Genomic DNA, 72089 nt, shown 5'->3' with positions numbered 1-72089 from the left:
AGTTTAATTCATGACAATGTGAAACACTGAACTAACAGACTTCAAATCGTGTTGATTGGATATGATGATGATCAGTACTCCAGTCTCTACTAGTCATTCTACTTGAGTCACTACTAATGTAATTACTCTTTTTTAAAATGTGTTTTATGGACTAAACATATTATCTTTTATTTTAGCGATTATTAATGGAAGTCCACCAGTATTCAAGGCTGCCCCAGAGCTGGTGAAACACCATTTCTCCACCACATTTTTACAAAAAAAAAAGAAAAGAAACAAAGAAAAGAGAAAAAAAGAGAATCATACAACCTCCTCAGATTAGGATATAGAATGAGCTACCACCGGTTACACTATATAAACACCACAATATACCACACTGAAGTCAGCTTTAAAATTTTCTCCTTCCTCAGCAATGTTCCTCCTACATCAAGCAGAACACTAGTTTAGTTTAGAGCCGTTGTTTTTGTAGTTGTTTTGTAGACAAAGGTTAAGTTATTTCATTAAATCTATGATGTCCTCCTCCTTGGGAGTTCAGTTTACAAAGCTGCAAAACATCTGCTGAATGGTTCAAATCCCTCTAATGCAAGCGGGGCGGGAGGAAAAACAAGACTAATGTGTACTAAGGTGCTGTCCTCCATGTTTGTGTTTTTGCTAGCACACTGCTGACGGTCTGAGAGCGAGTCAAGTGGTTGTGAACAGTATTGGTGTAGAATGCACCGACGTATCTGATCAGTGACGGTAACACTGTTTGAATATGATGGGCACATTTTCATGCCTACAGGGAGCATGAAAGGGCCCTAATGGGATTCATCACACACCTTAAATTTCACCTTGTGATCATTTCATGTTGTTTGAGGCAGATTTGTTCAAAACCTATACAAGTTGGTACACAGTTTCGATTACAGACTTACAGAGATGGAGTGTGGCTATGGTTGAATATGTGAATGGCACTTTTAGAAGAAAATATGGAGGAGCTGTAAGCCATTGAAATGGCGGTGAAATTCGATCCTACTCCCATTCACTTCAGTTGGGAAAGTGTTGGGACAAATCCTGGAATATTTTGGGATGTCACGTTTTGATATTTGAATGGTGTCGATACGATCAAAACTGTAGGAGGCGTTGCCATAAAAAAAATGCAGCAGAATAAAATCATATCAGAAAATAGTTATGATGAACAACAATAGTTGTGAATGCTCCTTGGCACTTAATGATACTGATGATATATTTGAACATCAACAAAGACAACAACAAAAAGTAAATTCCCCTAGCAATAATCAGTCTGCTGCAAGATGACAACGGGAGCATTGAATGTTGCACCTCGACAACCTTCTTGAGATTGTTGTGCGAGTGCAGTGAATTGTGTGTGTGTTGAAATGATTCAGACTTGTTGCTTTAAGAGTTGTTTTCTTCTATCCTGCATTGATTTTGCCTGTGTGTGTTTTAGATTGTTTTGAATTGATTGTGTTCTGGTGGTGGTTTTGGGTTACATGCCGAAACATAAGCCTCCCTATTATGTGCGTTCTGGAACTTTATATTGATTATAACAATTGTTTAATTGGCTGTGTCTGCAGATGGTCCCGCCCAGACGGCAGAGCGCGTGTGCTGTCAGAGCTCCAATGGGTCCGGAATGACAGTCGCTCTGCAGAAGCAGACAAGCTTGCCAATAACCCAGCTGCTCCAGTCACAGTTAGTGTGCACAATGCAGTGAGTTGGCGTGTGCAGTTGAAGATGGACGCTTCAGGGAACCAGAGACCGACCTTGCCACCAGCTGAGACCCTGACGTGGGCATGCACACGTGACATGCTTATCTTCACTTCTCATAAAATGTATTTCATGACAGCAGGGAGAACATTGACTATAATTTTTGTATAGAGGAGCGAGAATAATGATCAAGCTCATTTCCATAACTCTTTTATTGAACAGATTTCATATTCTAAGTGGGAGATTATGATGTGAGAGGAGATGTAACCTCTCCATCCTGCCGGGGAAATATCTGGTGTTCTCCTCCACCCTGGACCTGCGAGACAACTACTGACTTCATTACATGTTCCTGCAAATCACGCCTCTTCAAGGCTGGTAGAAACTGTTAGCGGAATACAGTATCACACGTCTAAATCAAACACGCATGTTTCAATAAGATTCTGCTCTGGATTTATGCACTGGTAGATTATAAACTTACTCATTCATGGATTCACTGCTGCTTCTGCGAGCCAGAAGCACAACTGTTTTGAAATTCAGATCATCAAATCACAATGTATGGAGACCGGAGGTTATGACAACATTTCCATCATCCATTTTCAATAACCTGCTTCCGTCCTCCGCTGTCTCTGACACACTTCCCACATCTTCAGCCCACTCACGACCTTGCTCTTTTACATAATGTGACTGACAAATGCTTATTGTTGCCATCCTTACAATTCACAGGCTGATCTGAGGCGGAGCAGATTTACTGTAAATCTGATCTTAAAAAAAAAAAAAAAAAAAAATCAACTATGGTTTGAAACAAATTCAATTGTGAGTAATTGTATTTGACAGTAGAACGGTCACACTGAAGCAGACTTTGCTGCGCATCTCATTCAGTGTCCTCCATCATGGATGTTTTGGTTATGACATCACATTGTGCCACGTGGTGCTCTTCGAATTGGTGCACAAAAAATGTGACTAGTGAAATTATTTTGATATATTCTTTGCGTCAGTGAGCATTTTTTTTTATTCTAATCACTTAAAGTCACAGCCGTACTCCATTATGAAGTTACGATTACATTGCTCTCTATAATGTTCCCTGCCCCTTGCCCTTGGTAGCTGGGACAGGCTCCAGCCTCCTGCAACCTGTAAGTGAATAAGTAGCAGAAGAATTATGACATCCTGCTTCGCCCGTGCGGCAAAATCATAAGTCTTCGTAAAATGAGAGCTAAGCTATGTAGTAAAACCCTCAGACAAAACGCCCCCATTTTTCATCCTAAAGTCTAATGACTGTGAGGTCGGAGAGGAATGGTGGACAACAGCAGGTGTCAAAACTTCACCAGCGAACATTGCTTTGATTGAAGACTTCCAGGAAGCCATTAGTGTTCTGCAGGGGCTGGTGTGAACTATCTTGCTTTTCTAATCCTGCCTCGACTCTATACGGACGATGAAGATGAGACAACATACGAATGTGTTTTCTTTAAAGATAAGTTTGTATTCAACTGTGAAAAGAATTAACTGCATTTTGTTTTCCATGATCAAGATGACTGACAGTTGATCGTGAAACCGTAAATGGTTCAGAAAAACTTTCTTCAATGTAGTTCCCTAACCTCCAGGTCATGGACTGTACACAGCCGGGTTTCGGGTGGCGGTTCCGTAATCAATGTTCAAATAATTTCCAGTATTGACTCATCCTTTGTGCTTTGTATGTGCTGCTCAATAAAAGCCTGTGGATGGCAGCGGGTCAGTGTCAGTTCAACAGAGACTGTGCTGCAGCTCCTCTGACCCTCGCGAGTAGAAAGACCATAGAGAGAAGAAGAATACATCCTCAAAGCCGCAACAAATGGTTAGGCAAGGTAAGAAGTCAGGTAGGGTCTGCGCGAGGGAGGGGTTTGATGTGGCTCTGTGGGATTACCTTAAGGATGAGGGGGGAAAAAAAGGATGAAATTGAGATATTGAAAATAAAACTTTAAAGTTTCAGCATTAGTCAATGTTTGAGCTGTTTCTGCATTGTAGACTAAATAATCTAAACATGTTAGTAGCTACAATATTATTTCTGGTTTAAACATTTTAGAAGTTATTTAACATCTTGTGAAACAGTTTTTCATTCTTGAAATATTTCTTAAAAGATAAAACAGTAGTAGTCTTCACTAATAGTTCAAATGACACAGCTACCCAACTCATACACCATTTTTTCAAAATGTGTTTAAAACAGATAATTTCTACATTTTTGAGAAATACTTTTAGTTTTCAGACAATAAGGTTGAGTGAACAAGGACAAAACAAAAGCAAGAAATACTTTTAGTTTTCAGCTGTAGTTCAAATGACACAGCTATCCGTCTCATATGAGTTTCTGTTGAAGTTGTCTATTTAATTTTATACCCTGTGTGAGTTTGAAACAATGCATTTTTACTTACTCAGGAAATACTTTCAAAAAATGAGGTCAAACAGTGGGGGAACAACAGTCATTAGGCCTGACTCTTTCTCAGACACTGAAACAGAGTCCGTGGTAACCGATTAATTTGCTGAGGAGATGCGAGTTCTTTCCCTGACGGTTGAATCTTCAAAAAGAGACAATCTGAAGACAGAGAGGTCTGTCTGAAGACAAACCTCATTGGTCTGTCTAAAGGCAAACCTCGCTGTCTTCAGACAACATTGCTCAGACAAAGTGCACACACACACACACACACACACACACACACACACACACACACACACACACACACACACACACACACACACACACACACACACACACACACACACACACACACACACTCACACAGGTCACCCACCTGTAGGCCCCTCCTTTTCAAATTGCATCATTTCACAGTGGAAAAGTTTACACCTCTGAGCTATCTAGCAAACGCTGAGCTCTTCCAACATTGTGTTATCCAAAATCAACAAAGGTATCACCTAGACCCTGCCCGCACGAATGGAGTATTTAGATGACCCCGATCAGACCACATTTTACAACGGTTCAAGGGTAACCTTTGCTGTTGACCAGGCCTTACACAACTTCATACGACTCCAAGGGAGGGTTATTATTTTAATTTCTTGTTGATAGAAAAAAAGGGGGGGTTATTATATTAATTTCTTGTTGATATAAAAAGGGGGGAGGGTTATTATTTTAATTTCTTTTTGATATAAAAAAGGGACAGGAGGGGTTTTATTACCGCCGGAAGGGGAGGGGTTTTATTACCTCCTGGAGGCCAAAAATCAATACAGGTTTGACATTTTGGTGTATGCTTCTTCTCTCTGACCATCTTGACTCGTCTGATTCTGTTCTATGTTGAATTGCTATAGAAGAGACTTGTCTTGGTCGTCCCTGACATAGATTTCCCTGACATCAACACATTAAAAAAAATGACATGGAAAAAGTGCCCTGTTATTTTCCTTCAAATATATTTTGACCATTAACAGAAGAACATAAACGCAGTTAAACTAAAAAAAAAAGAATGCTCAAATATTTTGTTTCAGAAACACTCGAAAGAGTATTGCACGATTACCCCGCTGAAATATTTACTTGTGAGGGAAGAGAAACTTCCATGTGGAGGTAATTGAGTGCAAAAGTGGCCACGCAGGGAAGAAAAGAGCGAAGTAGCTCTGCAGAGCTGAAAGAGACTGATATATAGAGTGACAGAATGTTAGCGAGGGGGTGATGTGTGAGAAGTAGAGACGGACAGGCATGCTAGTGTCTGGTGAGGCTGTCAGTCTTTCTGTAAGAACAAAACTCCTCGCAAGCTACAAACCCCCACCTCATCGTTTGACCCTCACCTTACTGTTTTCATTAAATGTCATAATAGAGAAATTCCTTCAGGGAGGCTGAAACACACATGCGTGGCTGGTTTCTCCGCCACCGTGACTCTCCGACCATCCTGAAGTGAAACCATTGACTAATAAACTGGAAACGAGTGCGCATTTTTCATGCTGTCAGCTTGAAATGAGCTGGCACTGGCTAAAACATACCTTAATCTCCATAACTAAAGGGGACGAATCAATCAAGCTGTTGCTAATGAGAACAGTGTGCAGTGAGGTAGAAGATCTATCACAGCCTCCGTCGTAAACATCTCTTGTTGCCTTTGAAAATCAAAGTGTTGCTTCATGCAGCTCATTCATACAACCTCCATGTTGTATCTGTCCTTGACAGATATGAACGTGTTTTCCCAAAACAAACAGGCACCAGTTGCTTGAATCGGGCGTCCTCCAAATGATTAAGGAGTGATAGTTGACTTTTGACAATAAAATAACTGTAAATACTATAAAATAGTATGCAGCCATTTGGGGGAGCATTTTCCCCAGTGTTCCTCCTCCTGAAATTATGGATTGTGTTGTCGACTATATTGCTTAACTGGGTGATCACAAGATTCCTTTTCAGAATGAAGCCTTTTGATCAGAATTTTGTGGGCCCATAAGGTGATTTGTCACACATCTTCCATGAAAGGAACCTCTGCTTGATTCAAAATTCCATATCATCCTGATTAAATGTGAGGGAGTTGTCATTCACCGTGAGACTGTCTGTTTATTAACCTCTTCAGACCAGTGTTTGTTGAGTTTTGCTTTTTGCAATTTGAGGTAGGAATTGACTGGAAGGAGTAATGTCTAAAAGATGACTGAAATACATCATAGTCCCATGTCAGAAGCTGGAGACATTACTGAACATATTGCATATGCACTGGATTCATCCTTGAAACTTGAACAGAATTTTCTATCCGGTTCTCTTTTCTTTCAAGTGTTGTTGTTGCACAAGTCTTGTGTGTTTGTTGTGCTTGTGTTCCTTCCACCAGTAATGTTGTGTATATGTAACTACGAGATGGTGCAGTGCGGGCTCCTAGATCAACATTTTAAAAAGGAAATACCATGGTGCAGAAAGGCAAAAATGCAGTCTTCATAAATGTTGAACCGGGGACCTTAAAGGTACGAAACCAAACATCATCATTCTTGCAAATCCATCCCATTATTAGACTGTAATTTCATGCAAAATAGTGGCTGACTGCCCTCCATAAAAAAATGATAATTTCTGACACCATTTTTTTCTAGCCTTGTCAATGTCTAGACATCATTTTCAACGGAATAAAAGTGAGACTTCATGGAAAGCATCAAACTGTATTGGTCAGTCGCAGTGGACATCAGAAGTAAGCTGCGGCAACCTCAGTGACCTAAATACACATTTAGTAGTCCAGAACTGAGGCTCCTGTCTGATCCCTCCCTGCTTTGTGACCTTGACTAACCATAGTTGAAGAGATTTCCAATTTTCAAAGAGCTGGTGTTAATGCCTCCGCATCCATGAACCCAAAAAGCACAGGATGTTACCCACAGCAGCTGCAAGAGATGACACACAGTGGGTCAATTTCTCCTTGCTAGACGGCTGCCTGGTCGAACCTAAGTCACATCACTGGCCAATAAGAAGCACGTTTAGCTGTCCGAGAAGTGAGTATCCACTAGCGTGTTTTCCAGTTTTTCCCATTCAGGAACGTGTGTCTTCAAGCTGCTGTGAAACGTCAACAAGACCTCTAGAGCCTGGAGTTCAACGTCTGGGACAGGGTGCATCAGTGCATGGTTGGTTTGTTCCTGGGGCTTGTTAAAATTCCAGTGCCAAGAGTACACGCGGCTCAAGAATGAGAGGAAGCTTTGTGAGAGAGGCCAGGGTGAACGGGAGGCCTGCAAGCCAGTCGGGTGACAGGAGATGGCACGAGAGCTGGTCACGCCACTCCAGTAACAAACACAGCAGAGTGTTTGTCAGTAGAGACGTGAAAGCACAATTCCTCCTGCTCAAGTGTGAGCGGGACAATCTGCAAGCGTCTTCTCTCTCCATCTGCCCGCCTGCCTGGGCCTATTTGTGAAGATGCCTTACGCAATCCGCGCCACAAATGTGATCATGAAATAAAAAGTGACATCCTCTGCAGCCACAAGCGTGATTTGTTCTTTACAGATCCAACTCAATTGTGAAATGCAAATTTGTTTCTCTGCGTTGCCAAAGTAAAGACCCTTTTTGATACAGGTACATTCCTAATGTCTAAATTTCAATCAAAAATAACATGAACAAAGGTGAGTCGCTCTTCATCTGTTTGACTTCTCTGCTTAAAAATGAAGAATTACTTTTCACTCCCTTCCCCTCTCTCTCTTCTCTGTGTCCAACCATCTGCCAGCAAGTCGACTTGAATATCTCTGTTTTGCCATCTGGGTAGAAAATAGGGCAGACAATGACTGCAGTGTGCGAGGTCTGGATACATATGCATATTTAACAGAAAAGTTCAAGAAGCATGACATCATCAGAGCCAGTGCACTGGACTGTGTAGTTTTGTCGTGGTATTTTGTCTTGGCATAACAGGATCCATTGTGGATGAGATCTTTAGTGCTCCTCTGCACAATAACAAAGTGATGAGTGCCCGGGGCATGTTACGTAACGTCTGCATAAATACTTCTGGGTGCCCTGCTCGGCCAAATATACATCCACCCACATCAATTCATTCTGAAGAGTATGTCACGCTGTACGTTATTCCTCAAAGTAGGAGTGAAGAATACATCAAGTCATGCACCAATGGATGGCAAGCAAAGCAATTATGCAAAATACGGCTGCGTTCAAGGAGTTCATCGTGGTAGGGATTTTCATTACCCAATACTGTTGTAAGACATTCTCACTCACAAGTGTCAAATAGACTACAGTGGTACCTCAGTCCTTGACCACAATCCGCTCCCGATGGCCGAGAAGCGATTTGTTTGAAATCTGAATCTATTTTTCGCATGACAATTAAAGGAAAAAGAAATAATGCGTTCCAAGCCTTAAAATAGTCTTTTGTAGGAGTGAATGTAGAGCGTCTGCTGCAGGTGCGCTGTTCGTCTATGCGTGTAGCCGCTGCATGTGGGAGGGGTTGCCGAGTGAGTGACGTCTCTCCAGAAGTGAAGAGGTGCCCGGTGTGTGTCCAGCTCTGAATGTGCGCTTCTGTGCAGTTTGGCTGTGACAAGGTCATAAACCAAGTAACGCTCTGTCCCAGACTCGCCTCATCCCTGTCCCAGCTCCAGCCGACAACAGGACATCAAACCCTGGAGTGAGCGCTCCAGCCTCGGAGGTGTGGAAGAGCACCTCCCCTGTGACACTCTACCACGGTCCAGTGCGGAGACAGGAAAGGTTTTACACCTCAATATGAAGAAAAAACAGTCAGTTAATGTAGTTAACGGGACACGTCTGCATATAGAGGCTGCGCTACACACAATAACAAAGCGCGTCGTGGGTCAGCTGATCGGTCCGTGCGCGGTATGTTTTTTCCGGCTTTTTTTGGGGGCGTTCAAGTTCTGGATTTTTGTTCGAAATCCGAGGCAAAAAAATCTCAAAATTTTTGTTCAAACTCCGATTTGTTCGAAGTCCGAGACGTTCGAAAACTGAGGCACCACTGTATTATGAAGCGCATCCAATAGTGGCAGCCCTTCTTGTTGCATGTGGACACTTTAGGTCTTTAGTGGATGCATCCGACTCCATAAGCTTTGCGTTACCTATTGTCTCTTGGTATATGTGGCACCCGAAATGACCATGTTGCATACCTGGAGTAAAAAGAACTCCAGCTGTATCATAACCACATTTCCTCCTTTTCGAGTGTTTAGAACTGAGACAAGGTTTGTGCTTGTTGCTTTTGATTTTTGGTGGTAATGGGTAAAGGAGAGAACTTGTCATTTCAGGAAAAATCTGCATCCACACAAATTGATTGCAAATATTCTAGTACTTCTGCTAGGCTACATGCTGCGTCTGAGTTGTGTTGCATCTAGCAACCGACCAGTCCCTGTCATTGTGCTGTCCCACCAAAATACCAAGGGGACCAATACAGTAGACAATACAGGCAGCTGACCAACTATATGGGCAGTTTGCAACTAACACACACAAGTGTGGCAATCCTTGATTGTGCCGCCACAGTTGGCAGGTCGGAATCAACAAAATGGCTCCAATATCAGCAGTTTTCCCTTTCCTCACTCCCTCCTTTTGTTTACTGTGCACTTTGTCGCTCCACTTTTTTGTTTACACCATCCACTGATGGTGGCCAAAAGTAATCCTCACTGTAGGTAACAACATGATTGACGGGATGGGTCATACCCATAACGCACCATGCCTGCAATCCACCTGACAAATTAGAACAGAAGAAATAAGAAAAAAAAACCTCAGCTTTAAGAGTGAGAATGAGTTGATCTGACAGAATTTGTGTGGCAACAATAGAGTCCCTCTATATGTACATGTGGATGGATCCTGATGTGAAGGGGATCAAGCATGGATTCCCCGTCCTGCAAGTTATATGTGAACTTAACATTAGCCAGGGTCAGTCTTACGAAGCAATCCAGTATGTCAGAGACGCGAGAATGAAAATCAGGAAGCTGAACGCTTCTGCATTGGCAGCAGCAAGTAAAGCAGGATTGGAATAAGCCATAAAATAAACTAGCTATTTCCCCAGTAGGGTTTACAGGGGCAATGGTATAAGGCGTATTCTTGCGAGATATTACAGATGGTTTAGCGAATAAGACACGAGTAATGGAGGTGTCTTTCAGACTCAGTGCCATGCCTGCGGGGAATCAATGCAGCACATTTTGTAATTACCGGAAACAGGTACGGTAATTGAATAACTGAGATGATATTACATGCGATAGCGAACATGTATCAGAGGCTTGTCAACTTCCTCGCTGTTAGGAGTGCAGGCCTTTCTCCATCATCTCATGTGTTAGTTCAATCAGGATGCATGTACGTGGGAGTGTGGTAACTCGCTTAAGGCCACTGCAGAGGGTTTTCAATCAAGGTACAGATAACAACGGTCGTCCAAGGAATGTGGAGGCGAGAGACTCAAGCTGATAAAAAGGAGACATATTCGTTGTAATGTTTTCGTATGCAGTATTGAACAACATGCAGTATTGAACGAGAGAAGCTCTTATCCACTCGGGTGGACCGGACTGTTGTAAAGCTGAGTATTATTATTATTTGGAAAACACCGTCGGAAAGACATGGAGAGTCATGACTATGATAGCAAGGGTAAGGGGCGGCACGGTGGAAATGGTGAGCACTGCTGCCTCTGAGTAAGAAGCTCCAGGGTTCGAATCCAGAACTGGACCTTTCTGGGTTTGAATGTTCACCCTGTGACTGTGTGGGTTTTCTCCTTGTACTCTGGTTTCCTCCCACTACCCAAAGACATGCTCACAAGGTTAATTGGACACTTTAAAATTGCGCCCAGGTGTGTGTGTGTGTGTGTGCGTGTGTGTGTGTGTGAATGGTGTGTTTCCCAATGTGACGATCTGCCCACCTGTCCAGGGGGTATTCCGGCCTCTCGCCGCAGGGATAGGCTCCACTCCCCGCAACCCAGAACAGGACAAAGTGGTTCACTGACGATGGATGGATCCAAGAGAGTAAGGGAAAACACAAAGCTGACAATAAAGAAATTTAATAAAATAAAATAGTGCAGTTTTCAAAGTCAATGATAAAATAAATAAAAGGACTGTTACATTTATTTTTAGCAATTTCCATATAAATCTATAAATTCATGATAAATATCTAATGGGAAAAGAGTGAAAAATACAAACTATTAATTGAAAATCATCAGTATACCATGGTAATAATTCATTCTAATAGTTCAACACCCCAAACCTCGACTTGTCACGACATGCACTGGTGTCATTTATTATTTTGACTTGAAGGTTCATGGGCAATGAGGATCAGACTTTGTGTAAGTGCTGTGTCAAGATCACTGCTTGAGGGCTTTTGGCGGAAAAATCTGACTCTACGCCTTGTGACAGGTCTGTGTCTCTTCCTGCACTTTTTAAGTTACCAACCGTCCATCATCTCACGCTCCTGTCTGCCGTGCCATAGAATACTCCTACTGAATCAAGACGAAAATATAAAGCACAAGGTGCACAAAGGTGGTGGCGCTGTTGTCATGGCAACGTTGTCATACTGTCAAGTGTTGTGCCAGTATCCACGGCAACATTATAACGTGGAAGGATAATTATCTGAAAGACAACAAAGGCCTGATCAGGACAGTTGGAGGGATAAATGATGCACGCACAGAGAGCTTCAGAACTCTATTTGCTATCCAGTCACATCTCTGAAAATAATGAGGCACCGTGCACCTTTATTGTGAGCCCTATTAATTACGGATGTTATTGGTAGGATTAAGCATGAATCTAATTGCGTTTCACTGAGTGGAACAACTTTATTCTCAAATTAAATACCCGTCCTTCAAAGGCTTTTGAATGGTAATAAAAATGTGGTTTTGATAGCAGAATCTGTTTGGATAATTTATGCAAATAATATTTAATTTAATTCAGTTTTGCTAGTTTTATTGTTGTCAAGCAAACAGTTTTAGTACGTCAGTTGTCAACATTGTATCAAAGTCAAGGAATTACAGAGAATGTGTTCAAAACTTCAAAATAAATAATAATTAGCCATCACATCTTCAAATTCATATTTAGTGGCCCTGCCATTAGCACACTGTGAAATGCTTTTCCACCACTGTAACTGAGAATACCCACTTATAAAACTGTGTGAGCAAAAATGGTTTCATTTCACACTCATGTGCTAATACTGTCATTGAGACAATGAAAAAAATGAGTGATGAAGAATCAGGATACAAACAGTGCAGTGCTCTTGATTCGGTGGCGTCCATGTAAAGCGCATTTTCTATTGGCAAAATGGTTGTCAGTGTCTGTGGTTTTCAGGTAGTTCAATCTAACCAAAAGGAAGAGTGGCGGGTCAGTGTTGCAACAGAAGTCACACCTATATCAGTGAATGAAGTGCTCTCCCTGACCCCCATCATTTGGATGAAATCAAATGAGTTTCATCATTTATTTAAATGTGGCAGCTTTTCTACTCCGCATTATTTTTATGCTTTAGCTTAGTTACCTTCCTGTGGTGTGTTTCTTCTTCAAATATAAGATTATATATAAATATAAGATTGCTGTCCACCCTTGTTTGGAGTTTTTTGCTGCTTCAACACTTAAATAAATAATTGAATTAAACTGCCTTTGATGCGTTGGGTCCTTTGATGATTATAAACTAGCTGCAAACAAAAATAGGAAAGCTTCTGCCCTCGGACACAGTCATTAATATGATATTGTCTTTGACACAAGGACAAACTGAGTGTCGTCTGGAGGCTGGGATTGCCCCAGGGTGGTTCCTTAACTGGGCTTTTCTCCAAGCCGACGCGTAGTCAAATAGGAGCAGCAGGGTTTGTGACCCACTTCTAGATGGCACCTACTCTGCTATAGTGGAAATACGCGGTGCCGCTTGTTGCATTTATCGAACCACATATGGTGTGTGTGTATCATTTTCAGCATACGTACACAAACATGTTGTGAAACACTACACCCCAGCGTTTATTTTCTAAACCTGTATGTCATCGATCATGTTGCATGTGCACTTAGATTTAAAAGCTACTGTGTGAGAGAGTGTGTGTGTCACAGAGTGAGAGAGGAGGCCTAATTGCTACACCCACCAAATTCCCAGAAACATTAAAATCCATTAGCACAATTTGACATTAATAAAACACAAGCCTGTAATGGTGTTGTAAAAGAAATAATGGAGCCACAATGCACCTGTGCCTGATTGTGAAATTACGTATGTCGGCGGCACTGCGGTTTGGAGACAAGTTAATGCATTTATTCTGTTGCTGTTGTCCCCGTCTCATGAGTTAGCAATATAACATATCAGAAGTGTGTCTGTGGATCATTTTTCTTACATTATGGAAGACATTTTTGAGGGTTATGTATGTATGTACTGTGGACTTCCTCCCTGGTCACTGAAGTGTGCAACAAAACCCCCACAAAGCTGCCCACCAATTGGTCAACACTGCTGCATAAGCGTCAAAGAATGTGAGCGTGATCCAACGTGTCAGTGCTGCCCTGATTCCCAAGGAACGTGGCTCCTATGAGGAAATACTGCTGTTTCAATGTGAGACAGACTAAAGCAAATTCTGCAGATACAAGGTCTTTTGTCTCATAAAGTGACTGAATGATGTCCTGTGAACTATATTGCTACAGTGAACAGATATATGGAAGGCTTTCTGGTATTTTCTGAAACAATCAGTTTGTAAAACAAACACATACTGTGATAAAATAAATAAATAAATTCAATTTTAATGAGTTAAAACGAGCAATCATGAATTGACTCAATACACAACATGGAGGTTTATTTCACACCTGCATGAACATTTCTGATCCTGCATAAAGGTCGACGTCATCTCATAACCTTTTCAAATATTTTTCAGGTTCATCATTATGATGAGTTTGAATTAAATAGACAACGCATTCTGACTCAGACAAGAAGGACGATTGTCTCTCATGCCAAGAGCGCCATCTAACGTCTGTAAGTTAGGACTACATTACAAAAAAGATCTTTAAAATCATTCCCAATGCATCAGTCACGTACTGATGATTCATATGATGATATAATATCGGACAGCTGAGATAGGTGATAGAATAGCTGAAAACATGACGCATATCATGAAGCTGAGCCAAGTGAAGGCGGCAAAGGGTGTTCAATGCTTGTCTGGTCTGGTCATCTGATAAAAACAGATAATGAAATAAAATCAACCGGAAGCTCTAAAAAACATCTGAAGGAAAGTGAAGTAGGGCAGCTGCAAAGTTTTAGATGGGAAACTCCCAAAAATAAATGTTCCAAAATAATGTCAAACTTCAGATTATGTGTTTGTGACAATAGCTCTATTGAAATAAGAACTATAGATGTGTCATGTATTTCTTTTAAACTGCTTTTATACCTTCCATTTTACTACTATTAAAAACAAAGATCCCTTTCCTCCATTCTGAAGGATCCATAGCAAGAATTTCTGTGTTCACTAACAAATATTTTTTGGTTATTCAAACTTATTCAAAAGTGAGGGCAATGAAACTGTGCCAACGGTGACATTCATTTCATTTTTCTTAACTAAACATAATATTTGGAGGGACAAAAAAAAGCCTGTACCTCTCATTTGTTTAATTGTTTAATCCCCAAATCATTGTCCAATATTATTTATCAATGTACTTCATGACAAATATTCAGAGTGCAATGAGCTTGTTCACCCAGTTAAGACATGAATGAGATAAACTATAGAAAGTTAAGAAATATAATAATTACAGGATGATTGGCGGAGGTTAGTTAAGATAGGAATATCTACAGTGCTTCCCTTGTGAATACTATAACAAAATGCATCATCATAAATGATATGCCAAAATGCATTCAAAGAAAAAAAAATATTTCGAATTCCCTCGTTGAAATACTGCTAAACGCAACGGACGTGAAACATCTGTCAAACAATGAATTGAGTACCATGCCAAAACTAATCCCTCTATACTACTTGTTCTGGTTCGTGTACTTGCTGACCCACTTGGGGGCGCTGCAGGAGCTCTCATTGATTCTCTGTATTGCCATTCTATACAGAGATACACATACAAATGGTTTCTACTTTGATCAGTACAGTCTTTCTTGTCCTGACACCCACCCACCAAATGTTCTTCATCTGCCCTTGGTTTATTTCATATTAACTTGCACATTGGATTGTTAATACAACGTGGATGAAGTATTCCACGATACACAATTATTGTTGTTGTTAGTTTGATGTCATTGACAAGCATGTACCTCACTGGTCAGTTATAGTCCGCGCTAAATCAGAGAGACAGCAAACATGCTGAAGCAAATTCACCACTCTTACGAAGCAATTGCAGCTATTAAGTCTGCCGACGAGATGGATCCTGACCACCGTGCATCCCAGACCACGCATGTCAGCTGTATAGTTCATCAGCATTCTCTTCCAGTATCGTGACTCAGACCTCCAATGCTGATTACCATAACACAAGTGCCTCTGGTTGTGTCACTCTTCAACACAGAGACACTTGGCATTAATTGGAGAGGGAATGGAGTATCATTGTCTAAGCTGCACGCATTCAAGCGTGGAATAGCAATGAGCAAATTTCACGATAACGCCAGGGCAACCTCAAATCGACTCCAAAGTAAAAGGGGATAAATGGTTTCGTTTGAAAATCTGTGCACATTCTGTCTGTCTGTGGCCACATGATGCAATGAATAGTGAAACAGAAAGGAAGGTAGCCTTTTCATGTCTCCCAGCGTTAAAACATCATGGTCGTCTTCTCACGGATATGTCTGAGACTACATCAATTTATGTATTCATTTATTCACAGCTGTTTATTCATTGCCTTGACACAATGGTGACAGTGTTTTTTTCTTCTGATACTGGTGTAAATCTGCAACACTGATGATCGATTTCCCTTGCTGTCATTTATTCCGGCACACTTGTCTCGACCAGAACAGAATCTCCTCTCTCATGAGGTGAAGTCTTGTACCTTAATAAATGGATGGACGGATGGATCAACAAACTCTCATGCATGGGTCTGCTCTACTCAAGGGCTCAGCCAGATGACCAAACTCTAAACACAGCCTGAATAAAATGAGCTCCACACTACAAAGTGGAGGTGTGCGGTATTTTCAAACTCTTCAACAGAGCAACACTTAATATGTTCAAACCACAAACAGCAACGCTTTGCACCCCTGTGACACATAATGGACTCAGTGATGCCATGAAATCCTGATCCACCCCAGTGAGGACCCCACATGCATCAGGCTTAATGGAGAGAAGCGGTACACCATATTCCAATGGATGGGCTGCTTTCTGTGGTCATCTCTGCTTGTTTGCTAATTCAGAGGAGCAGAGGACGTCCAGTGTTTCTGGGGAGCGGTAGCTCAGCCATGAGCCACGAACATTCCGTGATGCTTGTTGAAGGCTGAATGGACAGGGAAATCTCAATGACAGCAGGAAGGCTTTAATGCACTTATTATGCTTTACTTTTGTTTGTTCTCAACGTGAATATATTTCTATCCATGTTCTTGACAGTAATTAACCGATTAACGACCATTTTGCATTCTTTGAGAGACATTATGAAACCGTTTTCATAATGCAGCCATAAAACATTCAAATATTTTCAGAATGTTTTGTTTTATTCTGCAGTTTCTTATACATGCTATATAACTTTAAAATAACACCAACAAAAGAGACTATATGTCTTCAAAGTAATCCTTATATATTTACAATACAACACCGCTGCAAAGCTTCCAGAACTATATTGAAGCTCTTTCAAGGAAATTAATTTCGTCCTCAGACAAGCAGCCACTGAGGGACAGCACAGAGTGCAATCGGGCGTTACGATCAATGACGTGTCATCAAGTACATCAAGTACATCAAGGGCTGGGATTAAACCAGTGACTTTCCAGTCATACACTGACCACTCTGAACACCTTTACCTTTTTTTGAGGTTGTGACAAAACTAGTGCCTTTACTTCACAACTGGAACCTTTATATTGAACATATTTGGACTATGAATTACTGTTGGCTTCTTAAAAGCCCATCCATAACAGAGCAACATCCCAGTTGTATCCAGTGTAGCCTCCTGCTGGACTGGAACCTGATGGCTGTCATTTCTCAAATCTCATTTTTAATCTCCTTTATCATTGGATCAATGGATCATTTGGACAAAGTCAGAAAGCGTAAAGGAATATTTGAAACTGAAATGTAACCCTGCTTTTGTGAATTGTGAATCAGAGAATAGTTTAATTGCACATAACACTGTACTGCATGTGTATGCAGTAACTGTTTCAAAGGGCAGTGCAAGCAACAATCTTGAAAGAATCTTGAACACTCTCCATAGAAAACCAAGGGGTGATCATTCCTCAGATTATAATATTTGTTTGTTTTGGAAGATCTTGTCACCCAGACTATTATAAAACCATTAAGTTTGCTTGCTTTTCAAAGGCCCTCAACAAAAGAAAAATGCATGAAGCCGAGAGTCTCGATAGCAAGAAGGTTGGAGATAGCACTATTTACAGACACTCGTTTCTTTATCCGATCGGCAACAGTCCATTAGTAAATCCTCCACTGCACTCCCTCGGCTTTGTAATTAGCCATCGCCGGCAATGCACGACTGAAAATGCAATCTACTCCTTAATAAAACCTTAATAAAGGTTAAATTGCTCTCTTGCCCTCCTTCACTTTGCATCGCTCTCCCACTTCCCTAACAACAAACAGACCATGCAGGTAATTTAGAGGAAAAGCCAATAACTGGAGAGCATTAGAGGAGACGGGGATGTAAATACCCAACACACACTCTGGATGAAATATAGATGTGATCAAAGGGAAGCCAATGAAAAACGAACGGTTAGGAGGGAAAACATTCAATGGTGCTCAGTTAATGTCACTGAAATATGGATATTTCCAGGGCAGATATGTTTGGTGAGCTGTGTTCCAGGGAGTACAAACACATGTGACGCTGTAACTCCATTGTGACGAGTACTTTAAAAAAAAAGAAGAAGAAGCATTACTGGGGGGAAATTACAATCTTTTTATGCTTGTTAATAATAATGAAATAAAAGAAATAATTACTGGGAAAAACAATGCTGCAAATTCAGATTAATACACCTACCCACACTACATTATAGTGTACACAGAATTGAAATGGGACTCAGAGGACCAGTAATTTCTCCTCTTTGTTTTCCATTGGCATTGCAAGCTGCTAAACAGAGTCGAACAAGTACCACTTAGTGAATATACTGCACATATATATTAATACTTTCATGGAAGATTTCCACAGATAACTGTGGCAAAACTTTCAGACATCACAATATTAGAATGCAGTATAGTGGGTATCAAGCAAAAAAACTGAACCGTTTGAAAGTCAACTGACAAACACTTGTGTATTATCCAGTTTCATAAAAATATTTGTGCTTTCATTGAAATAAAACTCAAATTATCTTTGTCCACTAGATGTCAGTAACAACAAATCTACGCAACCAAATCCAACTTGTTTCATGTGATCCACTTTCTTGTTTGCAATCGCTTGACTCTTCCATTGATCATAAGAAGTTAATTATATTATGTACTTTCATGGATGAGCGAAAGAAGACTGACTATTGAAAAACATGTTAGTCGGATCGCCAAAAAAGATGATTATATTTCATTGCAAACTTTAAGATTGCAAACCGCTTTAATGATACTCCATGTAACGTGGGAATGAAAGAGCATGATAGTATATACAACCAAAATGTAGATTATAAGGTGATTACAGTTCACTGGCCGATCATGAAGATGTTATCGGGAATAGTAACATGGTGAACTGCTGAAATGACCAGCAATGGTCGAGCATATAAAAGAGCAAATGTATGACTCACAGCTGGACCTCACATTAGTCATAACGTTGTGGCTTGTAGATGAGTTAGAAAATCGTATTTTGAGTTTAATTCTGGATTGTCTCTTAATGCTTAAACTGTTTGTAGTGTAAGTTTCCTGTTTAATCATTTACAGTTTATTGTATTTCTTCTAATTTTTAAAAATATTTAGCTGCAAATCTGCACAATGTGGATGAAGGTTGAGGGAAAGAAAGAACACGTCGGTCTCTCTACTGCTGGTGGCGTCCCACACAAGCCAATACTGGAATCATCGCCTGGCAATCACAGCCGTAAAGCGGAGGCGGGTGTCGCAACGACCAAAGAGGCTGCCGTTGAAAAGAGTGGAAACAGAGGCATTGTGGCACCGAGGAGTGAGCTGCTGCTTTGAGAGGAAAAAGGGACACAACTGCGACCACAAAGGGACCCATGATACGCAGAAAGACATGGACGTTTACACGCACGGCAGACGCCGGCGTGTGTTTTGAGCACGACCGCGTCCTCCACTCGAAGATTATCCGGTGAACGAAGAGTTAAGAGCCGACAACCTAACTGTTTATTTCGGCTGCTAGCAGGCTAGCTGCCTGCGGACCCAGCAGCTAGACATGGGAAGCCCGTGTGAGTTTGACTCTTAGGAAACCTTCGAAGTAGCCGCTGTCTTCAGAAGAAAACACCGCCCTTTCGCCGTTTGTTTCTTGCCTCGGAAGGAGCCACAACTTTGAAGAATGACCAACTAAGCAATTTTACTCTTGCAGAGCCGAGGATGAGAAAAGTCTGAAAGGTTTGTTGTTTCTTTTCCTCGCTGCTGCTTGCGTCCGTAGATCAAGTCATCATCCTCCACAGTACTCCCACATCACCCTATAGAATAATAACAATAGCACATTCCCCCCCGCGCAAGCCTGCTTTTCCTTCATTATTTACTCAATGTTCCGGGGAAATGCTGTCCGTCAAACACGGCTACATGTGAGTGCAGGCAAGTCACTTTGAACTCCAGTCGCTAGTAGGACCGGTCTCATGACAACAGAAGACTGTAGTCCATCTTTCCCATCTCGACACATCTGACCTGCCCGGAATTACCACCGTTCTTTGAACTATCAAGCTATTTTAAAATCGCGACTTTACTCATCATTTGTCTGAGGAAGCCCGAGGAAGTGTCTGTATGTGTTAAGTAAATTCGATTCCGTGTGGTTTGCCGATAAACTTATTCGTGCTAAAACGATTGCATACAAGCCATACATTTTTCAAAGAATGACCTGGGATTATACACAAGTGGTATTAGAGAAAGCTTTCACAGAAAGACTGACGGGAAATGCAGTGACCTTCTCTTAACATAAGAAAAAAGCTTCTTCACTGACTGAGATTTCATTTTCAGCCTACTTGTGCTATGGGTCATCCCGTTGTATGATTCCATGTGTTGAAATAATACTTGGTGTTTTACTCCGTTGAACATGTTCGTAGCTTTTTATCTATTAAAAAAAATTTTTTTTTTAATTTTTTGAGCTCTTTAAGATATTCTCTCGAATTGGTGTCAGTCTTTTACTATTGTTATTTCTCAAAATTGTACTTTATTTTTGACATTTTAAATAGATTTTTGCCTTTATCAATGAGCTTCTTTGCTGAACTCGCTTTCATTGAGTGTTTCTTGTTGTATTTCATAATTTAGAAATATTGAAGTGATACATGCAAACAGTGAGTTTTAAATGATGTATACATCTGTGGTCAAAATGCTGTCGCTGTTAATTAATAATGTTTAAGCACCTCATCCAAATCAGTAAATATGACTAATGTATACATAAAAAATGTCTTGGTTCCTCTTAAGTGATATATTTATATGCGACGTGTTTGTACCTGGCCAGCTTCATTTGCTTTGTATTTGCCTGCTGTGTTGGTGCACAAACATTTTGAGCCGTTTGTCAAACAGACAAAAGTTCCAGCCACCAGAAATGACTGCTAAATGATGGGAAGTGGCTACATTAGTGAGACAATGATATACCGTTTCGCATTAAAATGTCAAATACAAAGTATAGACTCGATTGAATCTCAGCCTTTGACTTAATTTGTGGCAAACGTTTCCCATGAAATTACTCATAATTGATTCCAATTTACTGGGGAGTTATTGTGAAACCCTCTGTAAGGTTATTTAGCTTGGAAACTGACAAAAGCAGAGAGAATGAAAATCAAACGCAATCTGCTCCTGTGACGTACGAACCGCTGGTGGTTGATTTGGCTCTTTCTTGCGTCTCACAGGGAAATACTTGTCACTGAAGCATAAAAGGTGCCTCAGAAAACAAGGGGGATTTTAGATTATTTTTGAACTCTTGATTGAACAATAATGGTGGAATAAGAGGTTTTGTTGAGCAGGTTTTTACCTCATTGGGCTAAATTAGGCAAATTATTATGTTGTCTTTAGTGAAACATAACTTCATTGTAGAAGCAGAATTCAGAAGCACAATGTATTATAAAGCTGTTAAGGGCCAGGTTCTTCATAAATTTTCGGACTTTCATTTATTAAAAATCACTTTTCCCTATCAACCCTCAATTTCTATGTTTCTAATTGACCGTTCACAACGTTCAATAAGATGCTTATTGTTTTTCTTTTTTCTGATCATTTGTGGCAGCATTCTTTAATACATTTCTTTACTATACCATATGTTTGTGACTATTTTGGCCACTAAGAAATTAACATAGAGGCATCTGTGTGAAGTGCCCTTTCCAAGGTATGTGACTTAAACACTAAAATCTAATAAGAACTGGTACTTAGTATACAAATACTCTGATTATTGAAAAACAACAACATGTTAGTTTTGTACTTGTAATGTTTATGTAACGCAGATTAGACTGATTAAATTTTTATTTCATAATGCTTCGAGGGTTGATTGAATATTCTTTATAAGTTGTATTTATGGAAATGGTGGCCCAAATAGTGTAGGGTTTGGTGGAAGTTGTGTTAGCTGTTCGCTTTTATCCATCCATCTCTCATTTTTTTTAGAACCTCACATGCAATGGTTAATGCTCCAGTGGGAATACTGTTAATTGGTGCTTATATTCCTGCGACTCAATTTTCCATTAGGCGTGTAAATGCTACTGTCATTTGTATCTATCCATCAGTGCCTGTGTGTATGCTGCTCCGAGACACTCCAACTGTGGCCGAATGTTTTTGTGATCAAACATTATTGACTCTTTCAGTCGATAACCTTGGCAACAGTAGTTCCACTGAAGCAACGTGCAGTGGAGATTTGTGTCTGCAAATGGAGGCTTCTTATTCCCGTCTTTGCATGGGTTTCTAATTTTGAATTTTCCCTGCAAGTGCAAAACCTCTTATGGAAAAACTATTAGCTGACATTCCTTCCTCAAATGCAGAGTAACATTTTTTTTTTTACTGCGCAGTGAACTTAAAACCATTTATTTTCTCCAGATTTGTCTTTATTTTGCTTGATTTATTTTGTCTTGGAAGAACATAGCTAGTTTTTCAACACCTCACTGACTCGGAGGATAACTAGATGAGGTAATGTAGTGGTTAAAAGAAATGATGTAGGACTGATTTGAATAAAGTTCCACAGTGGGGGACCAACAACTAGCTTTTTGCTCTTTTTGAGCTTCACCATCGGGATCAAGGCCTCCATATCCAATTTCATTTTGTTGGGAAAAAATGATACAATGTATTGTTTCAACTTCATTCATACCTAAAGAGCCCAGATTCTTTGCCTTTTTTTGCATCTTGCTTAGTGCTCTATAACTGGAAAATCTTTATCAGTACATGTACAAAGAAAATAAGACCTTGTGACTGTTCTGTCCGCAAACTTGAGGTTTGACTGTGATTGTCCTTTGTGTTTTCCTTTCCTGTACAAACAAGAATACAGCATACTCTCAGAAATTCCAATTCTCTGCTGAAACCTTCTTTTTCACCATGACACATGCACTAGCCAGCATAATTTTTAACGAAATTTTCTTGTTTAAATGTGACCCTTTCACTCCTAATTCTGGCACTGGCATGTTTTACTTGGCTCCTCTCCTGTGAGCTCTTCTGACATACACACTTCTTATCTTCAAATGATGCTGATGGAGATTTGCTGGTCTCTGATGATTGGATGTAGAAAACCTAATTCCCAATGAAAACTATGCGGATTATCATCAGTGTCAGACGGAACATGCAAAATAAATGGGACGACTTAAGATATTCTATCTGATGGCAGCCTTTCTGAGAAAGCTGTTAATTTTCAGGGTGGACACTCAAGAATTTCTGTCTCAGCCCATGGCTGAAGCTGTACATACAATACCCGTTTTTCGATTACTCTAATAATTTTGGGGCATTTCCACTATCAATGTAAAAGCAGTGAACACTGAAAAAAGGTTGTAGAACTTTCGATAAGAATCATGTGCCAGAAGATAACTTTAAATCAGAACAGGATTGTCAATTTGGAAACAGAATATGTAGCCGATTGGACGGGGATGGAATCTAACCACCCTTTGCTCAGACCAGCTGCACCTTATAAGTGCTGTCACATCTATTCATTCTTTATGACTCACATACAGCAAATGGCAGGAGACACTCATTCCCAGCTGCAATGTCTTTGGTGGAACAAAAACACACTTAGGTTTACCGCTATCATTTTCTATTAGAAGGACATTTTCTGTTAGTATGATGCGTGTCCCTGACTGTCTAGTAAATACACGTCTAGAAAGGTACTGAGACAGTGCATCTGCACCTCACCATGCGGCTTTATGCATCGTAGCGTATGAATAAAACAAATTTCATTGTTTTGGCTCTCAGCAAAATAAAAAATACTCCGCCAAAGGCAAACCTGCGAACCGTGGCCCACATGCTCGTTGCTGTGCCACAATGGCCATTTGCTCCGCTGTTTTGTGGAGTCTTTTCTGAGTGTCCTTACACAATGTGGAATGAACACAATGTGAAATGAACACTTTGTCATCACGTAGTTTCCTGAAAGTTGATTTCTTTCAGTGATTTAATTGTGTGATGTATCTTCTGTAGTCACGTTTTCCAGTGTTCGGTAGAGCTTGTTCCTACAATAATTTAAACAGCCATTACCCTATCAGTACATAATTTTCAAAATATTTGGGGAAATCCTGATCGTCTATGATTGGCAGTGGGGGCAGCGATGTGTTGGATGTTGACGATGGGGAACACAAAAGCCAGTCTTACCTTAAACAGCTGAGGGAACACTGACATAGGAGTCATATTTCACCACAATTTGGAAAAAAAAACTCCCATTGTGCAGGGATTTTGCCAGTTTAGGTGGTCAAACTCCTGATGTAAGTGGCCCCGATGCTGCTAAATTACTGGATAGAACCCAAAACATGAGTTAGGATTCTAATCATTAGATTAGACCTTATTACACATTTTAAATGTGTGGTATTGGATTCTACTAACTGTTGTGTGTTGGTATGTTTTGCATTTCATTTTCTGTTCATTAGAAATGGAAATGCAGTGAAATGAGATTTGTTGGTTTTTAAATGCATGTGTGAAGTCCTCATCCAAGTTTCACATATCTGAATATTCAATCTAAACTCTTGTGTGTCTGTCTGTCTTGGTGTAATGAAGGTTGAGAGATTATGACTTGGCTCTTTCGTCTCTCTTTTTTCCAACCTTTGTCATTCTGTTTCAAGCCACCATGAGACCTACTGCTCCCCCTGTGCTTATTCGATCTCGGTAATAAGCCATTTTGTGGCCCTTAAATATCTGCCAATCTCTGAACATTTTGAATGTGAGAATTCATCTCCAATGCATAAGAAGTCTGATGCCCTTTGATTTGCCGTCTTTTCTTTGCTCCTCTTTTTCCAATCGCTACTGTGGAATAAAAAATAATGTTGCCCCATTTCTCGTCGTGGCTTGTATGGTGAAGAGATAATTTGGTGCTTGGTCTGAACACGGGTCTCGTGGTATTTTCCATCTTACCTTTGGAGCATAAGGTTGGCAGTGAATGAATTGGAACTGTCTTGAATTCCTGGCTCTCTAATGGGCAGCATCTGTTCTATATCGTGTGACACATCTGGCTTTAATCCATAGGTTAAGAAAGGTTCCGAGTTGAGTTGGATAGTTGGATAGACCTTATCGAGGGCTAATTTCCAGACTGAATTAGTGGGAATTTAAAAAAAAAAAGTAAAATATCAAATCATGATGTAAAAATGACAAAACAAAGCAGACATTTATCTAGAAAGTCTCCCCAGATACTCCTATTAGATGAGATGGACTATTCCCTGGACATATAGTAACTGAAAAAAGAGGCAGTCGGTCAGGCAATATTTCGGTGTTGAGGTCTTGTTAAGTAGTCAAAATGAGTTTTTTTTTTTTTTTTTTTAAATGAAAGCAGCTGAGGAATATGTAACCTCTGGTCAAAAAGGGCAATGCACATGGCCATTGGCATAATTCCTGTAATACTCCACACGTTGTATGTGGTACACTTCCTCTGATCCATGTGGAAACACCCCCTATTCTGGTAAAAAAAAAAAAAAAAAAAAAAAAAAAAAAAAGATCCTGGGGAGAACCCATGCTTTTGTAATTCTTAATGTGTAGCTGCAACAGCATCACGGATTCTGCCCCACAAACCCCCCCGCCCCCATAAGTGCGTACTAAATGAATGAACTTAAACTTGAATTAAATTAAATTAGCAGTTTTGACCCTCAGGATTGTCGAGAGTAATGTTGTTATGGAGCATTATGGTGTAATGTTTACTCATCTTCCAGCGTACGTTCGTAGCTCTGTCCAAAAGGATGCGGCAGATGAGTTAATTGCTTATTCATTCCTCAGTACGGGTTTGTTTTGTTGATGTCAGCATTTTGTGGTTGACCATACACTTCCCTTGTTTGGCTTTCTCAATAACTGCTGCTTTATTCAAGGGTATGAATTATTTATCTACCATGTACTTTTTGCCTCACACGCCTTGGCCTTATGTGTGTTGAAAATTAGCACATTCAGTTAGTTATCTTTTACATTATTCATCAGGAAATGTTGTGCGTTGTATTATGGCATTAACTTCTCAACTATTCTTGGTCAATGACATTTCAAGCTTTCCCTTTTGAATAAGTGGACTGGAATCTAGTGAACCTGCAGCAAGTATCTCTCGTCTGAATAAAAATATAAATGCAAATGTTTGATATATACTGTTAAATGACTTAAAGCCAATCAAATCTTCACAACTTGCTCATGCTGTTTGTCTATGAACTCCATGGATGCTAACATACTCTTTATTCCTGTAAAAGCACCTAACTATACCTTCTGTGAAATGTTTCATTATCTACCTTCATCTTTACCTTGATGGTTACGTGATGAAACTTATGACATTTTCTGGATAGAATAGGCGCAAATGTAAAAAACGCATTGGTGATGGTGGTCTGATCTATTTTTGGTCCTTTTTTTTCCAGCCGAAGGAAAGAACATGGTGTTTTCAAATGATTAACTGGAGCCTAACGGCTTGACTTTTCTTACTCATCAACTGTTTTAGTTTGAAGTGACCGTCTCTTTCTACATTTTCAGCTACTTACACTGTCAAGAACAGAATATGAGGGACCCAGTGACACACTCATAAGCAAAGAAATTGTACTTGCTCGCTAGCTGTGCCCTCTCTAGTCAGCCCTCCTAATAGGCATGTCTGAATGAGCTCTAATTGAGGAGTGCTTTTGTCAAGGCCTTGGCCACCGTGTTTTTCTTCTAAGTGTCTTTATAGTTTTATTTGTTAAAAGCTCATTGAGCTGGGTGGCATGGGGTTTTCATGGTCTGAAATGCTTTAAAGTTGCCTTTTATAGTCTGTGTGCATGTGTAAACATATATATGTGCAAATCTTTTGTATTTTTTTCAAAGAAACTGCTTCAGTCTCATTCTGTTTAAAATAAAACTGTGAGAATGATCAAAGGTTCTGTTGCACGCAGGGGCGCTGCAGTGATTTAATTTAAAAATATATTGGACAAATAAAACGTTGAGAATAGTGCTACTTCTTAATCATGCAAACGGTGTTGTGTAGGTGTACATCACAGGAAAGATGGCGTCTTCTCCGCAACAATCTCCTGCAAGCGCCTCACATTTTAATTTCTGAATAAAAAATCTAGTGCTTTTTTGTGTTATTTGACTGTCAAGCTCTTATTTTACTGGTTCTGGCTCTTATCTGGAGAGATGGCAAAATCCAATATTTCAGGGAGAAAGTGCTGAATGTGGCACAGCCAGTTTTTATTGTGTTGGCTGTGGGCCATTTTAGTTCTTCTGAAGAAGTAATGAAATCCCTTAAATGATGGAGGCAATTGAAATTTGTGAGATTATTACGAATGCCAGAGAAAGTGCTTCATTGTTTTATTGGAGGGATTTCAATTACGGTGCGAGTTGTAAAAGGCGATAAAAAGAGAAATGGTCTATTGTATATTAGGATTACATTCAGTGATTTCTTTAAAATGTAATGTCTCTCTAGTTTCAACCAATGATGAAAAGTCCCTGTATTACAATGACACTGAATCACATTTTATTCATAATGAATGTAACAGGCTGTGATGGGTTTCTACACATCCTTAAAACACCTTCAGTATATTTTTCTTATCGAAATGAATGTAAGGAAACAATCTTAAAATTTCACACAATTTCATGACTTTTTTCCCCAACAGGACAGTTTTGTTTATTTGATCAAGCCAAACAATGTTTGGCAGGATTGTCACAATATGGCTCATCTGTCTCTGTCTGTTTTCAGGCTGGACGTCAGACTTGCTGGAGGAAGGGAGAACATGTCCCACGGTCCTCTTCCCGGAACTGTCAGCTGGAAGACGGGCGGACTTTGTCCGCTTCAGTGTTTCCCCTGGGAATAGAAATAACGCTAATGCAGCATGAGGATGTGGTATTGACATCATCACGGTGAAAGACTGAGCAATACCCCTCCCCCTGCCCTGGCCCCTCCCCCAACATGCTGCGCTACCTGCCTCTCAAACTTGGTCGCCTGTACCGCTGTCTGAAGCTCCTATTAGTCGTGGGCTTGTTTGTCATCTTGCTGATGAACACCCACAACTTGTTTGCCTCCTTTCAGAAGAATGAGCTGACCGACAGACGTTTCATCAACCTCAACAAGTGTCCGGCCTGCTTTGGCACGAGCTGGTGTCGCAAGTTCATGAATGGACAGGTTTCCTTCGAGACATGGGGTCGCCTGAGATTTCTGGACATTTTCAATGTCAAGAACGTTTACTTTGCTCAGTACGGCGAACCCAGAGAAGGCACTCGACGCGTGGTGCTTAAAAGACTGGGCTCCAACCAAGAACTTGCTGAGATAGACCAGAAAATCTGCAAGAGGGCCACTGGAAGGCCCCGTTGTGACCTAATCCAAGCAATGTACAAAACTGAATTTGCGAGGATAAATGGCGACGTTCGCCTATTAACGCCTGAAGTGGTGGAGGGCTGGTCAGATCTAGTCCACTGTCCCTCTCAGAGACTGCTGGACCGTGTTGTCCGCAGATATGCTGAGACCAAAGACTCAGGTAGCTTCCTGCTGAAGAACTTGAAGGACACTGAAAGAATGCAGCTGCTCATGACTCTGGCGTTTAACCCTGAACCGCTGGTTTTGCAGGTAAGATTTGATGCTTTGCTCCACACCTTTTGAGGGAATAGACATTCATTTCTGGCCATTCCAGAAAACATTCTGCAACTTTCAAGCATGGTTTCAACAATATTAGGTACTCACCTTTTAAATATTCTTACAATGCAGTTCAATATTTACTTTGATTTTGCATAGCCAAACGAATTACAGCCGATCACCTGACTGAAAGTATTAAAATCAAGTGGAAACATTGAAGAATCTGCTGTTCGCGGAACTCAAGACACGCATGTGGCTGGACATATGAAGAGACAGACCAGGCGAGGACAAGGGATATGCCGAAACTCGATTTATATAGAAATCATGAATCCCATTTGCTAAGATTCAGAATTGATTTAAAAATAAAAATCAGCTGCCTAGCCCCCATTTTGCAACTCCATGCAAGTCTACAGTCTTCGCTGAAGTCTAGCGCTTGCCGTCATTTTGGGCTGCCAAGCGCCCGTGCATTGCCGTGCTTCACAGATTCTGCAAGTTTTTCACTGAGACAGCTGTGCCACAACTTTACCAAGAGACTAAAGAACGCTCTCCAGTAAAGGTCCTTTCCTCAGAATTTAATAGGTGACATGTTTATCTGTCATTTTAATGTAAAGAGGCCCTTTTATATAGTTACTCAAGCAGTGTGTGACATTGCTGTTATGTTAACAGTTGCAATAATTCCATCTTAAGCATGGATAAAAGTTCAAAATGTAATGAATGTGAAAAAAAGACACTTTAATGTCACTAACTGTCATCCTGTCTGCCAAGTTGATGCAAGTAGATCATGACAACGTATCTGATCAGAAATCATTATCAATAAAATAATTTTGGATCAAAAAATCAGTTTTTAAATGGAATCATGGCCCTGAAAATCTGAATCGAATCGTGAGATCGTGAAACATTCACACCCGTAGTGGGGGCAACTGCAGGTTAGAAAGATATTTAAAAATGCTAGTTTAAAAACTAGCATTTTTATTGTCACTAATTCAATAAATGTTAAATAAAAAAAAACATGCTTCCTTCTTCCTCTGTTGGATTGTGGCTTGATGGATTATTATTATCATTTATTTATTTATGTCACAGTTTCAAAAGATCCTTGTGGAAAAACGGTTGTATTGTAAACTGATGTTGCATGTGTTTTGTAGTTTGAATGGCCAGGACATCTATGCAATTGTATTTATATTTTTGGAGCAATTTCATTCACCATTCTCGACTGATGGCAGTAATTGATATGAGGGGATTACTGTTGCATTTATAGTAATTGTTTTATTGTGGACCATATTGTGGACCATATTGTGTGTCATATATGTCATGTATGTCAAAGATTTCTACACAGATTGAGAAACCATATTTGGCACCATGTGATTTATTAGTTAGGTCACAGATACCAGATCACGGAAGCTCAAAATCAAAAGTAATAACATGTTCCCAAAGCTCTGCCAGTGAAAACACTGTAGATATCATTGCTCTCTCAATATTACACCTGGACTTGCAAATGTTTTGACGGATGGACAGATGATGGGAAATTTCTTGCTGGTAGCGATGCTGCATATTTAACTAAGTGTAGGCCAGTTTGTGAAATATTTAGCAATGCATCTGTAAAGGGTTTTTGTTGCTTGTAATTTTAATGTGTCTCTGTTGTTTGGGATTAAGCTGTGAGATCCTGGCTACTAGGCACACAGACTGATGCCCTTTAGCTGACAGTCTTACTTTCACGGAAACCTTTGGAGTTGCTCTCAAGTTGCATTCTATAATCGGTTAATACATTCAGTCGGTTAATGTTATAATCGGTGCACAATGTGGAAAGTCAGAAGGCATGGCACCTGTAGAACATTAGATATGTCCGTAGTGCAGCTCCTCACCCGATTGCTTCCTAGGTTCTTGTTCTTGAACAACACCGTGCTATTTATAACTCACACCAAGTGAGAGGACTCTTTACCATTGCCCAGTTCCTACAAGTCAAGCGAGGCACACTTACGTTGCTTCACATGTTGCACTTTGCTTTCCCGCCCTAATTCACAAGCAGTCAATCAATTTCAATTTCAATCTGGCATTGACCGCGTCTGCTGAGGGAACACAACAATGGCCGTGACCCATGTAGGCATTCAATAGCTTGACCTCCTACCACTCCTCCATTACACATGGAACAGAACACCTCAGGGCTTTTTTAAGGACAAAAGCAGAAACCGGCCTTTGTTAGTCCAGCCGGATCTATAAGATCTAATTAGCCTTGTGATGTCTGCTGGAAACCTCCTTTTTACTCTCGCTGTTATTGTTCTGCCTCCCTTATCTGGTCCTGAGTCTTTTCCCACCCACTGTTTGTATATCCTCCTCAAACTTTGACTGTATAATTCCATCACTGCACTCACCCAATAATTAGCCAAATCTGATCTGGGGTGATTTTGACATAGATGCCACATCGTGATTCAACTTTACATTCCATTTCCCACAGTCCCCACCATCTTGATGTGTTTACATCAAAACAGTTCTATGCATCGACTGGCAACCAAGCTTCTCCGTTATCACACTGTTCTTTACTGCTGATGTTGAATTGTAAAATTAGTTGTGTGTTAGTTTATAAAATGACGGTGGTTCGTTTCGAAATGGTTTTTAGTTTTGTCTCAGCAGGTGGAACATTTGCATGGGGTTTATGTCATATTCATGTTCAATTCAATGAACAAACACAACACTTCTAATTATTATTATTTTTTCCCCTCCCTCAGAGATTCATCGTATCTCTCAGCTCTACTGTTTACAATGTCTAGTCCTTGGATCATATTCAATACTCGAGGTGCTAACCGCAGCTAACGGCTAGTCACAAAACAACCGACAGTCATTGAGTAGCAAGCTGAGCACAGCTAATAAAAAATAAACAAGCAGCATTAACGCGGGCCATCATCACTAATCAGAGGGCGGAAACCGAGGGTAAAGACACACAGTCAGAACCCAGCGTGATACAGATTACGCAAGTCATTCGAGCACTTGGAACCTAATACCACCACCATTATTACGTTGTTAACATAAATTGGAATCAAATGTGATGCTCTGATAGAAGTGGATATGGGGCAGGAGAGTTGGGCGGGACTCGCAGTGTTGGATGCCATACAAATTGTGGACCCTCAGGGTTCTTTTAGAAGTTCTTGACTTGCTCAAAAATGTATTAAAATGCACAATTAAAAAGAAAAAAAAAGGTTTGCAGAATTTGGGCCCTTTAAATTTCATCCCTTAATTCAGGTACTGTCTTCCAATGATGTGTCTGATTTTACAGCTTTAAACAGTGTTTGGATATTAAGCGTCTTAATGACTTGGACCAGCCTGACTGTGAGGTGCTATATATAGTCTCAGTGGCTTCCTGTTGTCATCACTTGCAGTTCAGTGGTTTGGGGAATTTTCCCTCCTCTGGGTTTATCCAGTTGAATAATGTGAATAACATTTTGATCTGCTCAGTAAACTGCACCCTCTCTTAGAACAGCTTCTGTTTCCAGTCTTTTGAAGCAACTGGCAGCAACTCGAACCCAATTTCAAAGAAAAACCAGATCTGCTTTGTCATGGAGAAACAATCTGCTCGGTTGTTTTGGGTCCAGCCAACAATGCGTTTTTGTTGGTTATGAATCCCACAATCACACACACACACACACACACACACACACACACTCTCTCTCACCACCTCCAGTCAGGCGTAATGTGCAATGCATGTTTTCCTTTCTGGACTTAGCATTTCAGTATCACATAACCATGATGTTATTTTAAGAATTCTGGTCTCTAGGTTTTGACTCCAAGTCATCTTGTGTAATTACGAAATGCTGTTTGGATTTCTGTCATTTAACATTTTTAGCATGAAAACTAGATTATAGAAGAATGCCTGGATTATTCTGGATTATTGGGGTTCACGTTTGAATGGTTCCAAGCACTGTTCAGCTCATTTCTTTTAGTCTTCTCTCTCGGATGGCGAAGTATGGCACCTGACAATAAGCCTGGATTTCATACAGAAATGTGTTTAATTTCCTAATTTAGGTTTCATCTGGTATTTAATTCAGATCAAGAAGCATGAACTGCATTGCTCTCCTGCCAAATATCCCGTGGGCCACTGATGTTGATGCAGTTTTTGCAAGTGTTGGGTCGCAGCTTTATTGCAGACTCTCATTACTCTTGAGTGTCAGAATTGGCCTGTGGTCAAGGGGCAACAACTTGTCAACTTGCTCCTTTTTGCGTAAAGTATAGATTATCAAATTTTGGTGTCAGTCTTATCTACTTGAAGATGCAGACAAAGGGGTCATGAAAAATAGAAAATCATCATGGAAGGTCATGTTTCTCTGGATGCAGCTCTGCAAAAACACTACTTCTTTCTGTGATGATTTTGTGGTGACTCAAGACTGGCAAATAGAACCTAATCATTTTTCACATTTACGTGGGTATTTTCAGGGTTTGTGCCAGGACGTTTTTGAAATAGTGGAACAGAACACATCCAGTAAAGTAGCAATTGAGAAACAATGGAACAGATGGGGAAGTTTTGACTTCTGCTGAATTGGTGACAATAAAAACACTTTTAATCACGAGAAGTAAATCTGTGTCCAATCAGCAGCGGCCTGACTCATATGTGTGGCCGGGATTTGTGACTTGAGTCCAGCGAACAACAGACTTCCAGTCACTGAGGTTTCTTAAAACCTTACTGAAGACCTCCATGATGTGTTACGTGTTATCCACTAGTTTCAATTTCATCTTTAAAGAGATTTTTCTGAGGGCATGGCGCCTCTCATTTAAGATGTGGCTGTGCGCCACCATCTTTCACATGTAGTGGAAACCCTCACTTTTCCTGGCTGTATCGTACATAACGTAACATTATGAGGCAGGTTCTGTTTTTCAGCTGTACTCAATTTGACTAAAGCATCAAAGTGGACTCGGCATACCATGTGATCGTTTCATATGTCATCTGCTTAGTTAAATAGAAAGTCCGATGAGATTGAACAGAAAAGTTTGTCCTTCAAAACTCCTTTACATTTCCTTCCTTGAGGAATAAAATGTATGGAGAGTACAGGCGTTGCATTATTAAACTCCCAGTGGCACCTGAATAAAATATAAATTTAGTTTGAGCAAGGACTTCTGTATCTGGATCCAGAGTCTCTCACATCGGCCACAAAAAATCTTAAATGGGACATCTCTGGCAATAAAATCTTGTCATGTTCCCTGCTTGAACCTCATTTGCCATTCTTGGCTTCTCCCTTCTGATGAAATGACACACTGATTCATCAGGTGATGGCTGCGTTTGACGAAGCACATCCAGCTCTGCCCAAAATTAGTTTGATTTAGCCTCGTCTACCCTTCCAAATCATTATGATGGCGAATAAGAGGGAAGCATGTGACCGTGCTCACACCCTTTTCAGTCCTCAGCCCTGTCTTGCTCAGTGAAGCTGAGAACACGATGTGACAGGCCTGTAGGGTTAACTCAGTCAGCAGTGCTCTCATCTCGCAGACACTGATCTGTGCTCTACCAGACACCTCTTTCCCTTTTTCCATTACAGCATCGCTCAACCGACCACCGAGCTTGCTCTTTATTTAACACTTCATCCTCACCTGACGCAAGGATGGAATGACATTACAGAATTTTCTGGTACCATGTCAAACAAATATACTCAAGGTCCTATTGAGAGAATGGCGTGCTGCCCTGTCTGTAGGCCTCTAATGAAGAATGTTATGCATTCAATAGGTCATGAAAAATATAATACCTGTCCACTTCAGAACTTATCCTGTATATCCTTCAAGCCAGCATAAAACCTACTAGCTGGACAGATAAACAGCCTGGTCACAACATGATTTCAAATAATCTTCTGTGGAGTCTTTAAATATTCACCAGCCACTCTTTTCTCATTTTTTAGAGCTGTTGTTTTATATTGTGTTCATGTAGCCCATGTGTCCTCCCATAGCATCTAACTTCTGTTATATGCTAAGAAAGTCCAGAAAATGGTGTGTGAAAGGAGGCTCTCACTTGTGATAGAGAAAAGCTTTTGGATAATGATTTAATGATTCTTTGTAGGCATCTTTCAACAGTACTTGTATTAATTTGTACTTAATATTACGATCCAGCTAGGGCGTTCAGATGCTCAGGTGGGTCACCTCTAGATTTAAATCTAGTGACATAGCCTTTTCTGTCAAGGCTCCATGACTCTGGAACACTCTACCTGAGGAGATCCAAAACGCAAATACCTCCAACCTTAAGAGACATCAATTAAATTGTCTTCCATTTAACTAATGTCATCTGAATTTAGTTATCATCATTTATTTATCATTTATATTATTGGATATCTAATTGAAATCAGAGTTTGTTGAGAAAGCTCGTGCAGTGTTCTGAAAGATGGTGTATAAATAAAGGTAGGTTATTATATTATTATTATTATTATTATTATTATTATTATTATTATTATTATTATTATTATTGTATTTATCCCTGTAATTTCGTTTCAAATAAATATCCCTTATAACATTTCCTGCTGCGGATATTCAAACTGTTTCAATTAAATGTAATGGAAAGGTAAGGGATGGTGATTCTTTTTTTTCTTTTTCACTATTTGTAGCCAATTATTATATACAGTGCAACAGATATGGCTAGTAAAGAATAAAAATCTAGGTTCTTTTTTCACATTTGGATGCAGATTGGATGGATGATTCTTAATTATTAAAGAAAAAAAACTATAAAATGAAAATTCGATCTTGTTCCCATTCTGATGTAATTCCATTCTATAATTTTATAATGCTATTTGTTTCCAAAAATTGTATGGGCCATCCAACGCTGTCAAAGTGTACAGACTCCATTTTTCACTTCAATGCAGCACCAACCCTTTGCACATGCTTTCATTCTCTACCGTCCTGGTTGCAGCATTTCATCTCATATTATCGATTTTTTTCTTTCACTTGTCGGTTTATAACTTCTGGGGCTGCACACATTGTTGCCAACAGGTTAAAAAAAGAACAGAAACCATCTGGCTTTACCTTCAGAAAGGATGAAGCGATTACAATCCATTTCATTGGGCCTTAAATTGGTTTTATTTGTTCGGAAGTGTTTTTAGATTGACTGCTTCAAAATAACAAGGCAGCCTTAAATGAATTAAATGTATCTGAATTATATGACTCATCAGATGGTGAAAAGAGACATTAGCTGTGTGTTCACAGGTTTGTTTTCCGTACTCTTAGCACCATTTAAATAGTCAAATATCCAATATACATTGCTTGCACTTCACAGTACTAAGAAACTCTTGCTTCCTGAGTATTTTGTAATTTTTCTTTCATAATTCACTGAGAGCTGAGTTTCTTCTGCGCACAAGCCATGGAAAACACAAGTATGGCTGCGCATAACCCAGTGTTTGGTGGTCCAATAAGCCCTTTTTGCACATTTTCTAAATGTGCTTATTCACTAGTTTATAGCATCCCATGTACAGTATGTGTCTTCAGATATTGCATGATAAAATCATCGCTGCCACCTTTGAGAATAAGCGTTGCTTAAGTCTTTATATTCCCAACACATTACGTTCTTCTCATCTGCCTTTGTAGGTCATGCCTCTTCACAAAGGAGATCAAAGCCCATTTTGTTTTCTAGTGTTTATTTCCTCTCATTTAATCTCAGACAAGGCACGCTATCGTGGCTTTAGAGTGAGCCCTCTCTCAGAAGGCCACTTCTGTGTCTACGGTCCATCGTTCAATAGCATTTAAGACTGTGATTAAAACGTTTTTGGGTTTTTTTGGATTGGGGGATTGTCCCACTCTTGATACAAAAGAGAGGAAACTGTGCACACTGCTTAACCCGGCATCAAGTACTCCATAACCCTCTTTCATTACCCGTACAGGCCTTTGTGTACAAGCTGAATCCTGTTAGGATAAGATGGGGAGTTATCCGGACCCAGCTCCCTTCTTTTGGCTGCCCTTGCTGCATGGAGGCTCTGTTAGAAAAGGGAGGGGAGCTGGGGGGTGGGGTTTGAGTGTGTTTTTCAGTCCATAGACGTGTGTTGTATTCTCTTATCTAAATGAGCCTGTTTGGTTGTGTTTCTGAAATCATTTTTTCCCCCACTTAAGCTGCATATGCGCAGATAGGCGACAGTGCCTACAGCTGCGCTTACTTAGGCTAAAATGCCTGTGGCGATCCCCACCAACACCACTCCACTTGTACCACCCACCAGATCCTTTTTTAGAACCCCCACCCTCCGTTTCTCAAGGTTTCTACTGTTACAGCCGACACCCCAATGACAGACCCCTGTTTAATGCCCGGCACACAACAGCAGAGAGAGTCATGTGAAACTCATAACTCCTTGGGGCCTTTTTACATGACCACAACCAATATGGATTAGTTTCGAGCGGCTCTTTACTCTCCCGTGTCCCCTGAAAGGCTGGAGGCCTAATGTTGGTGTGAGAATATGCTTTTTAGCACAGCAGCTTGCCTGCAGTAATAAAATTGTCCGCTGCATTAATGCACCAGGCACTTAGTTCTTGTCAGGAAAAATATGAGCGGTCCACAGCATCCTTAAAATAACTTCATGCGGTCAAGGTTAACATCAGAACTCCTCTATGTGGCTACTTGGGGAACTGGTCAACTGCACCTTTTATAATGCTGCATATTCATTAGCACTTCCTTGAACACGAGGTTCTTAATTGCTCTGTGCAAAGAAGCACTTGGTTCTGATGAGAGGATGGAGTGCAGGGTCAGTGATTGCACTCTCCCTCCTCTCCCCTCACCGATACCCCTGATATAATTACTGCTTGCTCTGAAATATACAGCCCTTGATGTTGGCCTCAAACCCACAGCCCTCAGGTCTGAGGCCAAGTTTTACTCCAGTTCCTCTTGAGCTGTGTGGGCAGCATTGCCTTCCAGTCTGTGTCAACACTGCTGCCCATGACTTAATACATTCCTTGTCTTCCAGCAGGGCGATTTATGAGGGCTTTATGCCGGGAGACCCCGGTTCAGGTCAGCTCACGGTTTCTGCTCCCAGCCATCAGCAAGGGAAACGTATACAAGCAGTCTTCCGCCATCATTCTTCACCCTGCTCTCGTTTCCTCGACAGAGCGCCAGGCCACACTGCTGAAAGACCCCACTAACACATTCCTACCTTGCTCACTGGTTTTTGCTTCATTTTCACTCTGCACGCTCATATTCATTCCACATCCTATCTCTTAGTTTGCCTGAAATTATTGATTCATTTTAGGATTTTTCTTCGTTTGCCATTTCTGCTCTCTTTTTCCAATGATGCAACAGCCAATTTATTTGTGAAAAGGCTGTGTGTTGCTTTATGGATTGTTGGCAGCATTACAAAAAATCGGTTAATGTTATGAAACGATCTGTTTACATTCTCAATTGACCTGATAAACGAAGCCCTAAGCACAAGGAAGGATAATCATAAAAAATGTTGACTGTTTTTTTTGTGTTTGTTTTTGTAGACAAGACAACTCAAGACAAGAGCTAGTGTCAGGGCTTTTCTCTGCCAGTCTATAACATGGAGGTTAATAAGAGGCGTCGACTTGTCAAGGTCTGAAGATTGTAATTTTTCTTGGCCCTCCATGCGTCAATCACTGGGGTAAACGGCACCATATTTGCTGTTATTCCCCGTGATTGCATGAACCGTTTTTAGCAGATGTAGAGCACCAAAATGACATTTCATTGAAAGCATTTAAGCTTGGCTCAGCAGCTGCAGAAATATGTTCAATTCTACTTCAGCAAAAAATGTGTCTTTTAATGTGTCAGCAATATGGAAGTTTAACTGTAAGTGATTTTTTAAAGACAATCTTAAGTAGTAGCTCTCCTTTAAATTGTGAAGTTCATATCATGACCTCATTTAAATTATTTTTTTTTCAAAGATCTGTCTTTTGTATATTAATTTAACTGAACTATAAACATGTAAGCACATTGGATCTTAGCATAAATATGATTAAAAAAAGAGTTACCACAATCTTACCTCAACTGAGGTGTTCTCAATTCATTATAGTTACTTCATAAAATGTCACCTATTAGAAGACAAATTCTTCCTTCCAAATTCAATGCAGTCCGTGCAACAAAGACAGCAAATTTGCTCACACAAGCAGAAAAGCCCAGACACAAGTGCACATTTTTGTTTTCTTGGATGTTTTCAGGAAGTGCTGGTGTAGCCATCTTCAAAAGTGCTGTTGTAGGAAGTGACTTTGTTAAACATTTAGTTTTTCTTCACAGTCATTCCATATTGACAAAGAGTTGTTATGACCAACAAGAGTTCATCAACATTCATTAAATAAACTAGGATGAGGTCGATGGACACCTGGATAGATTCTGTAGTCAAAGCTGAGTGGTAAAGTTGAGGTAAATCAAGTTGTTTCCTTCTTTCTGCGGGACCTCAATGTGAAGTTGGTGTCACGTTGTGTGACAAATTCAAGCTCCCCTGAGACCTGTAAAGAAATGGGAGTCCCAGCATTTTTTATTTGTATTAGTGTTAAACTAATCCTTTGCTTCATGCTCTGGCTGGTCCCTTTGTGTTTTATGTATGGAAGCAGCAGATTCAGGAACATAATAGAGAGAGGAATAAGCTGCAGTTGGAGACAAAAAAAAGAAAAGGTGGTAGCACACAAACTATGCCAAGACAGTCTTGCTGCCGTCTCCGTAGGCGCAGTGCTATCACAGTGGACTAAATGGATTTTAAACATGAATAGCACCCCCAAAACCCAGACAGCGCTCCCCAAACACCGTCTTGGCGTAGAAGGTCAGCTGGAGAGCTGGAAGGAAATGGTATTTGTTTTTCCCACTGGAGTCTTGCCGAGCAAATCTACCTTTGCAGACGTGTCTGCATATTAAGTTTCATTAGGATCATTTATTCTTAAGCTTCAGACTGTTTTTTGTTTTTTGTTGGCTAGACTTCCGCATTGAACTGACTCTTGACAAGTCCTGTCCCTACTTGCTATAACCTGGTGGGCAGAAATGTTGAGAATTTGTGCCACACCCTTTTCCAGGCGTTTTACAGCCTCCACACATGAAACACTTTTGGCAAACTACTAATTTCCTGTAAGCGTCAGGAAGTAGCTGGATGGGGACGCCTTGTGTCTTCTTTTCTTGTTAGGCCTCTTCCATGGTTGTGTATGTATTAGCCTGTGTGTGCATGTGTTTGGTGGGTCTATGTACCGGAAAACCAGCCAAGGCAATATCTTGGGAGCCGCTCATGTTTACTCGGCCCCTGAATAGGGGTTGTTATCAGCCCCGGTCACGTTGCATGTTGTCATTCACATGCACAAGGATACAATTTCACATAGACATACGCACATGCACACACACTTACAAAGAGCCTCTTTGCGGACCCGTTCACGCGCCCGTGCCCCCTCCCTAGTGGTCCAGTAGAAGGGCATGTCTTTGTCAGCAGATGTCAGGACGCAGGTGTGTGTTCCTGTGCCTCTCGCTCCATTCGTTTCATCTACTCCTCTTGGGGCTGGCCATTTGTCTGTGGCTCTGTTTCATTTCAGGCCTCTCCAATCCCCCAACATCTCCCTCCAAAAGGATGCCGGTGTGTCTGTTTTATTATAGGGAGGGGAGTGAAAAGCACAAACACCCCTAGTGCTTTCTACCTTTTAACACTATGTTAGTCAGAGTTGAGCCGGGAGTTGCTGTGAGGCCATCCCTAATGAGAAGGCTGTTTTTTTTTTGTCTGGTTTCCAGACTTGCTTTCAGCGTCTCCAAACCTCGCTCATTATTTCTCTGTATGAAATTCTGCTGAAAAGAATCTAGAGTTTGAGCAACAAGTAATTAAGTTTTCGGCTTCTACAAACAGCCGCATTGTCGTGTGTCTGTAGTTGGTCTTTTTGCATTTTTGTTTATTTCTATTCGGATTATGGAATTACACTATTGAAATCTTTTCCTCGCATTACGTAGTCTTCCAAAACTTAATTAGTGATGTTAGAAAGGATTGTCAACTGGAGTGTCTCTTAAAACTTTTGCCCATTTCCCATGTTCCCACACTGTACAAAACAAACTCTGCTGTGACACAACTTGAGGGACGGTGTCGGCTCAAGGACGCCTGAGCTACAGAAAGATGCCATCAGAGTCATGACCACCAGTCTGCTCAGAAATGGTGCACAACAACAGTGGGGGAGTTTGTAATTTATCTTCTGCCATTCGTACACCTCACTGCAGAGGCAAATGGCTTGTACACTGTAGCCTCTTAAAGAGCATTGTGCGGCAAAGTTGCTTTATGTGGTGGTGTTTATTATCCGCTGCAATGGATATGAATTTGTAAACTGCTCAGTGGCTCTCATCCGTGGAATTATGGAATATTAGATGCAAACACTGAAACCCGTAAAGATGACTCTTAGTCGGAGACCCAGTAATCGAGGCAGGGCAATGAACCTGTCAGTGCAGTGAAAGGACAACATCTATGTTAAGAACCATGTATCAGGGCTGGACAGACATGAAGGCGTTCTCATAACAGCTGCTGACAGTGTCTGAAAGTAGCCTTGGGGTATTCATCCTTCTCCTCCCTCCGCTCAGCCACCCCTCCACCCCTTCCAATCTGTTGTCGCTCTACTTTTGCTTCCATTCAGCCTGCAACCTGACAACAAAGAGAGAGATGTGTTTAGCAGGCAGGTCTTTGCTGGTTTATTCCTCGTGTCCACTGGACCGAAGAAATAGAAGGTCTGTTTGTCTCCACGGTTTGCCTTCTCTGTCGCCTTGTCTCTTATGCCGTCTCTTCCCCCTCCTTCCGTTTTCTGACAATCCATCTGCCCACCCTGCAGAGGTGAAAGAAGCCTAGCGCTTAGTGAAGTCACTTAAGCTGTTACTATGGACAGGCCAAGTTTTGTCAACAAGACCAAGAGCAGCTTAGATCGGCGGCGGCATAAAACAATCAGAGGTTCAAATCTGGGTCAAAGGAAACTGGACCTAACAGGGTGCCGTCAGTTTATCCAGATTTTATCTAAGCTCACTATAGCCTGCTGACATTAGAAAGCCATTTTGGAGAAGTAGGATGTGAAGACCCTAATCCCCAGACTCTTGCAGACAACACTCTCATGCTCGGCTTCCGGCTTCTTTGGTTTTAGTGTGCAATTTGTCCAGTTACTTCATGTGAATTTCCCAAACTCTTTGTAACTTGTTCATAGTTAGCTGTTTTTAATGTAATGGGTAAATAATAATTTGTCAAGGCTTTGTGCCAGTTAAACACCTTTGATATAGTTTTGAACAGTTGCAACATTTTTACTTATTTATTATTTTCCAAGAGGACATAGTCAAGAGGGGTAGCGGTTTTGGTCAAGGTGGCTGCCATACCTTGTAATGTTTCAGGAAAGCTTGTTACGTTGCGTCCACATTGCAACACATCCTTAAATGGATTGGGCATTTGATTGAAGTTGATTGCTTACTTTATTTGGTGGCTTATACAGACCGAGTCCAGACAGGATGAAACTGGGAGGATAATGTTGGTACAGCAGTGAGATGTGCTATGATGCATGGTTATGAGACTTGGCTATGACGCAAACACAAGAAACAAAAATACCAGAAATGAAGTTGCTCATGTGTCGTTGAAGTTGAGTCAGAAGGGCAACAAAAAATGTGTATTAAAAATCTGAGGAGCAGCTTTTACGGAAAAGTTTTGGGACAAAGTTAGGGAGGCCAGATGGTTTGGACACATGGAGAGGAGAGACTGGGTTCATGTTGGGCAACGAATGTTGGCGATGAGGATACTATAATAGGTAAAATGCAAGAGGAATTCATGTAATGATGTGTGTGGTAAAGGAGGGCTTTACGCTGGTGGATGCTCAAGATTGGTTCAAGTGGGGGAGGCTGACTTGCTGTGGTAACCCCTGGATACCACTTGGTATCACTGTTTTCATATCAGATATTATCATGTCATATGCATCAACTCATATATGTAGTTGGGGTGCAATAGTTTAGCAATATCAAAACCATTTTTCCATTTTCCATTTTATCAAAACACAATTACAAATTAGGCATTGATGTACAGTATTTTAGATTTCAATATTACTCATCACTCATGTTGTATCACATACTCGTCTCGCTGTCAAGTTGTACCCTTATTTTTAGGCTTTCTCCATCAACTGTGCCTGTACTTTTATTAAACAAATGGATACATCTTGCTTCAATTTTTGCATGACAGCAGGATTCACGAGTGCGCTACATTTCCCCATTAATCTTAGAGGCTTTGAGGAAGTTGAGGGAAGTGGTTGCTGAATCTGGCGAGCTCAGACAGTCGGGCTACAGCAAGACAGTTTCCAGGTCAGACTTTTGTCTGCCCCTAATTGATTGTGTCACCTCAGGGAAATGGGCTTAAACCAATACTGCATTGACTGCAACTTGGCTGTCCTTTCCTCGTGGTGCACGTTTTATTTATAGATAATGGGAACAAAATATTCTGCACGTGAGCTTGATTTTACACTTACTCTTACAGAGACAGAGTGATATGATCTCAATTGATGTTCTCAATATTGATTTAGATTCTGTTACTCATTTCAGTTAAAAATGTGAAACTTGTTGAACCGGTCTCTATTTATTGTCAGAGTGAAAGAGCTCAGCAGAAATGCCATAGCAGCATTGAATGCAGTTGCTAGCCTCCAGCAGTTATCTATCTTCTGTTCACCAATCTCTATTTCACACCTTGTTCCACAAACTCTACATGGTAGCAACAGTAGCTACTCACCAGGTGGGGCTTTAATGTGTTTTGCGGAATAATTTGCATTTCATTAAATATTTAAATCAGCTAAAGCAGCCATGCATATTTAAAAACATTTATGCAGACATTTAATGTTGGCTACGTATTAAATTACCAGCAGTGTAAACTGAGGCATTACCGTCGTCGTGGTTCACAGTCTACCTGCGGTGATGAGTTGTGTTCTCTGCCATATCTCTGATGCGATATGCGGGCTCCGGATGTTCCTGGGAAACATGATCGCTCTTCTTTCTCTCTGTGTCAGCAGGTGGTGGTGGCTGGCAGTGGTTGACTGATTTGTTACACAGGAATTGTGGGTTATCATTAAACCACCATATGGCTCCGTCGCTGCTTGTGAAAGATTGACTGCTTTAGCAGGACTTTTTATTGTAGGGTCGAGTGAAACTTTCATCAGAAGAAAAGGGGTGTGCGGTTGTTTTTACTAATATTTTTTTTTCCTATTGGAACAGTAACATCACCTATATTCTTAAAACTGAAAACTGACTAGAATCTCTCAAAAGTGTGATGTCTTGAGAGATGCGAGTGAAATTCTACAATGAGGATAGGTGTATCCTGCTCTTATGGATTAGATTAAACCAGCAATACAGAGTGTTTCTTGTGCATTTGACTTGACCCTGTTAGAATTTTAAACCAAGATGAAAAAAAGCAACTAAAACTTGCATATATCAGTTCACGCTCAACCTATTTCATTCCTGCCCTTAACACTTCACATGTTTGAAATGGACAGCATACACTTCCAAGCAATCGACTGTACTGCAGTAGGTTGGTTTTATTAAGTTGTGGCGTCTGAAACAGGCCCACAACCCATATTTTTGCTGTCAACTCAAAATAGAAATTAAGCCGATGGACAGCTCATATCTAAAAATAAACACATTTGATAGACTCCTAACTCACGCTAACACTTTATATGCATTTTGGTTAACTGATCCACAGCTTTTGGGTTTTTTCCCACTTCAGAATTATTTGAAGCTCATCTCATGACCACTTGATTTAATCCTGATTATGTACCTTGAGCTGGTGATCTAAGGTGTGGCCCTAGTTTCTGCCAGACGAGTTAATAGTTGACTTTTCTGCTTGAAGCACTCGAACCAGCACTACAGAGAATCCTGATATACCAGCGCTTATCCTCGTTTGTTTACACTTATGCTATGTTTGTCTTTTTTTTTTCTCCTAGAGCTTTCCATCAGATGAAGGGTGGCCGTTTGCCAAATACCTGGGAGCATGCGGGCGCGTGGTTGCTGTCAACTACGTGGGCGAGGAGCTGTGGAGCTTCTACAACGCGCCCTGGGAGAAGAGAGTAGACTTGGCACGGCAGTTGATGGACATCGCTGAGCAGCTAACGAACAACGACTTCGAGTTTGCCCTCTACCTTCTCGACGTCAGCTTTGATAACTTCGCTGTCGGCCCACGCGACGGAAAGGTCATCGTTGTAGACGCTGAGAACGTACTGGTGGCGGACAAAAGACTGATTAAGCAGAGTGAGTGACAGCGTACACCGTGACATAAACACACAGATTCGGAAGTGAAGACTCTTTGTTATCACAATTAACCAGTGTATGAGCTATGACTATTTCTTAATGTTCCTATCTACTGTTGCTCTTGACATGCGCTGAAGTGTTCTCCATATTTTCACTCATTACATTGTGAAGTGCTCTACACTTTCTAATGGATTCCTGCATCCCAGTAACGTCGTCTGAGATATGTATATTAGGGTGGAACGTTTATTATGTTCCCTAAAATTTCACTTCAGTTGATGGATAAAGCATTGTTTGCTAAGTCCATATTAACTTCCTCTGTCTAATTTGTGAGAGCTGGAAAAGAAGCATAACGCTGCTTACAAGGCGAGACGATGATGGCAAAAAGGTTATAAAAACCTGATCTCACTGCTGATGAGATGAGATGGAAAGAGGATGCTGTGAGCACTGTGTGTGCCACCTCACGATTGTGAAGTGAGTAGACCAGAAAGTGGAACTTGCCACGTTTTCTTTGGGTGGAAATGAACTTAGACACACTCTTTTATTTATTTATTTATGTATTTATATTTCTTTCTTTCTTTCTCAAACTACCCAGTGGACACAGGTATTTGCCTGCAGGTGTACACAGTTGTGGCTTACTTTTATTAAACCTGCAAATGGATTTAAGAGGAGGAGGCCTAATCTAGTCCAGAACTTGGCCTGGAAAATGTGTTCAATTTAAATTAATTACCTGCTATTCCCCAGTGAATTACACATTGATATATCTTTTACTCTGATGAATTTAACTCTGAATGCCTTATGTGCTACTTTAATTCGGATGCCGACCAAAGCTCCCAGAAAGCCCTGCATGCTGTCAGACATATAATTGCCAACTATATCTTGAGAGGTAGCCGCTAAGGTTTGAGAACGGGCTCTCAGGAGACGGTCTGCTGCTGGCAAATCTGCACATGCTCGGAGTCTCTTCTAAGAATATACTTATCCAACGCACCTTCTGTCTCTGACATGCTCATTGCCATCAAAGCAAAGATAGTTCAGATAACGAGCCATCTCCACTGCCCTAGTTTTTCTTTTTTGCCTCTCAAAATAAACCTCATCTCAAGGATGGCGAGAGATCCACACACCACATCGTCACCCTGGCAGTTTCCGAACTCTTACTCCTCCCTGCAGCCGGAGAACAATAGGCGGGGGACCACACAGTCCAGTGTTTCTATCATTTCTGCAAGAATCCCATTACAGTGATGAACTGTTATATTGTCTTCTGTTGGTGTGGTCCCCACAGCCATGCCCTGCTGCTTCTATGAAGGGTTTTCCTAGCCTCTGAGAGGTATGATGTTTACATCTGCGATAAGGTACTTATGTCCAGTAGGTATCGTACACGATATGCCGCCAAACACAATCTCCACAATGACAATTCTGCATCTCACGATAAATTCAATAGACACGTGACTCACTCACTGCATTGGACTTGCATACATGAACATGATGAAACCGTGACGGCGCTCCGCACTCTACTGCTCCGCGGAATTTGACAGCCAACACCGGCGTGTGACAGTCATGGAGAGTGTGGTGGGTCACGGTCGTAGTTTTTAACCTATTTTTAATACAGGGTACCTTTGATAATGACACTGGTCGACTCTGAGTCTCTGGATTTGGATTATGCGTTATTAGATGGAGTGGTCCTCATAGGCTTCCTGACGCGGTCGTCTGCCTCAGTTCACATCAACACATGCAGGTCTCCCGCTGCACTAGTTGGATGTTGGATGGATATCCGCTCCGGTATTGGCCGCGGCGTCCTCTTCCGCATCCCCGATTATGGTTCACAGATTGTGGACACTCACAGGCAAAGGCATCAGTTAGGGACCATCAACAAATTCAAAAGCGGTCAAAGTATTAGTGAAATCTTCAATAGGTCATTGAAAAAAAAAACATTTTAGAAGAGAGAATTATGAAAAGGTTTTTCATCACACAAGACAAAGGACTGACAATTTGTATAATGATTTGGAGAATAGAATATGACTAAATGATCATTTATTCAAATTATTTCTAATGTTTCTTCAATAGCATCTTGTCTATAGTTAAAGCCAAGTGTTAAGAGACATGAGATACAGCAGACAGACGGCTCAATTTAACCCCTAAATAAAGCTGGCAGAGCAGTTTGTCAGACACGACGGTTCAATGAGAGACACGAATCATTGAATTTCTTATATCTGCACTTAGTTAACTATTATATTTAAATATAAACAAATAATGATGTTGGAGACAAACTCCACTAATAAGTTTCATCATGTAACAGTTTCAAGAGAGACTGTAGTGTCCAACACATGGAATAGAATAAAAATGTATTTATTGTGATGATTATTGTTATCGCCGAAATAAGAACATTTTTAACTGTTTTGTCCATATCGCCCATATCTAAAGTCCAGAGTGTAACAGTGGGACAAAGAAAACCATCATTCATATGATTTCAATCACTTAAACTGCCTTGTCATTCCTGTGCTACAGAAGAAACGAGTTCTTCTGACACATCAGAAATAATCTGCCCTCATATCCAGGCAAAATTATAAGTGGATCATATGGACTCGGAAGGTCAAAGTCATGACATGCCATCGGCAGTAGTTTATGCCTTAAGTGTCGCCTTGTAAAATGATGTACTGCCATTTTACCTCTCGACAGTCCCTACTTAATAAATCCTTAATGTAGCACTAATCGCGAAGTGGAATCTGCCTTATCAAAAGACAGTGATGGAGAGGCTACTTAGCAGATTGATGATTTTAGATCTCACGTCTACGGGACACTAAATCCACACAACCTCAACGTCATCCAAGAACTCTTCACTTGCCAGTTAGTTTGACAGCTACCATGCTAGACAACACACTGCTCATGGCCCTGTTAAAAAGTGAATTGTGGCCTTGCGAGTCACAGCGTTGGACTTCTTTGTAATGCAAGAGGCTCCGATCGTGTCGGCCTGTGACTGAGAGGTTGCTGGTTCCTATCCAGATGTGCATGCCACTGGGCTAGACACATAACCCCTGCTTACTCTTGTCGGTTCAGATGGCATGCAGGGTCATTGCCTACTGCCATTGTTGTGTGATTGTGTGTGTGAATGGTGGGTGACTTAGTTAAGCACTTTGGGTGCTGGATTAGCATCAGGCTTCTTTGTGATTAGCTTCAGGAATGATACTGTCCTCCACTGCCATTCCTTCGTTCGATGGATACATTTTGACCACTAATCTTTGCAGGCCATGATGTCAATGTGATTTATTGGTGGTTGTTTTTGGTGCCCTTATAGAGGTTTGAATGTTATTTCAAGAAACTCCGTTCTTCACTCTTCTGGGCCTCATAAGAAGGCAAGGGGGGCCAGATTTGGCCCACCGGCCCAGAGTTTGACATGTGGTGTTGAAGGATAAGAGATACATTTTTATTTATGAAGTTCTCAATGTTATTGTGTTATTATTGTATATAGCTTTACACCAAAGACGAAAGGCGTGTGAGCAGGATATTTTCTGTTGCTAGTCACTTGTGTTATTGTATCCTCAGTCACACAGTAATGTCTCCCTCCTGCTTAATTACGGTGTGTGCCTTTGTCTGAATGAAACATTCACCTTATAACCCAAAAAAAAAAAGCAATTTTCTTGGCTGTCAGGATTGTTTTTGGGAATGCTGATACGGTTAATGTGTCGGACAACATTTGGAGCGCGACGGCTCAAGCTGCTTACTCCGTCCAATCGGAGTTTGTGCCATGAGGATGTTTATGTGCTGCTTCTCAGCTGATGTAGAACGTCTGTATGGCTTCCAAGTGCGACAGTTCGAGAGGAAAGAAAAAAAGAAAGAAGGAATTAATGAGAACTGGAAGATGACAAGCAAGTGCTGGATAGCATTAGCAAAGAGACAGTGACCTTCCACCGGCTACAAAAGCAACGAGGCTGGTCCTGCAGTGGGAGCCTTGGTAGAATTGATTTCAACCAGCTCCAGTTGATTTGCAAATCAAACAAGCGTCCATCAACCAACTAATTAGTGGGATTTACTTTGATGCCGAAGGGTTGGGCCAGAAAAAAGACACGGATCTCTGTTGTTTGCTCAGACAAGTGGAGCGAAATAAGTCATTTCTTATTGAGTTCAGGGCGTCTGACTAGGGTTTCAACCCTAGTGGCTTTTTGCTGCACGTGCTGCATAATCCCAGACTTTTCCCATTCTCCTCCCTCTCTTTCTCTCTCGCTCTGTCTTTCTCTCTCTCTCTCTCTCTCTGGCAGACGTGCACACACGCAGCAGCTTGAAACACGGCTGTATCGGCTTTCTCTCTCACTCTCGCTAATGCACTCTTACACAGGGCGTGCATTGTTAAAACAAGCTCGTACTCTTCAATGCCACTAGTACGGCCATGCTAACAAGCATTTCGGGCCCAAGTCCCTTTTCGGTTCAGCCCTACAGAGGAGTGAGCAGAATGCATACAAGTCTGACCTCTTCTCATATTGAGCTTGTGTGTAGTGAGTCCTAGTAGCGTGCTCGTGGCTCTCTGGTCGCAGCTAATGGTGCCACTGAGTGGTGTGTCATAATTCTGTCAGAACAAAATATATGTCACTGAATATGTCCCATTTAAGTAAACACACACTGTGTTGTAAATACATCTAGATATAGTGCGCAGAGATTTAGAGACAGGGTCGAACCCCAAAGCGGGATTTCTGCCAGGATTTTTGAAACTGTGGTGGGAATAAAGGGAGACTTCTCTCCAGTCTGCGGCCATCCTCACCCAGTCGGTCTGTTCATGTGTCCAGCTGGAATGCACGACTTGAGTATGGGACTTCAGTCATTAAGATGTTTCCTTCTGGATTTGACAGTTTAAAGCGCACCAAAAACCACCTTGTTCATCTCCACATCCGTGATGCGTTATGTGTTATCCCTTTGTTCCAATGTTTCCACTCTGTTTAAATATGTTTGATCACATGAGGTGTCATCTTAAAACGGAGATCAGTTGGCGGCTCTTATTTAAGCCGTGGCTGTGCGCCTTGCTCGTAGCGGAAACCCTGCAAAGTGCTATATTGTTTCCTCAGCGGGTTGCTAGCTTTTTTCCTCTTGGCTAATAATCTCAGTTATCCACCTATAAGTAAACACCTATCTTCTGTCACGTACGGTTGTAGGATGCTATCTGTTCTTGAATGTTTCCAAGCAGACTGACTGCTGTTTCGATAGACCAGTAACGGTTCATTCTGCGCTTGTGAATCCTTTGTTCCCTTTTTTTTATTTTATTCCTAGTGTCAGCCCCCTTTTTTATTTTTGAATATTTAGTTGTAGAGTTAGGAGGGGGGGTGTTAAGAAGAGGGTTTGAAATGGAAGTTCCAAGTCAAATTGGAGAGGTTGAAGAAAGTAGGAGAGGTGTATCACGGGAGATTGACGCGAGCTGTCCCTAGATGGAAAATGCTCAAAGACAAGCGAACTCTTCAGTATATTCTTAGACCCAAACAACACTCCACAGTTCCCTGTTTAATGCTGAGGTTTTATCTTTATCAGTTTAAAGACTTCATTTCAACTCTGACCTTGCCATTGTTCCCCAACTCTCCGACAACTTCATCCATCATTGTCCCGATAGACCCCCGTGGAAGTTTGTCGTCCAACGACTGCAAAATCTTGTCTTCAGTAAAGTCTTGAATTTTGTGCTGAGCTCATCTTTGTCCTTGAGAAGCGCCTCCCTCCTTTTTCTTTTTAAGCATTCTTTCGGTGTGGGCGTCTCTGCGCGCATGTGTGTACTCTTCACTCAATTGAAGCAAACAAGAACGGGGCGTCCTCCTGATGGCGTCTGTCAGTCACGGCTCAGGTGTAATGTACGGTTGGCACCGGAGCCTTAATTGCTTTCACCTCCCTTTGGAGCATGTGTCTACATCTTCATGCATTTATGTGTGTGGGCTCTCTCTCCTTCTCTGGACCTCGGTCGAGCTCCATCTTCATCACCTGCACTGATTAAGGTTGATGTGCACCTCCTATTTAAGGATTTACAGGGGGGTCTGTGCTCACAGGGCATCACTCCATTGATTGAGTTGTACTCCTGAGGAAGAGGGAGTCTTCAACAACAACGAGATACTATGGGTTTGTGGAAGCTGGGTTTCGCATTTCCCCTCTGCACGCTGTTATTGATCTCTTTCTTTTTTAATGCAATGCACTAAATAATGGCTCTCATTTCAGGTTATCTACTTTCTCTCAAAAGTACTGAGCAGCGATAGAAGTTTTGTTTTCCTCTATAAATCTTGAAAACTTGCAGATTCATGAATATTTAATTCGCAGAAGACATTGAAAAGAAAATAGCACTTTGTCGTCTGCGACTGTGGCCAGGATCAGAAAACAGAAGAGGCAGTGGAGACTGATCGCTATTATTACTTTGTTATACTGGAGTTTTGGCTATATCATCATGATGTCTTTGAGTCCCATTTTGGTCAGGGATTTAACTTTTGTTTCATAGCAATTTAGGTCATTCAAATGTGTTTGTTTTTCGACCAGATTAAATACATTTGTCCAACACCACGTGTTCACGGCAGAGACATGGCAGGGTGTGCATTTTTCTGGCAGCAGATTCCTTGGCTAACTTGACACCTTGGGTTGCGTTGGTGTTTGGGACCGGTCGGCGGCTCGAAGCTATTTATCATGCTGGTCTTCCATGTGAAGTGTGAGCACAAATACCCATTAGCTTAAATTACAGTGGGCGCCGGGAAGTTGACTTGAAACTAACCAAACAACTTGGGACACAACCATCACAACATTTAGACACATTAGCAATCGCTCTCATCCAGTTATTAATGTTGTCTGCTTCCCTCTTGTCTGTATCCCACAACACGCTCTCATCAACTTTCTTCTTCTTCTGCTAGGAAAGGATTTGGGTGTTTTAAAGTGGACTTTCATGTGGAGGCAGATGACTGGTTATTTAGTCATGGATAAATGGACAATCTGTCAGTGCACAACAAGCAGCCACAGAGCTGTGACTTGGTACAGATCCTCATCCTGTGTAACTTGAAAATACATTGTGCGATGTTCGTTTTTTAACAGCCGGTGCCAGAAGACACATGCCTGGCAACCTACACGCTGAGTCATCATCTCACTTTTTCTGTGAGAGTTTTCATGTTTGTCAGCCGTGAGTGCGTAAAACACAAGCCCATTTGGTGAGGGCTGAATGAAGGCCCCAGAGAAATGATAACGTCTTGCTGGGTGTTGTTTCGTTCCTGGCCCAGTGGGTCCCGCGTGACGTTGGCATTTTTTAATAGTCAATCTTAGTCCTCGCCTGACTAAGTCTGAAGTCGAAATGAAGTCATTTGCTGCAACCTCGGACTCCTGAGTTGGCTGATTTATCTGACTTTATCTTGGTCTCTCTACAGACAAGCCGGAAAACTACGACGTGTGGTACGAAAGCCGCTTCGAGGAGTGTGACCGAGAGGCCTGTCTGTCATTCTCCAAGGACTCGCTCTGCTCCAGGGTCACCGTGGACCACAACTACTACGCCGTTTGCCAGAACCTGCTGTCGCGGTACGCTACGTGGCGGGGCACGACGGGCGGCCTCCTCCACGACCCCCCTGCCCACATAGCCAAAGATGGACAACTAGACGCACTGCTGGATGAGTGCACCAAACCCAAGAAACGCTACGGCCGATTCCAGGCGGCCAAGGAACTGCGCGAGTACCTCACACAGCTAGCTGCCGCTTCTGTTTCTGCTCCAGCCAGGTAATTAATGGACTTGGCGTCAGCCTGAGAGACAGTAACTCGAACCCCTGACACCCTCCAAACCCCGGTTCTTGTACATGATGTCATTCGCTCTCCCGTGCAGAGGAGCAGGAAGTTGTTGCGTCAGGAAATGTAGGAATCACATTTCAAAGAAGTTCATGAAAGCTGTATCTATTAACTGGCATTGCTTTGAGGTTAAACAGGATCCAGGAAGCGAGTCATTCTGGCCAGCGCCGGGATTGAGAGAAGCCAACTCCCCTCTTCACAGTCCGTGGAGAGGAATTTGGTGGGGAGAGGGGGGGGAGCAACAAGAAAGGGCTTTAAGAGACTCATTGGACCAGACAATGTGTTCAAGCAGCAGCAGCACCGCCTCCATCCTGCTCGAACCTCATTTCTTGTTAAATCCAATTCCAAGTCTTTCCCCTGATTTTAAGGTTAAATCCAAGGACGTTTCGTTCATTTTTGTTTGGTGGCAGGGCGCGTGGAGGCAGCGTCACTGCGCTGCTGTGGGCCTGCAGGGAGGAAGGGGGCGGTAGCTTCAGGGCTTTGTATTTTCATGCAGGAGTGAAATAGACCCCAGGCAGCTGTATATGTCTAATTCCCTGCCTCTTTAATCAATCACTCGATTTGCAGGATCCAGAATTGTGGCAATCTATTTTTTTTTTCAAAGAGGAACCAGAGGACGAGAGAAGCAGCTGCGCATAGGAAAGTGATAATTGTCCCATGATGGAGATATGCCTATACCAAAGAGGCTGCATGTTGTGTTAGGAACTCCAAAGGAGGGAAGAGTGATGACACTTCATCTCCTTTTCCCAGGCGAGATTTGTTTTACTTTTATTTTCTGAATCAACATGTGCACCATCGCTAATGGGCTCTCGGCTTATTTTGCTGCACTGTGCCGCCAGAATCCACATCTATTCATTTCCCTTCTTTTGCTTTGACATCACAATTTCAAGCGTCCGCAGGTGGCGTGTACATTGCAAATTATTCTTTATTAGTGTGGATACACAGCCAGAACTTCAATGGAGACACAAAAAAGTCTTTTGAATTAAATGAATTGGCAAATCCATTTGAATAGATTTTGGGAAGTAATACATAAGGGAACAAGGTGAAGAAATAACTGATCGTATTTGTGATTTACAGTGAAACTAAATTCTGCAAATTGTGCCGATGCCAGATGGAGACAGTCGATATCCTCTATACTGTGCATTTTCATCTGTCATGCTTTATTGAACGTCCGCAACTGCTATCCATCTTTCTCAAAAGAAGGCGAATAGAACTTGAAGAAATGTCATCTATGATCTGCTTTGATCAAGAGAAACTTAAATCCCAAATGCCACATCAAAAGGTAACCAGAAGTTTCATGCTTCGCTGCAGTTGTTAATCAAATAGAATTGGCTTAAAACCTGCATGTCTAAATCCACAACCAGCAACTGCTGCATTCTGGAAGGAAAACGTCGCAGCCCTCGTATTCCTGTTGAATATTTCAACACCACTTAGAGTTTGGGTTGATTTTACACTCACTGGACCAACAAATTGAATCATAATTGCAAATAAAGTCGCTTTTGCAGCATATGCTTTGTATATCTTGTGTCCTGATGTGGTGAACGAGACGCTAAATGCCCAGCGGATTGACGGTCAATCTACAGCAACTCAACATGCACCCCTCCATCTGTGGGGAAAGCGAGGAGGCTGTTTTGTTTGGCTCCCCCCCCCCCTCTTTCCTATGAGACCTGTGGAGATGAAACACGTCGGTTTGGAAAAAAGCAATAAAGAGAGGTTTGGCTAATGCATTTTGAATTACCCCCTGTACCCCGTCTATGTTGTGTTGTATGTATTTCCCTAGTGTGGACAACAAGAAAGATTTGCTTAAATTACTGTCCACTTTTGTACTGTAATGTTTCTTTTTGAGTACAATATCAGCAGTGTCTGATTTTTCCTGTGCCTTTCATTGAAAAGTTGTATTGACAACTTTTAGTGGGTTTAAATATTAAAATAAATGAAGATCTATATATAGATATATAATTCAGCCTCTTCTGTGTGGACTCTTCTTGACTCGTCTCAATCTTCATATTCCGCCGTCGTGCCGGCGCTTTAGACTCGTATGAGCTGTAGGATTTGATTCAGAGCGGCACAGCTGGGTGTCTGTTTGCCAATTCCTCTTCCTCGTCTCTCATTCTGTCCTCTCCGTTTTCATCTTCAGTATCTTCATCTCGACTCTAATTTGGATCTGAGCCTCACTTCTCTCTGTTGTGCTCCTGACTCAAGTCTGCCACTTTAATCCATATTTGGGAGTTTGAATGTGTGGTTTTTGTCAGAGATTTTCAAAAATGATAAGCATACTGTGCTGAAAGTAACGCATTGTCATCACAGGGAGACGTTTTTCATAAACGTGAATGTTCCATTTTATTGCAGAGGCCATGTTTTGAGAAATTCAACGATGTGTTTTCTTTTATTCCTCCCTTTCTTGGTCCAGCAAGCCCAAAACTACAGGAGCTTTGCTGTTTGTCTAAATTGTGACAGTTTACTGTCAAGAAAAGGGAGTGTGTTTCAGTAGCTGTCCTTCTAAAGAAGTGATGTTTATAAGCTACTACACATTCTCACTCCTCAGTCGTACCATAGTGATGATCAAGGAGACTTCTCCATCCTTCCTGACTTTTAAAAACAAGGCTTGGGGTTAGGATGAGGAGGCGGTGATCGTGAGCTCATGATGCTACGTGGCATATTGTAAATACTGTATTATCTTACGTGATGTAGTATTTGTAAGCAAGTGTAAGTGACATGGAAGAGAGGAACCATGAGGACCACCACCCTTAAGCCTGGACGGCAGAGAAATGCCTCAATTGATTCAAATGGAAGCGCAACATGCTACATGCAAGGATGACTTCTGGCCCGCAAGTCCACTTGATGATTGTCACTGTGTTACTCCTTATAGGACAGAGTGTTTGTTGGCTTCTTTATAGCAACTGATCTTTGTCTTTCAAACTCCCTCTGAGAACCTCACTATCCTCACTTCTATAAGCAGGCTGTGTATTGGCAGGTTTCTTGCGATACGATATGTATTGTGATACGATGCATTGCGGTGTGTTGTGATGCTGTAAGCACTATATTATATTTGTTAAAAGCCATCATTTTACGGGGGCAAATCACATACTGCAGTGCAATATTAATTGCATGTAAACAAGTTTATTGTTATAAAGTCATTCCAGTTACTCTTTCAGTTAGTGGAATGAACAACATAAATAACGTGCACAGATAGAAAATGTTACTAGTAATAAACATGTCAGCATATACTTATTTTGTATTAAATATCAATAAGACCAACTTAAAATATCATGACAATCTCACACAATAAAATATTGCGATATTTCAGACAAAAATTTCGATAGAATCTCAAGTATCCCGATATTTGTTCATGTTGATATTCTCCTATGCCCCTACACACGTCTAACTCTGTCTTAGTCTCTTGAGCATTCACCTTTTATTCTAACTCTTATTTTGCTGGACAAAAACAAGTTTTAAAAAAGAAAGATTCGTTATATTCAGAATTCAAATCATTATCCCATGTGACGGCCGCAAGAATTCAGGCAAATTCGTTCTTCTGGAGTTGACTCATAAAGCCGGCGTGCCACGTCTATGCTGAGAATCAAGAAGACACCAGTGGAAAATGAGCCTCAGGTCACATGCTTGCATGACGTTTCAGAACCATCCTGATATGATCAGCTTAATCTGGTCACATGAGGGATTTTTTTTTCTTTCCGTAAACCTTTCCGCACCTTGCCTTGTCAAGATGTCATGGATGTTTTAACATCAAGTTTGGTCTCGGTGTTGTATTTTGTCTGCATGAGCAGCTGACTAATGTTGCGCATTGTTGTGGTACCAGTTGGATCTGGTCCAAATAAGAACAAAAGGTGAAGTTGCTGCTGGGTTATTGATTCACATGAAGAGTAAGAGAGGCTGCATTGTACTCAGGTCTGTTTTCTTTTAGCTGCCCAGCAGGGTGCCTATGCTTACCTCATTACTATAGTGCGTTGCTACCTCTTAGCTTCTGTTTCTGACACTCAACCGGAGCATAAAAGCTATTTTCATATTGTTTGGTAGGTCATAAAATAGTGAAAAAAAACATGGTTTGAGAAATACCCATATAGTCTCCGCTTCCATGTGCAGGGTACCTCTGTGTTGAAAGTCGTCTTGCTCCTCCAAGAGGTCGCCATCTGACAAAACAAAGTTGTACTTGAACCAGTACTAAAATTAGAAGCCGCATGATGGACGGTCTGCATTTCTCCTCTTTGCCGTGGTCATGACTCCTCCTGTCTCCTCTGTAATTCTCCACCTCTTTGATCCACCCGCTGGTTGTGTGTGAGGAGTTGATGTCTTACTCGATGTGGTGAATGGTGTTCAGCTCTCTTCGCCGCGGCGGCAAAGCCGGCCTGATAGATTGCTCCAGAGTAGGATGGCTGGAGGAAGCCTCCATATAAACGGAAGGGGCATCTGCTGCTGCCCTCTGCGTTTAAATAAACATGAAGCCATTTCGAGGCACTGCCTCCAGGGATTTGGGGCACTGGACACTCGGGCGGGGGGAGTGGTGGGAGGAACAAAATGACAAGATGTATGCGGAGGAAGTGCATCTCGATATATGTAAACTTGAGTCATTTAAGATTTATGCCTGAAGAGGCTGCCTCTTCTTCATTATATACAAGAAGCGACGTGGGGAGGAAAGGAAAAGCAAATTAGAAATAGACTCAATTTAGTCAGCTAATTGTATAAAATGGCAAAATGTACAACATAATGGAAACGTCAATGAGCGCAATTATGCTACATTATTACTGTACATAACAAAGGTGGAAAAAACAATTGCACTTGAAGAGCACTTATTGATCGAGTGTCGTCGTTTTAACGCAGCAAACACAAAGTGCTCGAAAGCGTCTTTGGCGGTTTCCATCCCTGATAAAGTGTTGGTGTGAATTTGGTTTAAAAGCCTTTCATGTGACAGAGTGGAATTATACTAGCAGTCATCAAGCCGGCGCTATATTGCTGGCACGTCTTGCTGCCCTTTAATGTGTCATTTCGCCAACACCGGGGGGGTTTACAGGATCACACTACGTTTCATGATGTTCTTCTTGGCAGCTTTTACTTTGCATGTTCCTTTTCACTGTTAATCGCACAACAAACTGCATTCTCTGTTTTTTTTTTTTTTTTTTTTTTTTTTTTTTGGCAGCTAATACAGTGGTACCTCGGTTTTTCAATGTCCCAGACTTCAAATGCGGGACAAATCAGAGTTCGAACAAAAAATTTGAGATTTTTTGCTTCGGATTTCGAACGAAAATCCAGAACTCAAACACCCCCGAATAAAGCCGGAAAAAACTTGCGCGGACGACGCGCTTTTTATTGTGTATGACGCAGCCTCTGTATGCAGACGTGTCCCGCTAGCTACATTTACTGACTGTTTTTTCTTCATATTGAAGTGTAAAACCTTTCCTGTCTCCGCACTGGACCGTGGTAGAGAGTCACAGGTGCTCGCTCTCTACACCTCCGAGGCTGGAGCGTAACACTCCAGGGTTTGATGTCCTGTTGTGGGCTGGAGCTGGGACAGGGATGAGTCGAGTCTGGGGCAGAGCGTTACTTGGTTTATGACTTTGTCACAGCCAAACTGCACAGAAGCGCACATTCAGAGCTGGACACGCACCGGGCACCTCTTCACTTCTGGAGAGACCTCACTCACTCGGCAACCCCTCCCACATGCAGCGGCCACACACATAGAGGAACAGCGCACCTGCAGCAGACACTCCACATTCACTCCTCCAAAAGACTGTTTTAAGGCTTTTAACGCATTATTTCTTTTTCCATTCATTGTAATGAGACAAATCGATTCAGATTTCGAACAAATCGCTTCTCGAATGGCCGTCTGGAACGGATTGTGGTCGAGAACCGAGGTACCACTGTATCTGTGTGGAGGAAGGGGCGAGTCTAGTGGAAACATGGATGTAAAGCTGCCTGCCTCAAGGTGACTGATAATTGAAGTGGAAATGGAACTTGCCAACGGAGGCATATTATAGTTATTTTCTAAGGGAAACCCAAATTCTTACACTGTCGACTGAGAGTGGGAATCATCATCTCAAGAACTTGTTACTGGTTCATGTCTTCATCAAGCCATCATCTCAAATAGTGAGGAAAAGGATGGTGGGGAAAAGGTTGGTTTACAGTTGCCTCATCCAGCAGAGTGGGACAGTGGACATCACGGTATTTGAGTCTTCTTCTTGCTCGCTCTGCTTACTGGACTGACCAAGTCAGATTAGAAATGCAAATTAGAATATTACGCCTTGGCTCTAATTATTACGAACGGGAACAGCACTCTGTGAGCACAGATCACCACCATGCAGCCCATTACCACCCAGAACATTTGCCTACATTTAAGACTTCTTCTTGATCAGCCCTTGGTGTCCACTGAGATCTCTAGTTTTCGTGTGCTGGAAGCCTCAGAAGGCTTGAGTTCAGCAAGCCTCAAGCCATCTTCTCTCTCAACAATAACAAACATGACCAGCAACAACATATTTTGGCACAGCCACATGGAAGCTGTTTTATTGACTTGGTTCTGTGCTGGGCCTCATGAAGTCATGTTTTTTTTTTTGTTTTTTTTCTAACAGTCCAATACACAGTGTTACACACTCTTAAAAATCACTCTTCAGAGCCTCTGCCTTGTGGTCTTTGCCACAACTTAAAAAATGCAACTTGAAACATTGTGTCGGTTGATTTGGTTAAAAACTTGAAGTTAGTGGTGACATTAACTTTTTTTTCTGGGGATTTCAACGCAAATATTTGCATTGCATTTGATGTCGTAATTTAATGTGGCAACCTCATATTTTTCATTCACCAGTGCTGCTCTCTATCAGAAAAGATGTGTCACCACACGCATTGTCAAAAAAAGGGTCCTGTGCCTGTTTGTCAGTAACAAGTGTTTCAAGGTTGAATCCTTAACATGGCAGCCCATCCTCACTACCATGGAACGTGGACTTTGGTTAGGGACATTTGAAGTTCATCATCTGCACTTGTAATAAAATAAAATCTCTTCAAGTCGTTTTGGTCGCAGACAGGCATACTCAAAAATATAATAAAATCTGTTGCAGTACATTATATTATTATGTTTAGATTGAGAGTTTTAGACTGGTGGGCTGTGAATAAAGAGTATTATGTTACTATGGGGGCTGTATATTAGTGCATTATAGGCCTTGAGTTTAATATTTCAGGATAGATATAACGCAGTATCTCTCAACATTTTGGGAGCTCCGAAGCAGAGCTGGCTGAAGCACGAGAGTCTCCTGATGAAATGAATCCGTCTGTCAATAAATGAAAAAAGTGTTCTTTATTTATTTCTTCTGACCAGCCTCACAACCTCTATTTAGCTGTCTCTTGTCTAGGAGTCCAAAACTGGAATAAAGAATAATGAATGAAGAGTGCAAGATGAGGGCGATCAGCAATCTTGCTTAAAAGCAAACAGCATTGAGTGGCGTTATCCAATCCACTGCAAATGCTTTTCTGTTGTCGCAACCACATTTCAAGAGCTTATTTTCCACTGCGTGTTTTGCCGCCGCTTCCGAAAGCAAGAGTGCATATTGTTGTAATTCATCAAGTCCAGACTGATGGGAGATGGATACTGGTGCAAACAGGTGGGGGAGTAATTGTTCTGTCTGTCATGGGACGAGCTCGACTTTATCAGCAGGGACCGATTCGGAGGCATTTTTGAAATCCACCTCTGAATGTTCCTCTTATCAGCCCCGGTGAAGTCTGCGAAGGCTGGCGCGAGGCATTGTTTGGTATTCAACAGCCATATTATCTAAATCACTACACCACTCTCTTCTTTTCTGTCATACTCCAAAAACTGGCAAAGTGCTGATATCTTATTCAGGTCATGCACTGAGTGAGCGAGCGGAGCGGTGGAACGTCACATGTTAGATTAAAGCAACAAAAGGGGGATCGAAAAATGAGCAGAAAAAGCCAGGGATATATATTTTTTTGGTAGCATTTGCTCGGCTAACATGATATAAAGTCTATTTCATGCTCTGGAAAGCCTTGGGGAGTGTTTTATTTTTAGCCGCAGAGTGACCTATATATTTTTATTTAGAGGTAGAGAAGGGTTATTTTGCTGAAGGTTGGTTATGAATAACATCAAGCGGCGTTTGTGAGCGCTCACGGCCTTGTGATTTAGGATTTCCCAGGTTTGTCTGGCGCTCAGTGGACCATTCTGACGACTCAGAGAGAGCGTCTCCTTGTAAATCATCTCTAATGCAACACAAAAGTTGCTGGGAGCCATGTTCCTGTCAGACTGCTCGTATCCCGTCGACATGCGCGTGTCACCGGCGCATCTATTATGCCTCATTTAGAAGCTGCTTTAGTTTTAAAGCTGCTTCAACACACGTGAAAAAAAAATGGAACCAGGTCTGACATGCCTTTTGAATACCCAGCCAGATGAATGTCCATCAAAGGTCTTTTATTTCCTGAAAATTCTACGCACTACAGCTCTTTGTGGCTATGTGGACGTTTATAGGAGATTTAAAAACAGAACTCAGGTGCAGCCTGCTTATGCTGATCATCCTTGAGATGTTCCTTCAGCCTCACTGGAGTCCACCTGCCTGTGTTGCTTGACTTGGAAGGCTCACACCTGTCTACACAGGGTCGCCCATCTGACAGGGCATGTCAGAGCGCAGACCAAGCATGAAGTGGAATGAATTGTCTGAAGACCTCCAAAGTATTTATACGACTTTGACCCCTTCAGAGCCCTGTGGCCTCCATCGTCCATGCAAGAAATGTGAGACCTCAGGGATGTTGGCTCTCTAAACTGAGCGACCAGGGAGGCAGGACCTCAGTCAGGGAGGTGACCGAGACTCAGATGGTCACACACGCAGACCTGCGGTAATCTTCTGTGGAGGAGGAGAAGCTTCCGCAGGGACATCCATCTCTGCTGCAAGCCACCAACCAGACTTTACGGTGGCGTGGCGGGACAGATGAAAGTCCTCAGCAAAGTTTGTCAAAACAAGAGAAAAGGTTGTTGGTGGTAGCATCATATGCAGGTCTTTTTCTGTGGAATGAATGGGAAGACAGGCCTGATGGTTGGAGCAATGTAGAGAGGATGAAAACTCTAGACCGTTCCTGGCCTTAGACTGGGGCAACGCTTCATCTTATGCCTGGAAAACAACAACACCCAGAGAGGAGTGACTCCTAGACTGTCCAATTGAACATCTCTGAAAATGGATTCCCATCCAACTTGATGGAGGTGCAGAGGTAGAGCAAAGAAGAATGGGCAGAGCAGCCCGAAGTCAGGTGTGTTGAGCTTGCGGCACCGTTTTCAAATAGACACCAAAGCACCACACAGACTGTGAATACTCAAGTCCATGATGTCCTTTCAAATGAATGTTGAAGAAATGAGACAGTAGCATTATAAAATGAGGAACAAGAGAAGCTATGAGAAATCTATCTGGATGCACTGTAAATGTGTCAATAAGTGTTCCATTCATATTCTTTATGAATGCAGACATAATACAGAGCCAGCACACACCAAGCAGTGCAACAAAACATCTCACAGTCAGCACTCTTTGATGGACAGTTAAATCCTGACTGTGAAAGCAGACAAGGGAGATATTTAATCATCAATTAAAAAGTCCTCTTTTTTCTGTCCATTTTAAATATTAAAGCAATGATTGACACTCCCAAAAATTCAGACTCTGGCCCTGGTGAGGCACAGATAGCCTGAATGTGAAATGAGTGTGAAAACAATCTTCAGGTCACAGGCATTCCAGACGGGTCACACCGCCTTCACAGCTCTGGTTTTGGAAGCGCAGGAACATCTTTATTATACCCCGTCTGCGGCGCTAAGTCAGGCGGTTATCATCAAAGCCTCGCGCGGAATTTGATAGCAGGGTTGTGAATAATCTATTCAGCGCGCCGATGCTTTTGTCTCAAGTCCTGATTTCACTTTTTGACCTCTTAAGTTTAAGCAAGAAGGACTTTTGGATTGTTTGATAGAAGTTTTCCAAGTCAGCCGAGGAGACGTGAGTGAGCTGCGAGGCCCGATCACGGCTTCATCTGGGACATGCAAGTGAAGTTACCCGATACGTCAAGCGGAAAGTGTCTGGAAAATCATTACAGCATCAGATGGGGTCAAGATTCACACGCCGTCTTTTGATTGTGCGGCTCTATTGGGAGTGTTTATCTTCAGTTCTAATTCAATTAAACGTCTCCTCCCCATTATTTATCGTTTGACTTGACTCTGGAAAATGAGCAAATTACTCCAATCTCAGAAGGTGTGAAAGGAACTTTCAGGAAACCAGACAAAGCAAAGAATTGATCTGAAGTTCTATCTGGATTTCACTTCAATGGCTGTCGGCCACAGCTGCTACATTTGGAATTACCAAAAGACTTGACTTTCTAAAACACAAAATCAAATCATCTCTCAAGCTATTGTGGTGACTAAATGTGTTATTGTCCTCTCAGGACTGGTAGCAGTTGCCAAGGTAACAATCGCAGGAGCCCCAGATGTAGCAACTCGTGTAATCATCCCATTGAAACTTATCCCTCTCTCAGTGAATGGTGTGATCGCTGCCTGCTCTACCAACTGGGAGGCTCAGGCCCATTTGAATGGGTGGTGCGAGCTATGAAAAACAGCTCTTCAATGGAGCCATTTTGTCATTTTTGGCCCTTGTTTACAGTCAGAACAAAATGTCATGATCGTAATTAAAGGCACAGGGCTAAAATGCTCCTCCACCTGTCACATCATCATCATCTTCATCATCCTCATCACAGCAAACTTCAAGGTAAACATCTTATTATTATTATATTATTGTAATCGGTTGCAAAATTCTGCAGGAATAGTATTAACTTTGCCTCAATTTCTCAGTTTCTTTTTGCAACCCAGCGTGTTTTGACAGATGGGTTCCTTCCAGCAACCTCACATGAAGGCAAAACTAGCTGGAGAACTGTGATGCCAACTTTGCTGGACATTGTTTTAAGTCCCAGCTGTCTGCAACTGTTCAGTCAGACAGTGGACTAATGATACTGAACAAAGCTGCTGTAGTTTTCCATGTATCAAGAAGCCAGCTCTCCAGAATGTTATTGCATGAGAAGTATTTTAGTGAGAGATTTTTTTTTTTTGTAAACTGGCTCCAGTGTGTCGGTCGTGATAAAATCTTGTGACGGTCCTTTTAGCTGGACCACCATGTTTATGTCAGGCACTTTTTTATTTCAAACAGCAGAAGACCTCACGCACCTTCTGCCATCGCATTGCCTTGAACATTAGCCCTCCAACCGGAGCACACACCTGCAAGCAAATGAAGACACGCTCCTGTGCTGCGCCCCTGCTATCAGGTAAGAGGTCAGCAGTGCTATCTGAGGAGCTTATCCTGCAGGAGACTGATCCGGCGGCTTGTGAACAATCCCATTACCAACCCATGTTGCAGTTTAGACCCACATCATCATCCGCCACGGAGGCCTTTGCCCGGACATATTGCTGCTTACGACCTGCAACTTTTGACCCCCATTTCTGGAGGCGCATCAGCTGCCACCAAATGCTGTAGTTGCTGTGCACTCGCTGTCTGAGCACCAGAGCATTAACATACACACAGGCGCAAGTGGCTTGGTCTGCAAATACTCCGTCATTCGCATATTCCCCTTGAAGACTGGGTAAATACAGACGTTTCCCACTGACTTCTGTGATCATGAGGTCTTAAAGCAACCCATCTAAAACGGATAATGAACCCACAAATGGACCCCCTGTGGCGTGTGGCATCCTCAAGGCCCAGGGACTACATCCATCCCACCAAGTCATTTTATGTGTCCAGAAAACTCTCTATAGGGTTCAGAAACTAGGCGTAAATATGCAATATGAAACCTTATATCATCAGCAAAGATGGTTCTGTTGGATGTGAACGCTACATAAGAATAAAATTATTTCTAAGTGAATGCAAATTCAGCGCGGTGTTGCACAATTGAGATCCTGAGCGGCGCCTTGGTGGTCTCACAAGAGGAATCTCTTCTACCTAAAGGATGTAGATAGTCATGAAAAATGGGTGAAGCAAGTTCAGAGAATAATAGATGAGAGGCAAACAACACCTCACAAAGGAACCGACTGCCCTTAGCATCGGTTTGATAGCCAAAACAACTAAACGTTTCAAAATGCAGGTGACGAAGTCCCTTTGTTTATATTTTAGACCAGTGGTCCCCAACCTTTTAGTCACCGTGGACCGGTCAACTCTTGACAATTGCAACAAAAAAATATTCACACTCAGCTCATACATGAAACAGAAATTGTACCAATTGATCCACAGACCGGTGGATTGGGGACCACTGTTTTAAACTGTTATCTAAGTGTGTCTACACACTTCTGGGTCTTTAGATGCAAGCTCAAAACACGAAACATGTAATGTATATTTTTATCTTTACTTAATGACATTACTACAGGTAATTGTTTAACCTGTGTGGTTCAAAAAAATAGGACTGCGACGCTTCATGATCATAAACCTTTGCTGATATTGCTTGGAACTGCCTCTGTTTCAGTGCACTCTACCAAGCTCACAGCAGAGTCGGTTCCTCCAGTGTAGTCATGAACAGTCGCTTGCATTTGATCCACTTGCCACAAGCAAGGATTGCACCCACAACATTGTTTATGGCTGTATATGGAAGTGAAATGAATAAAAAAAATGAAAAGTGAAAAATAATTTTTCTCTGCACAAGATGAAAAGAGGGTTTTTCTTTCTTGTTATGTCTGGGTTGAATTTACACACAGTGTAAAGTCTTAAATGCTGGTGATTTGATTCAAATGAAAAACGAATTCCAATTGAAATTCCACCTAATTTGCAAGTTGATATCACGATGCCATGCAATCCAGCAGTCTGTTTCTTTTTCCTTCTTCAGAAAGCCGAGATTATAAACAAATATCAAAAATTAATATGGAAATTGAAAATGGAGATGGAGGGAAATCGTAGACAGCAAATGGATGTTTGTGCTTGATGTGCATCATGAGGTTGTGCTGTGCAGAATAAATACAGACTGTTGTTGGGCCCACAACTTGAACTGGGTTTGGAAATTAGCATGATTGAGTTCAGCTCCCAGCTCTGCAGTTTGTCGACACAGTCAACAACACGGATACTGGCCTCCACTGATCCCTGCCTCACCAACAGACAACAGGATGACCATTTGTCAGAGTCCTCATGGACTTGGTCAGAGGTCGACTGCCAGATCTGTCAGGACATGCTGCGGCCAAGGTTATAATAGCTTAGGATTTTTCATTTCATGAGGATTCTTTCAAATCCAGTGAGTTTTAATTAGATTTTAGAGTGGGTTGGTTGGTTTTAATGATTTTCATTTCTTGAAATATGCTTAGTTTCAGTATAGCCTTCATTCGTTTTAGTGTTGGAGTTAGTTATTTGTTTGCCACCATTGCGCTAGTCAGCGTTGTCAGGTCAGGTTGTCAACACAACTGACGTCACATACTGGACATGCCGCAACATGGCTGACAGCTGTCGTAAGACCAGCAGAGCCATAATATATGAATTTTAAATCTTTTCAAAATGTTTCTTTATGAAATAAATAAAAACTAAATGAAAGGACAATTTCACGATAGTTTTACTTTTTGTTAACGTTTTGTTAACAGACAGTGCACTTTCAGTTGGTTATCGGTTTATGAAAAACTTTCATTTGTATTTTTATTTCAGCTATCTTTGTTTGTTTGTTAAGTGTAATAACCCTGGCTGGGGCTCAGCCATCACGAGGCAGTGGCAAATATCTGTGTGTCACTGGACACTCTGGCGTTTGTTTGGTGCCTGGGAACTTTGATGACATAGAATCGAGTCGAAGGAAGAACATCTGGTGCCATCTGGGGACACGTCAACTCCCTCCTCCATCACCATGTGGCATTGCACTGCAACCAGAAAAGACCCAAACAGGACAGGAACTCGACATGTGCCAAAAGAGTCCCTCACCATATTGGTACTATACTGTTTTCTGCATTTCTACAATGTGACATCACAACGTGCTTGACTCAGCCTCCAGCATTCTCATGCTCAACCAGTCATCCCCACCGGCTCGTATTGAGTGCTGTGACTGAAACACCCCAACGTTCCGCGCACTGCGTCACCTAAGCTGCGTCTACCTCAGGTGACTCCTAATCACGACTCTTTTCTTCAGGTACATCTGTACCATCTCATCTGGCAATTACTCGTCGGCTAGATAAAGCCGGTTCGTCTGCGTGACGCTCACATCTGTGTGGAAGAGACACAGCTCCCTCTTTATGTCGAGAAAGCTGATTTAGTCTGAATCTTATCACTGGCCATATGCTCCACCGTGACTCAGACAAGATGTAATAAGCAGTTAGCAAGTCAAAGATGATCCTGGCTGACATTTGCACTGATTGCAGTAAGTGTTTCTTGTGCAGCTTGGCAGGGAGCGCCGCCGCTACAGTCGCTGACAGAGAAGACAAATCGTACATCTCTTTGCAGACGGATCGCATGAATGGAAGACTTCTCCACAAGCATGTTGACCGCTGCCTGACCTTATGGTAATGCATAGTTTTTCTGCCTGCTGGAGAATGGAAAGGCCAGTGAGTCTGACATGAGCTTGAACCCGGACTGAGGTCTTTAACTCTCTCTCGGGGCTATATTTACTCCTCACTGACCTCACATGGCATCTCTACTATGCCCACGAAGAGCAGTGCTAAAATCATTGGTGCTTTTCACATTTGGCCTTCAGGCAGCTGCAGAACTACAGCCCACTGCAGTCTGGAAGCATCCATCACTTAGTGACACTTGGGTGGACAAAATAGAACATTTTCTGTGAGGACCTGCACCAGTGGGTGACATTTGGCTAAAACGGATAACACGATTATAACTTTGCGCCTGAAGGTCTGAAGGAGACGACTTGGTGGTGGCAGACGCTTCCTCACACCTGCTGATGTAAATCCGTTCAAATTATTTCTGCAACAAAACCGGACCCTAAAGTTGGATGTGGATAACCAGAAGTGATGAATCATGATGCACGACTTTTATTGCACTTTTCCCCCTCCAACCTGCTCTCTGGACCGGACCACACAGGTCAGCACTTGCTCCTGCTGGTATTAAGAGCTTGAGCTGTCATGACCCTGTCAATTCTTCCCCACCTCGTGTCACTCTCAATAGGTAATCCAGACACGTAAAGGTGCGGAGGGCAAGGTAGAACCTCATTACAAACACATTATAGTGTAGAATCCGGAAGCCAAATGGTCGTGGTTTTATATGCCACCTTGGGTCTCTGCCACGTTGTTTATGAGCTGTTTTTTTATTCACACAATGCTGATGGAATCTACAGTTGAGCCAGATTGCTTTGTAAGGAACAGAGCCATGACGGTCAGTCATTTGTCAGGACGTTTGTGATATTCCCTGAGGGATGAAAGGGGGATTGTGTTTTCTAAATTCAAGCACTTTTCCGCAGAGGAAATAGGCAGAACTGATGACTGGATAAACACCAGACAAATGCACTACAACACGCCGGTCGATAGCGAGTTGTGAAAAGGCAAAAAAAAAAGAAGTTATTTTCTGTACATTTTGATTAATGTCCCAGATATTTCTTATTGGAGGGAAAGAAAAATTCTCCGCCAGAGGAGGAAATAAATCACTGGAGACCGTTTGGTCTGTGTGCGGAGCACCTTTTGCACATCAACAATCGCGTAATGATTATTTTTCTTCTGTCTTGAACAATGGGCGGTCACTTTTACATTTGGCTGCAGGAGGAGCTGGCTAGATATAGTACTCACAAGTGCTCATCTTAATCCTTGGAGGGCTACCTCTCATGTGCTAGACTAGTTACAGAATGTCCCCAGCTGGCACAGTGGTTTCTTTGAGTAAATACAGTTTTAACTTGAAATTTTTTACCTGAAATCCCAATCCACTTATTTTCACTCTCAAATCATTGAACTCAAAGTGAAGAAAAACTGGGCCTTGACTCAAGGTTTGAGACAGTGGTGCGACCGAACAATGTTATATTGACAAAGCGGCTTGTTCAAAGCGATTTTGAGAAGTTATTGATGTCGACTTTCTCTGGAGCTGGATCAGCCGTGTCAAACTCAATGCCCTTGTGTCACATCTACTCCACGTAATTACAGCGGGCTATATAAGGTCCCTGACACCAGGTCCATTATTAATGATGTAGAGTTCTATAACATGGAGGCTGAGACTCTCAGGGCCGCTGGCGCTTGAATTCAATTTGTATTCCTGATTAAATACAGTCAGTTTCAGTCTTCATTAATTTGTCAAACAATGGAATTGAAAAGATTATTTTGTTTGTTTATGTGAGGACCTTTGCGAAACCCTCTGCTTCCACTTGTGAGAATGTCATTTGACTTTTTTCTAATGCCATTTGGCCTCATGCTATAACAGTGTATTTAGACCACATGCGTGTCAAATAAGGCTTTTGTGTTTGAGTGGAATATTTTGTCAGCAGGTTTTTTGTGAAAAAGCTTGAGCAGCATCGCAGGGCTGGGTTCCTTTCCACTCAGCATTGGACTTGAGTGGGCAAAACGGTGCCGTACACCCAAGAAAACCATCACCTCTGTCAGAGCTGGGGAGCAGGGAGCCTCACCTGGAAGATCATCGACAGGCCTCCTGACCTCTGCCAGAGACTGGCCGCTGCTAGTGGACCTTGAACGGCAGCTGAAGTTCCCCAGCCACATTGCTACCACCACTCTTCGCCCGGACATCGTACTGGTGTCAGAGTCCACTAAGCAAGCTGTGCTGCTGGAGCTGACTGTCCCGTGGGAAGATCGACTGGAAGGAGCCTGGGAAAGAAAGCCCTCCAAGTACACAGGACTGATCAGCGACTGTCACCAGGCTGGTTGGAAAGCAAGGTGCTTCCCAGTAGAGGTGGGATGCAGGGGTTTTGTGGCATGATCTTTGGCCAAAGCCTATAGTATTCTAGGCATCGAGGGAGAGAAAAGAAGGAAAGCCATACGCAAAGCCACTGAAGCGGCGCAAAGAGCATCAAGGTGGCTGTGGCTCAAGAGAGGAGAACCATGGAGACGCGGTAGCTAGTCAGCCATCTGCACACAAGTCGGGGTCTGATCAGCCTCGGCTGGGTCACCTGGGTGAGTGTATGATGTTGAAAGACACCAGGAACATCACTGAGGATGTGTCCAGATGCATCATTAGATGTATTTTCACAGCTGAAAATACTTGATCCTGAGCAATTACCTTTAATGGTCTGACACTGCTAACTGCTTTCAGTTTAGTTATGGATTGCAACAGTGTTGTTTTGCTGTTTCTACTAGACTTACCTGCTGGCTGGGTCCCTGACAGCCTGGACGTTAAAGTGCTGGTGCCGTGACGGTGGTTTATACTGTTCAACCATGTTGAGAGTACAATGCGATGTGTCAGTCATATGCTCTTTGTCCTCGCCACCCGGGAATGGAAAATAATAAGGGGGTTACCTGCTTGATCCTGCTAATCTCAGAGATGAAGCCTTGCATTTCTCAGTACACGGCTAGTACAGTGAAACTGTGAATGGCAGTTCTTCCGGAGCTGAAGTGACAGCCCTTTTCACCGCTCTGCAATTTTTGAGTTTTTGAAAAAGGAATTGTAGTTTCCCTAACTTGGATATGAGCTCCTTTGATCCAAAGAAAGATACTAGGTATTACTGTGTCGTAAATAATTTTCAAGCCAACACTTGCATAATATTAAAATCATGAGATCAAATTAATAAAACAAGAACAATAAATTCAGTTTTAAGTTTTGTCTTGCTTCACCTATTGGGTGGGCCAATCCAGGGAGGGATGCGGTAAAATTTCATATATCTCAGGAGACAAAAGTGATACTTCAACACTCACCGCCCAGGAGTACTAACCTCAGTCATGGAGGGTCAAACCTTTAGGATTAAAGATCAGACGGCTCCTCACTTTCTGTCTAGGTCGATGCAGCTCATCTGAGCGGATTTCAACCAGCATGTAGGACACGTTCACCGCACGATGACACTTTTCCTCGCTGACAGAACCTTCAAACATCATTGTTAGAGCACCACAAAGGGATTCGCCATTTGTCAAAGCGAGTCAACGAGGAGCGACAGACAATTATTTCCACGGTTTCCCCCTAGTCAGCTGCTGCACCACAACAGAGATTGTGGAACGCTCATGCAAGCCGAGCACTCTGGGGAAAGTGCATTATAAGCAATTTGAAGCTGTCAGTCAAGTGCTTCAACATGATTCTTGCAGGCTGGACAGAAATTTGTTAAGAAGTGATGGTGTCAGGCGAGGATAACCTCCTCTTCATGTTGAGACAAAACGGAACACATACCGTCTTTCTTTCCTCGCCTGTTGTGGGGAATTCCTGCTCACAAATATCCAGCAGTTTATATCATAGTCCCTGAAATTGGTCACGACGTCACTGGAAAGGACAAGCTCTGAAATGAATATATCAGAGGGATGTTTGGAGAGGAGAGCAGCAGACATGTTGGAGATGTGGGTACCAGGTAAAAGAAGATCGAAGATAAATATTTCATCCACGAAAACAGAACCTGTGTGACTAAGGAAAAAGCTTTACTTGGTGGGACAAACTCTAATGGAAATGCAGTAAGAAGAAGAATATCTGTCATGGATCCGCCCCTCTCACTGAACTGAGCCTGGTCTTTCACTTGTCACCTACATGCGAGCGCTCTCCCAGCACCGATACCGTCTGGAAACCATTCCAGTTACCCTGGTAGTGGAAGGTCAGAGCTAAGAGTTGCATCGCAGCCAAGTTCAGCTTGTCCCAGTGAAGTCGGAAAACAACATAGTGACGTCTACTGTATGTAAGGTCTTCTCACTCATGTCTTGTCCGGATACAACTTCTTCATAAATATACGGTCCTGTACACGAGGTGAGGAGGATACCGAAGTCCGTGCGCAAGCCTTGTTATAGAACCTCTGTGTCTCACCAACCATCTTCACTCCCAACATTGTTAGCTTCTCCCATGTTCGGAAACCTTTTGCTTGACCTGTTGACGTCCTTTGCATCTACAGAGTCAGGTTTTATTATCGGACTGTTCCCCTCCAAATGGAATGAGAGGTAGTTCAAAGGTTAATGCAATAGACTGATAAATTATTAATCCTTTCATTCTTTTGACAGCTGTGAAGGTGGAGACACTGTGGAGCCAATTATACTGGGCATTGAGCGAAAGCCAGGCTTTATTTTGGATCGCCTGTCGATGTCACATCATGACACATCCTGCAGTGCAGAGAGACAAGATCAAGTCAGTCAGTGAACAGTGATGGTTCTGGTTACGCTTTTGACACCACAACCTTATACCTGTTTACACCTGTGCAACCAGTGGGATTTGGAGAGGAATAAAATGAAATGTACAAACTGGTTTTAAGAACATTCATACATGATCAGTTTAGTTTGTGTGTTTATGTGGATTTTTTTTGCATTCTGTAATCTCAATTTCACTGCATCATAAGTGTCACATGATGCACTTATGATGTATCACACGATGTCACATCTGTTGTAAGATGTGTAAATCCCTTTAATGAAGAAACAGAACTTCAGAGCAGTTTCTACTTACAGTTCAGTACACAGTAGCACAAACATATAGACATTTTTTTACCTGCTCTTGTTTGCTAACAGCCTTTTAAACACTAAAGAGGAAACACTGTGATTCACTTGTGCTCTGCAGTCAATTAATAGATTGTGCCGTGGCCCAGTGGGTCAAATGACAATAAAGGAGAAAAGCACAACCACAAAAAAAAACCAAATGGTTGTTTGCTTCCCCTCGACCTGGGGTTTGTCTCCACCATGACATGTCTGTTGCCGTTTTGTATTTCTGTGTTCGCACTAATC

General features: G+C 41.8%; 1 protein-coding gene across 1 annotated transcript; it reads left to right on the top strand.

The window, feature by feature from the left end:
- Positions 1-19182: 19182 nt before the first annotated feature.
- dipk2ab (divergent protein kinase domain 2Ab) lies at positions 19183-54293 on the top strand. Its single transcript, XM_053859312.1, has 4 exons — positions 19183-19652; positions 27562-28425; positions 44272-44575; positions 51928-54293. Exons 2-4 carry the CDS (start codon positions 27772-27774, stop codon positions 52272-52274), a joined length of 1305 nt encoding a protein of 434 aa, XP_053715287.1. The 5' UTR covers positions 19183-19652; positions 27562-27771; the 3' UTR covers positions 52275-54293.
- The last annotated feature ends 17796 nt before the right edge of the window (positions 54294-72089 follow it).

This window comes from Synchiropus splendidus, chromosome 3, assembly GCF_027744825.2.
Source record: "Synchiropus splendidus isolate RoL2022-P1 chromosome 3, RoL_Sspl_1.0, whole genome shotgun sequence".
Lineage (NCBI taxonomy): Eukaryota > Metazoa > Chordata > Actinopteri > Syngnathiformes > Callionymidae > Synchiropus > Synchiropus splendidus.
Note: the sequence above shows the minus strand (reverse complement) of the source record. Positions and strands in the feature narration are given on the sequence as shown.

Bases quoted from the DNA above. Each gene is read 5' to 3' on its own strand.
- dipk2ab (XM_053859312.1), top strand. From the start codon at position 27,772: ATGCTGCGCTACCTGCCTCTCAAACTTGGTCGCCTGTACCGCTGTCTG. The intron at 28,426-44,271 runs GTAAGATTTGAT...TTTTTCTCCTAG, and splicing joins CTGAACCGCTGGTTTTGCAG to AGCTTTCCATCAGATGAAGG. The intron at 44,576-51,927 runs GTGAGTGACAGC...GTCTCTCTACAG, and splicing joins CAAAAGACTGATTAAGCAGA to ACAAGCCGGAAAACTACGAC.